This window comes from Calonectris borealis, chromosome 5 (assembly GCF_964195595.1).
Source record: "Calonectris borealis chromosome 5, bCalBor7.hap1.2, whole genome shotgun sequence".
In the NCBI taxonomy this organism is placed as follows: Eukaryota; Metazoa; Chordata; class Aves; order Procellariiformes; family Procellariidae; genus Calonectris; species Calonectris borealis.
In genome coordinates this window covers 26,500,392-26,562,948 of record NC_134316.1, presented here as the reverse complement: position 1 = coordinate 26,562,948, position 62,557 = coordinate 26,500,392, and the positions used below count along the sequence as shown (strand labels likewise).

Sequence of the window (62,557 nt, the reverse complement as noted above, 5' to 3'; positions counted from 1 at the left end):
GCTTTCATCTCACCCGGGCCGGAGGAGTGGCTCCATTAGGTGGCAGCAGCAGCAGCAGGAGCAGCAGCAGCAGGAGCAGCAGCAGCAGCAGGAGGAGGCTGCTCTCCCCGTGGGACCTCTGCGGGTGCGCAGGAGGCCAGTGGGACCATGGAGGAGCCTGGCAGGGCCAGCCCAGCACCCAGCGCTGGGAGCCGGGCAGCATGCTGGGGTGGAGGGGAAGGGGGCGTCTCCTGTCCTCACTGCCTGCACTTCCCGGCACTCTGGGGTACTGCGGTCTGACACTGGCCAAGCTCCTGTGAAATCCCAGGGGCTGCTCCCTGGGCTGACCTCCCGCACGTAAGGGTAAGCCGCCAGCAGCGATCCTGTCCCGTGTGAGCTGACCACAGTGCCCGGCCTCCATGCGATAGCTATTTCCCAGCTGCGGGACCGGAGGCATGACACAGGGCTTCTCGCCCGCAGGGGCTGCAGCTCCTCTGCGCCTGGCCCTCTTGGGCAGTGGCTTCATCAGCGATGCTCTGGTGCTTGGTCCCAGGCTGGCGAGGCAGGGCAGCAAGCCTTGGGCTTGCCAGTTTGGGAATTTTTGGCAGGAGGTGGTGTGACCAGGACTCCCTCCTCCTTTGTCTTGCACAGGCAGGGTCTGCCAAAATCTGGGTTAGGCGCTGGAGCCCACTGCCTGGAGGGAGTTATGGGGAATGCCTCTTGCTTTTGTTTCTCCTGCAAGCAAGCAAATTTAACAGCGCAATGTGGATTTGGACGCTAAAGTAATTAGGACGTGTCACGATGCCGACTGGCACCGCCCCGCTCCTCTGCTCTCCAGGCCCTGCTTCCCCTGTGCCCAGCTCTGCTGCTGACTCACGTTAAAGCCGCCTTCTCCCTAATGACCGGGGGGTCAGGCCAGGGCCCAGCCCGCTCCGTGGCTCTCCTCACTCCCACGCAGTTCCCGCTGGGCCTCCCGCGGCGGCACCGGCGGGACGCACCCACTTCCTAAAGAGTCACCTCCTGGGAACACTGCCGAGCCTCCGCCGGTGGAGGCATCCGACGTCCCCCCCGGGCGTGTGCCTGCCTGAAAGCCCATGCCTGCCACCCGGCTGCTCCCGAGGAGGCACTGCTGGGTGCGGGATAACCTGCAGGGCAAGGGGGCTGTGGTCCACATAGAGCCACCACCCACCCACCCAAGGAGCTGCTGGCTGGGGTGGTAGAGCTGCCTCCTCGGCGACCTCCCAGCAGGACCCGAATCCATCTTCCTCATGCATCCCCTGTCGGCGCCGGGAGCCGCATCCCCGCCGGCACGCCGCCATGACCCCTCTGCCGGCACGCTCCCCGGGGCAGGTCCTGGCCCCTGGGAAACCGGCGGGCGCAGAAGGCATGAGGGGTGGAGGGATGGAGGGATGGGTGTGCGTGCAGGAGCATGCAGGAGCGTGCATGTGCGCACGTCAGGGGGAAGGAAGCAAGGCTGTGAGTGCTGGAGGCGTTGTGAGTGCCAGGCACAGGCTGACGGGCAAGGGCTGCCGCTCCTGTAGGAAGTTAAACTGTTTCACAACAGTCACGATCGCAGCGAACAGCTCACTCCAGAGTGATCCTGCTTGCTGGAGAGGGAGAGGACAATCAGCACCGAGAGAATGAGTGCAGCCCAGCCTGGGATACAGGGGAGCATCCCGAAAGATTACGCTGACAGATTTGGTGTGTGCGGTGGGAGAGGATTTGCAGGGAGAGCGCAGCAGTTCTGTAAGCACCTGTAGTGCTGGCCAGGCAGCGCACACTTGGGGTGAAGCGAGAGGAGAGGCGTGGTGCTATTACACAGTCCCCTGAAATGCTGCTGGAGATGCACCTCCCTGTGATTGCTGCCCGGGGGGCAGAGGCCACTAAAACCATCAGAACTGGCACCAGAGCAACCGAGAAATGCACAGAGAAACTAAAATGCTTCAGGGGGTGAAAATGTGAAATGACTCCGGATAAACTGGATCAGGAGAACAGCCACCCACCCACCCCTCAGTTCTGCAGGGACATGCGAATGCGTTCAAGTATTACGCAAAAGCGCAGGTGAACCCCCCCCGCAAGCCCTCCTGCTAGAGCTCAGATCAAGCACTTATTAAAGCCTGTCCAAGTGAGGCAATTCAGTACAGACTTGTCCCAGGCTTGGACTTACAAAGGCTCTGCAGATAACTGGAGTCCTATTAGCTTGGGGTCATCTGTGTGCCCATGATTACACTTTTTTGGTGCCAGGGCTGTTCGAAGTGGTCTACGCAATCCCAACTCCTCAGCACTCGCTCGCATCCTCTCTGTTGTGCCAGCGCAACACCATAGGCAGCTGCTTGGCAAACCAGATCCAGGAGTTGATCTGGCAGAAAAGCCATCATCTTCTGTTTTCCAGGGGTTAGTCGTCTGCCAGCGCAGCTCACCGCAAGGTTCCAGAGCAGCGCCGTGCACTCCAGCTCGGCTCGGGAGGTGCCAGCTGTTCCTCCCAGATCTGGATCAGCTGATTTGGAGGGAGTTGGGCAGCTGCCGGCACCGCACCCTGTGTCATGCCCGCAGAGCCGAGTACCTGGCCGCCCAGGTTGCAGCTCCGCAGCAGTCCGAGTCAAGCTGCCGTAGGCTGGCTTTTCCCACTCCTCCTGCACGGGACCCAGCCTTCTCCCTGCACTGGTTCCTGACTCCTGACTTCGCTCCCAGCCATTTCACCTTGCTAAACTGGCGGAGGACTGATTGACAAAAGGCAGCAAAGGGTTTTCTGCTGGGGTAGCACAAGAGAGCGGCTCCTCACTCCACGGCCAAGAGCTGGACCCGGCAAGGAGTGGGGAGGGGGCCCTGGCAGCCCGTGGCATGCCTGAGCAGCAAGGGGCCCAAGCTGACCTCCAACCTGCTGAAATAAAGTGCTCTGTTTCCAGCCACGTCAGCTCTCTGAACTGGTTTGCCACATGGCTGCATGCCCCTACGGCCAGCACAAGGGAAAGAAATACATGGCTCAGGCAGGAGGGGACCAGGAGTGACACAGAGCTGCGTGGCTGTTCCTTGCCCCCAAATCTCCAGCCGTTTGTTCTCGCCCCAGGTCACCACTCAGCAGGGCAGGGCGGGTTTGTGAAGGAGCAGCCGGGGTAGGGCTGGGCGGAGGTGACTGAACTCCGTCCTCTGCCCCGCTGCTCCTTCCCCGCAGGTGAGGTCCTGCAGCAAACGGGGGGTGGCACCCTCACCCCAGCGAGGTCACTGACCGGCAGGATGCGGCACCGGGGCTGCCCAGTTGACTGAGATGTGGCAGGAGCTAACGAGGAGGAGGACACCGGGCTAATTGGCCTCTGTGGCTCCCTGCAGCCCAGGAGCTGCAAGTGCCTGTGCCGGCAGCCCCGATGCCTGCACCCTGGGATGGGACGGGGTGAGAGAGCAGACAGCCTGCCCTGGGAAAAGGGGAGCAGTGGGAGTAACTAGCGGCGTTTTTTCCTTTCTCACTTCAGAGTGAAACGTGGAGGAGATACCACCCCCCTTACCACAGGCACGAGCTGCCTGGACAAGATGCAGCTCAGATGGAAATGGAGCATCCCCTGCGTGCCTGGCGTCTGTAGCAGGCGCCGCCTGGGGCAAGGGCTGTGGGAGGGTACCGTCCCGCTGGGACATCCCTCCCGCTGGCCTCAGTCGCCCTGGCAGGTGACTTTGGACACACTCTGCATTGCAGCCGGCCAGACCTCGGGCATGATCCCTGCCTTTGGCCACTTATCCACGCTTTGCCACGCAGCTGGCGGTCCCCGAGTGCAGGTGACCGGGCACCTGCGGCACGCAGGGAGCTGCCATGACCATGCAGAAGGCCGTTTCTCACGCCCAGTGATTACCTTCCCAAACACCGGCACTTCAGGCTTGCCCTTGAGAAGCAAACACTAATTTCAGCCGCACCCTTTCCTGCCCCAGGGCTGCGGGGCGAGGGTATCCTCAACGTACGCCGTGTTCACCGATGAGGGGTGTGGGACAGGAACCAGCCCTCATAAAATCACCCGGATTGAACCTGCTGCCCTCAGCCTGCCAAACCCAACAGAGCTGATGTAAAGCAAACAGCAATGACAACAGCCTGGCTGCTGGCGAGGGTTGGGCAAGCAGCTGGTTTCCAGTTTGCTGGCCTCAGCAGATGGCGGCGGCGGGAAGAGGCACAGGGAGTTCCCACCCTGCAGGCACCCGCCGGGGCGGCCCCGAGGTTCCCTCCTCTCCCCTCTGCCGGCGGCGCTTGTGCAACACCTGGTGCGAAGACAGTGTTTGGGGTTTCAGGGGAGCTCCCCGGCCGGTGTGACCCACCCACCCGGCCCCGGCGCGGGGGGAGAAATGCCGGTGGGTGGGTCGCCCCGCCAGCCAGCTCTCCTCGCCGGGCGTTTCACCTAGAAGGGCTCTGGCTGCGGCGCGTTGTAGGGGAGGAAGCTGATGTCAGAGGGAAAGACACCCGAAGCACACCCAAAGGCTGGCAGCCGGGGAGGAGGCAGGGTGCCAGGAGCAGGGCTGTCCGGAGCAGGGAGGAGAGTTTGGTCCGTCTGGCCTCCGCCGGGCCCTGCCGCCGGTCGCGGGAGCAACACCACGCGCTGGAACTGGGCAAAATCTGCCGGGCGGTTTTGGCAGAGCAGGCTTTGCAGAGGACGCCGCCGGGAGAGGACGGACCCGGCCACTCTTCAAGAGGCGGACCAGAAAACACTGCAACAGCTGTGGTTCACTTTTCGGTTTCTTTCGTTTCGAGGCCACGTTTCTCAGGTTTGCCTGGATGTCCACTTCACGCACGCCCCACTCGGCACCCCAGGTGATGAGCACCCTAGAGCTGCAGCACATGTGCTGCGGGTGCTCAGCCCGCGCCTGCAGCGGGGCAAGAGCTCATACCCGCTCCTCTCAGAGCAGTGCCTGCAGCACGGCCTTCTGCGGCCGGCCGGCCGTCCCTCCCTCCGTCCGTCCACCCCAGCCCGTCCCAGCCCCGGGCTCTTCCTCCAGGGGGGCTGTTACCTCCGCCGGTCAGGCTCCCCAGCGCAGCGGGCTGCACAGCTGATCCGGGTTAAAAATAGATGCTCCTTCTCAGCGGGATTATTTTTAACCCTGGGCCCGTTTCCCTCCTCAGGTTACCAACCCCCCCCTGCCTTCTGGCGCGCCGGGCAGTGGTCCCCAGCTGCCACCAGCGGTCTGAGGGGCGGCCGCTTCAGCTGGGACTGCCGGCTGAAGGGGTCTCTACTACCCCCACGCCCCTAACTGCTGCCTCCTGCCCGTGGGGCTCCCAGCGGCCCGGACACCCAGGCCGAGGGGCTCCCCGGATCGAGGGGCTCCCCGGGCCGCGCGGGCAGCAGGGGCAGGCCGGGCAGGGGTGCCCCGCCGGCAGGGCCGGGCCGGGCCGTGCCGGGCGCCGGCAGCCGCGTGGGCAGGACGCCGGGGCCGGGGCCGGGGCCGGGGCCGCGGCCGCCGCAGGCTCCCAAACAAACAACAGCCATTCCCGCTGCCGTGGCGACCGAGCCCCACCCTCCGCCGCTGCCATGGCGACGGGGCTCCACCCCTCCCGCCGCGGCTGACGCCGCCGCCTGCGTCGCCCGCGAGCTCCGGCGGGGAGAGGAGGGAGGGGGAGGGCGATGACGTTGCCAGCCCGTTTCTACGGAAACCACGCACCAACGTCAACAGGTTTGTGTGTTTTCAACGTTCCACCGTCTCCCGGGCAACGTCAGGCGGTCGGCCCGGCCCCAGCAACAGCGCCGGGATTGGCCGGGAGGGGCGGGGGGCGGGGCGCGCGCGGCGCCGGCCCCTCCCCCTCCCCGCGGCAGGGTCGGGGCAGCGGGCGTGGGCCCCCCGGCCCCCCGGGGCGGCCCCTGCGTGGGGTGGCGGTGCGTGAGGTGCCTGCGCCTGGGGTACGGGGTGCGGCGGCCCAGCGGAGCGCCCAGTAGAGGGGGCTACGACCCTCGGGGGGTGCCAGGCCCTACAGCCTCCTGCTGCCCCCCACCGCGGGCCTGCGGGGACGAGCAGGGCCCGGCGGGAGCCTGGTGCAGGCTGCCGGGGCGAGGGGAGTCAGCGGCCTGGCCAGGGTATTGGCCTCAGCGAGCACAGTGGCCAGTGCGGGTGGGCCGGCGGGTCCCGGGCAGCCCTGCCGCTGGGCAGGAGGGCGGCGGTAGGCCCCGAGAGGGCGGCCCATGCTGTGGGAGGCCGACCATCGCCCCTCGTGAGCCTGGGGCTTCGTCTCCGTCCTCTGCTTCCTCACCAGGGCCGGGCCACTCTCTCCAGGCTGCCTCCGGCCCCCGGGAGAGGCAGGGTTTGCCTGGGGGAGGCAGGAGGGAATCCCTGTTTACAGGAACTGGGGGTGGGTGGCGGCGGGCGGCTCTGCAGGCCGCTGAGAGGGGCTTTGTGCTGGAGCACAGGCGCCTTTTCTCCATGCCGGTGCCTGCCCACACCCGCCCTGGTGCTCTCGGTGCCCGGGGAGGCCAGCACGGTTGAGGGGTGTCTCACATAGGAGAGAGGTGCCAGTTTTGCAGCCTGCTGAGCTCCGTTGAGATCCCAAAGCAAGCAGGGAGAAAAAAAGTTAACGTGTCCCCGCTGGCTTGGAGGTTGTGCCCCTGGCAGCCAGGCTCCTGGGAGGGGGGTACAGAGAAGGACGGGCCCCCCTGTGCAATCACCAAACTCAGTGGATTGCTCAGTGCCTCTTCTGTGGGGGCAGGTACTTGAGTTTCCAGGCGTGTACTCTCTGGCCTGTTTATTTTCTACGTGTTTTCCATCTGACCTCGACAGGGAAGGGAATGGCCAATCTCTTCAGGTGCTGGTATGAGCCTGGATAATGGCAAGTGCTTTCCTCGACCTGGAACGAGCTGCGGGCTGGTGGCAGTGAGCAACAGAGACTCTCCTCCAGACCCTGTTCACCGTGCAGAGATGGAGCAGAGCACCCCAGAAGATCTGCAAATCTCCTACTGCTCCCAGGTCTCTCCGCGCAAGCATATGCTTAGCTCTTGTTGCAGTTGCGCAGATACTTAGGGATGAGTTAACACAAAAGATGTTTCCCCCTCCCAGCAGTTCCCCCCAGCCAAACCAAATTGCTTGGCAGATCTGGATCCTTGGGGAGGATCAAAGCCTCAGGGCTGGGCTGGCAGTGCTCCATGCTGTTTACATGTATGTATATTCATGGCACTGTTAACCCCAGACCATTTAATAATATTGAATTTTGTATTTATTACATTTCTTAAATACCATCTAAGGAACCTCAGTTTCCTGGGGTATTCCCAATGTCTGTTGCTAGGGCAGAGAAGGCCAACTCTCTGCGTAGCCATGCCTCATCATTTATTCTCTTGCTGCGTTACTGGGGTCTCTATTCCTGCAGTGGCAGTGTCTTTCCACAGAGCCGACGGCTTCCTTCAGCTCTGCCTTGTGTGCAGCCTGACTATCCAGCCCGAGGTACAGCTCAGCCAGAGCAGGGAGCGAACACCTTGCTTTCAAATCTCACCATTTTGTGTCAGCAGCAGCAACTGAATGTGGCTCCCCCCAGGCCAGGGCGGGCTGAGGCACTGCGAGTCCCTGCAACAGCCCCATCACTATGAGAGCCAAGGACACAAAAAAAAGAGACCTTGCTTGTATTAATGGCTGTCCTGCCGGGCAGCCCGCCGGACGTGCTGGTCTCTGACACCGAATGGCACAGGAGGAAGGTGATCTGGGGACTACCTCCAGTGAAGCAGGGCTGTTTCTCCAGGCAGTGGCAAAGCCTCAGGCTGTCCGCCTCCCTCCCAGGCTATCTTCAGCTTTGTGATCCTTTGTTTGTCCTGGGTCCCCTTGAGCCTCTCCCCCGAGCATTCCCCAGTCACAACAATTAGAGGGTTTCTTTCTGTCCTGAGCTAAACAATCTTCAACATCCTGTCCCTTCCCTTCACTTCGGAGCCTTTGTTCTCCACCCGCACAAAATCTCCTTAGCTAAGCACAACGGCCTTTTCCTCCTTCATCTCAGCACTTCCTCCTTTGCTACCCTTGGCCCATTTTCTTCAAGAGCCACTGCACCGACGGAGGCGCAGAACCACTTTACCCAGACCCTTTACCCAAACCCCAGCCCTCGGCATAAGCATCGCTGTGGCTGCCCGGCCCCACAGGGGAAGAAGCAGCTTGTGCGACGGGACTGTCCAGCCGCCACCTCCAGGAAACTCTTGAACGCAACAAGAAGCCCGGGCTTCTCGATTGTGTGGGGTTTTATTGCAGGCTCCTTGCGGGATGCCAGCGAGGAAAGCGCAGCTGTGCTTGCCTTGTTTGGATCTTGTTTGATTAGCAGAAAAGACCTGCATCAGCCTGTCTGTCACTGGGTTTGAACGTGCTGCCTCTCACCGAGCGCGAGCTTATTGCCTTTCATTTCTGGGATTTCACTTCTAAATATCGAGCGGTTCCACAAATGTGTGGGTTGTTTTGTTTCAGGTGTTCTCCTCTCCTCTCCTCTCCTCCCAGCTGGTCAGTGCCTTGGGATTATAACCGTGAGCATGCACAACGCCCTGGGACGGGCCTATGACACTGGAGCCGGTGGGGAGATAAGAAGCCAGCTTGGCTGCGGTGCTCCGGCTCCGTCACACCGCCGCGGCGCACGAAGGGACGGCGCCGGCAGCAGCAGGAGCTGCGGCTGGAGAACTTTGTGCTTGAATTGCTCTGGGTTATGAACCTTCGCTCGTGGGGCAACAGCTGCCAGCCCGGCCCTGGGGCAATGGGGTGCGGAGGAAGCACCGCGATGGGCGAACCCATCTTTCGGACCTGCCAGCTGTGAGCGGTGCACGTGTGGAGCAAGGTCCAGCCATGCCTGGCGAGTTAGCATCCACCACGGTGCAGGTGAAAGCAGCAGGCAGAGTGGTGAGAACGGGTGGGAGGGCTCGACGGCGTCATCCGCAGTAATTGGCGGCCCGTGGCATGTGGCTGCACGACCACGAGATGCCTGGATGTCTCTGCTCGCAGTGTTTATTCTTTAGGATGTCCCTGTCACACACCCAGCTGCTGTGATTATTAATTACTATTTATACTTTGCTTTGGTTATGCGCTGCATTTTAAAGACCAGCAGAGGTGGGAACCCTGCCCTCCTGGAGGCTCCCAGGCTAGGTGGGAGGGCGATAGCTGCAGTATGTCTTGCGGGGAGCTCAGGCTCTGCGGATAACGTGCTAAGGGCCCTTCCTCCACCCCCTGCTCCCCAGCTACATCAAGGGGGGGGGCAGGCCCCCACCACTGGTTTTGTCAGCCCCCCTTTCCTGCTTTTCCATCCCTTTTGCTCCTGAGCCCTGCAGTCCCTGGCTGGCTCCGGAAGCCTCCCTGGGGCCAGGCGGGGTCCCTTGTGCCACACTGGGAGTGCATGTGGCAGGAGACACTGGGAACAGCGGGTGTGCAGGTGTGTGCTGGGGGAATTGCACTAACGCCCCTGGAGCCTGCCCGTAAAGTCTGTACCGCAACGGGTGTTCAGGCTATTGCGCGGATCCTCTGATGGTACGGGCAGGGCGCTTGGCCAGGCAGTGATGGCTTCTTAGTGCAGAGGGGTATTTTACAGCGAGGAGCTATTTTTTGGTGACCACAACAGTGTCCCCTGCATGCCATCCCTGCTGCTGGACTCTGGCCCCCAGGTCTCCTTCCCACCCACCCCAGCAGCCGCTGGTTAGCTGGAAGCAGACGTCCGTCACAGTGTGTGCCTGGAGAGGGAACATGGAACCATGCTGCGGTCAGTGCTGCTGACAGAGGGTGGGTCGGGGCTGTCACGCGGCTGCCAAAGGGCCACGCTGCTGGCATAAACTTTCCCCTGGTGAGTGGCCAAATTTAGGCACAGCCATCTCCTGCCCCCGAAGCTGTTTGGCTTTTGGCTGTGCGGGTTGCACCGGCCCACATCTCAGGCGCTTCTCTGCTGTGATTTTCCAAGCCCAGGCTCAATCACAAGCTCAGCTGAAGGACGGGTGTGAAAGCAGGGCCAAGTTCCCACGCTGCACTCTGGGGCCGGGGAGCTCACTGCTCCCTTGTAAACCCGGGAGCTGCAAGCTTTCCCACCTCCCTGCTTGGTGGGAGGAAAAGCAGGTGCTAGGCGGGTGGACAGGTCCTGTTGGTAGCCAGGACGAGATACTCATTGGACGGGTGCTCTCCTGCCCTGCCAGCACCATTGTGATGCCCAAGCAGTGCAGTGGCCATGGCCTCTTCTGTCTGGCCAGGCATCTGGGAAGAGCCTCTCCCTCTGACAGGCCGGTGGTGGTCAGCAGCCACCTCCTCCTTGCCAGCACAGGACCCAGCCATGCCGTGGGCTTGTCTGGAGCAGGGGGAAAGGGTCATGCTGGGATGGGGGACCCCTACCCCTGGACTGGGGAGAATCCCAGTCCCTACAGTGGTGCATCCCTACAGCTGAGGCCCAGCCAGCACTGCTGGAGCCCGGTAAAACCCTGCTGGTCCTGATTGTACAGGTTTAATAACCTTGTAGTGCTCGATGGACTCGTGGTCTGTTCCTCAGATCGCACTGTTTTGGAAGGGCTGAATGCCTCTGCCCATTCCCAGTTGGCGAGGGGGGCGAGGAGCCTTCGTCAGGCTCTGGCGGCACGCTGGCGAGGGCAACCCTGTCACCCGGGCAGGAGGGTTCGCGCTCTGACTCTCTTTTGTCCCTGCGGTACCGCTTGCTTCCTTTTTTGGTTTCTCACACACGCTGCGGTAAAACGTGTGTGCCCCGCGTTTGGAGCAAACAACAAACCCACGTCATGTGTTTTCGCTTTCTCTGTTTCCTTGCCTCCACGTGTTAGAAATCTGCAGCTTCCGTGCACTTTCCATTTGGTACAAACAGAGCACGCGTGGTCACCAGTGGAGATGGCAACAGACGGTTTGCATAGGCGCCACAAAAATATTTGGGGCTTTGGTGAAGCGGGTCCCCCTCCCTGATTTCCAGACGCTTCTTTTGGGGGGGGGCAGTTTGGCTAGAGGAACCCTGGGGCAGTTTGTAGACAGCAGCAGGGCTAAGCAGGGATTTTCTGAAATGTGCCTGGCAAATGTCTGGGACTTGAAACTCTGTTGGAGGTTCTCACCCATGCTGGGCACCAGTGCATCAACCCAGGCCCTGCTGGGGACATGGCTGCAGAGGTTTGGCCTGCCACTTGGCCACTGGCAGGGACGGCAGGGTCGTGGCTTTGCTAATTTGCTGGCACGTCCCTTCTCCGGGCAATGCTGAGGGGGGACCTCCTTGCCTGCAGCCTGGGGCTGCTGAAGAGACCATGCTCGCCTCACTGCTTCGGCAGCCAGCATGGCGGGTAATGCTGGCCAGGGAGAGGAGCCCCTGGCAGCATAGGGACCTGGACTGGCCAACACCTGCCCTGAGAGGGGCTAGTCCACGGGCTGCTGCTGAGCTGGCAAGAGGCAGTGCTGGCCCCTGCGGGCCCTTTCCCAGGGAGCGGTGCGGGCCGTGAGCTGCGGCAGTCCTTGGCTATCCCCTCCGCTCTGACGGGCAGCTCAGAAATAGCAGCTGGCCCTGTTCTCCCGCCCCCGTGGCCCAGATCTCTAAGAACGGAGGTTGCTCGCGCAGCAACAGCAGCAGCAGCAGCATCAGGCGCTGCATTTAGCCCATGAGCTCAAACAGCGGGAGAGGCTGCCAGCAGGATCCCAGCCTGGCTGGGTGACGCTCCTGCTTGGAGACTGCGCTGCAGGCTCTGTTTGTTGCTGTAAACACGCTCGCTGCTGCAGCTTCCCTGTTACTATCTATAGCCGCGATCTCTTGGCTCCCGTGCAAGGCGAGTCTGCGGTCTGGCTCCCAGCTTAGCCTGACCTGAGCCAGGGCTGCCTGACATCCCCGTCGTGGGTGGGTGTCTCCGGGCTTCGCTGCAACAAAACAAAACCCAAACTGGAGGAAAGGACGAGCCTCACCCCTCGCTCCTCGCCGGTGGTTTCCCGGTGGCACCCTGCCCGTGCCCTTGGCAGGTGTCCCAGCACCCCCCAGTGCTGGTCCCAAGCTCTCCCAACATTCCTGGGGGGCTGTGGCCCCCCAGGCTTCCCTGGCGGGGCTTCCCAGCGCCCTGTGCCATTACCCTCGCTCTCAACTATTACTCTGCACACACAACAGACAAGTAAATAGTGCCACATGAGCGTAACGTGTTCCTCGCTGCAGGGAAGGGGGTCGGTCAGGCTTTCTGCACGCGGGGCCCGCCGTGTCCCCGTGCCCAGCTACGGGCAGACCCCGCTCTGTGCCGGGGATGGGGTTTTACTTGCAGTGCAAAGCGCACGCCTGCCTGGCCGGCCCGCTGCGGGGCCCGGCCCCCGGCCCTGCTCTGCCGCCTCCCTTGCAGCACCTTGCTCCGTGGCGGGGCTGCGCGGAGGCCCCGCCGAGCCGCGGTGCCGCCGGCCCCCCCGGGGAGGGGGTCACCTGCGGCGGGACGGCGCCCGCGGGGGCAAGGTTGGTGCGCCGGGGCCCTCGGCGGGGTATCGCCACGCGTGGGGGGCGGGGAGGGGCCGCCGCCTCCCGTCCCGTCCCGTCCCGTCCCGTCCCGCGCGCCGCCCGCCGCACTTGGCTGCAGCCTGGAGCGCTTCCCGTCAGTCACGCCCCCTCGCACAGGATGTATCCCATATAAGGATATCTGCGTCAGTGGGTTCCCGAGCCCGGCCGTACCACTCTGCGCGGGGGGGGAAACCCCACCGCCGGCCCCCCCCGCGCCGCCCGCGGGGCTCCCCCCGCCCCGGCGGCCGCCTCCCGCCCCTCGTCGCGTCTCTCTTCCGCGGGAGGCGGCGGCAGGCAGCGCGCGGGGCGGCCCCGGGGGCGGCGCGGGGCGGGCGCGGGGCGGGCGGCCCCCCCGCGGGCGCGGGTGGCGCGTCCCCAGTGACGTCGCGAGAGGGTATAAAAGGGAGGCGCCGCGCGGTACTCCAGCAGCAGAGGCAGCCCCGGCAAGCGGAGCCGAGAGACGCGCGGCGCGGACCGGACAGAGGGACGCACGCAGCCGGCCCCCTCCTCGCCTCCTCCCCAAGGGCGCTCCGCTACCACCGCACGGCACCGCCGGCTTGCGCGCACCGAGCCGACATGATGTACCAGGGCTTCGCCGGAGAGTACGAGGCGCCCTCCTCCCGCTGCAGCAGCGCTTCCCCGGCCGGGGACAGCCTTACCTACTACCCCTCCCCGGCGGACTCCTTCTCCAGCATGGGCTCGCCCGTCAACCCGCAGGTGAGGCGCCGGGCACGCCGGCTGCGCCCTCGCCGCGGGGCGAGAGCACCCGGGAGGGGACGGGACGGGACCGCGGGACGGCAGCCGGCGGCGCGGGGCCCGGCAGTGCCCGCGGAGGAGGGCAGGCCGCGGCGGGCTGCCCCCGGGCCGGGGGCTGGGCGGGGGGAGCGGCCCCGGTGCCGCGGCAGAGCGGGCGGGGGGAGCCGTGGCCCGGGCCGGGCTCTGCGGCGGGTGTGTAAAGCGGCTTCATTGATAAAACGCGAGTTCATTGAGGAGACTCCGGAGCAGCGTCTGCGTCAGCGCGGACGTCAGAGATATTTATAACAGGCCGCTCTCGTGTGGAGCCGGCGCTGGCAGCGCGGCGCCGCGACCGGCGCGGCCCCGGGGGCGGCGGGGAGCGGTCCGGGCGCCCCACTGACGGCAGCCTCCCCTTCCTCTGTCCCGCAGGACTTCTGCACCGACCTGGCCGTCTCCAGCGCCAGCTTCGTGCCCACGGTGACGGCCATCTCCACCAGCCCCGACCTGCAGTGGCTGGTGCAGCCCACCCTCATCTCCTCCGTGGCCCCCTCCCAGAGCCGCGGGCACCCTTACGGCGTGTCGGCGCCCGCCCCCGCCGCCTACTCCCGCCCCGCAGTGCTGAAGGCGCCGGGCGGCCGCGGGCAGAGCATCGGCCGCAGGGGCAAAGTCGAGCAGGTGAGCGGGGACCGGGGTTATTGCGGGGTATGTGGGGGGGAATGGGGGGGCGCCGCCGGCGGGCTGCCCTGGCCGGGGGGCACCGGGCTGGCGGTGGGACTAAGCAGCCTCTCTCTGCCCGCAGCTGTCCCCGGAGGAGGAGGAGAAGAGAAGGATCCGCCGGGAAAGGAACAAGATGGCAGCGGCCAAGTGCCGCAACCGGCGGCGGGAGCTCACCGACACGCTGCAGGCGGTAAGTGCTGCCCGGGAGGCGGGGGGGGGGGGGTAGCCGGGGGCGGGGATGGCGAGAGGAGCGGGACTCCAGCCGGGGGTGATGCCGGCCCTGGCTGACAGCCCTGCTCTCTCTGCAGGAGACTGACCAGCTGGAGGAGGAGAAGTCTGCGCTGCAGGCAGAGATCGCTAACCTGCTGAAGGAAAAGGAGAAGCTGGAGTTCATCCTGGCGGCCCACCGGCCCGCCTGCAAGATGCCCGAGGAGCTGCGCTTCTCTGAGGAGCTGGCGGCTGCCACAGCGCTGGACCTGGGCACCCCCAGCCCCCCCGTCGCCGAGGAGGCTGTCTTCGCCCTGCCGCTGATGGCGGAGGCGCCGCCGGCCGTGCCGCCCAAGGAGACCGGCGGCGGCGGGCTGGAGCTCAAGGCTGAGCCCTTCGACGAGCTGCTTTTCTCCACGGGGCCGCGGGAGGCCTCCCGCTCCGTGCCCGACATGGACCTGCCCGGGGCCTCCTCCTTCTACGCGTCGGACTGGGAGTCGCTGGGCGCCGGGACCAGCGGTGAGCTGGAGCCCCTCTGCACCCCCGTGGTGACCTGCACCCCGTGCCCCAGCACCTACACCTCCACCTTTGTCTTCACCTACCCCGAGGCGGACGCCTTCCCCAGCTGCGCTGCCGCGCACCGGAAGGGCAGCAGCAGCAACGAGCCCTCGTCCGACTCCCTCAGCTCCCCCACCCTCCTGGCCTTGTGAGGGGCTCCAGCATTGACTGACCTGCCGGGCCCCCTCCCCTGCCCGTGCACCCCCACGGACTCGCCGCTGCGCCCCATGGGGCTCCCCGGGCCCAGGGAGGGCCCCGCCACCCCCCCGTCTGGCCTGGCGCCCCGGGGCCTGGCAGAGCGCCCCGCACCGAGGCCTCGTACCTCTTCCAGAGATGTAGCAAATCGCATGGAGTTTGTCTCGTCCCCAATGGCCCATCCATGAGAGCTGGTAGTCTGTAGCATGTCCCACTGGCTGGGTAGGTGACTCCCTCCCCTCCTTAGTATCACTAGCATTAACTAATTAATCTCTTGGTTTTAAATGATTGGAATTTAACCTGGTGCTGGGTATCTCCAACTCGTATCTAGTGCAGCTGATTAACAATAACTACTGTGTTCCTGGCAATATCGTGTTCTGATGACTTAGCAATGACCCATCTTACGTGGGGGGAAAGAGACTCTATTTTATTTTCTAGTAGGTAGATAAATAGCTATATCCATGTACTGTAGTTCTACATTGATGTTCATTGTAACTTTACTGATCATGCATTGTTGAGGTGGTCTGAATGTTCTGACATAAGTTTTCCATGAAAACGTTTTTATTGTGTTTTTAATTTATTTATTAAGATGGATTCTCAGATATTTATATTTTTATTTTATTTTTTTCTACCTTGAGGTCTTTTTTGACATGTGGAAAGTGAATTTGGATGAAACTTAAGCATTGTTTGCTTATTATTGTTCAGAGACATTGTCAATAAAAGCATTTAAGTTGACTGCTGGAGCTGTCCTTGTGTTACTTTTTGCATCGCTTCCCCATGACCCTAAAGGGGTTCCCTAGCCTCTAATTTAGGCTTGGCTTTATAAACTGCAGACAGGTGCTAGCTGCCTGAGGCGTAGGACGCATCAGGGCGGGAATACCATTAAGGCCAGACCTGTCCTTGCCTTGGTGTTAGTCAGGGTTGGCAGCGGCTACGCCCTTCCCACCCATCCTGGTGGGCAGCGGGGCCACTCCTTATGGCCCTCCCCATCCGATCTGTCTGGGTCCTGTCCCCTCCTGCTCCTCTGTGCCTCTGCGTGTCACCTGCTGTGGCCTTTCAGGGACAAGCTGGAGGCCTCACTGGAAAGGAGGTAAAAAGGGCAGGTGAGTTCATGCCTCTGAATCAGGGAGGCCACCTCCAGGCCATCATTTGCGTGTGCCTAGCAGCCCAACTTCCTCCTCCCTGGGGAGGAGTGGACACACACCCTGGCTCTGAGTGCCCTGGACTTGGTCTGGCACCTCAAGGAGCAGCTACAGAGTATTGCCTTCTGGCCGTGAGGGGAGGAGAAATGCTCACGCGTTTTCTTCTCGCTTTGGGCTGAGTGGTGAGAGAGGAACATTGACCCCTTCCCTTGCCCCTCATTTTCAATTAAAGCTACCCCAGTCCTTGAATGAATGTGAATTATGGCAAACAGCCCACGTGCTCTGAGAACATGCTCCCTCCCTGGGGTCTGTGCAACATGGCCTCTCCTTCCAGAGTTATTTTAGAGGGGCTGCTACCCTCTGCCATTCCTGCAGCTTGTGCAGTGAAACATGTACCCCTCTGGCAGGACAGCAGCTGGGGCAGTTGCAGAGCACTACTCCGCTCCCTCCCTAATGCTCACACACACCGAGTCCCAGGAGAGCCCTGTCACTCCAGCTCTTCAGAACTCCGTTCTCAAGGTGGAGGCAAAGACGCCACCCACGCTGGCACACGCGACCAGCCAAAGGCCACCTTGACACTGTGCTCTCAGGCAATCCCGGCAGGCTGGAGATTTCTCTGGCGTTCGTGGCTGGGCTTGTGTAACTCCACATTTCCTGGTCACTGCAGCAGGCTCTGCTTTCTTCACCCCTTCCCTAATCAGAACACGCACAGGATGTATCTCATCTCAATAGTCTGTATTGTAGCCTCATGGCTTGCTCAACAACGCCTGCCCTGTGCAAAATCAAATATTACGCATGAGGCTTCCACTCTTTCAACATTAAGCTGGAGGCAGCGCTGACAAGTGACGAAGAATGACCCCAGTTGCTACTGAGATGCCACCCACTGAGAAGCAGCTACTTTCACATGGCCACTCGAATTTACAAGGGCAACACCCAGGCGCAGCAAATGCACAGCAGCGCTGATCCCTGAAGTAAGTCATGTAGGCACACCTGCAAGAGAGTGAGACTTACGTGACAAGTAACGCCGTGAAGTCAGTGAATCTGGAATCGCAACTGATTCTGAAAGACCATCTGGTGCAGAGCTGGAGAATTCAGAGGTCTTAGAGAGCTCACGCGTGCTGTTGAAATCTCCAGACGTTCAGCAGAAGGCAGAAAGGAGCAGGGGTCTATAGAGTCCCAAAATACCACACAGTCCCCTCAAAGTAGGTGGAGTGATCCTGGCCCCATTATCTCTCATGATCACTGGACAGGTTGAAGCAAAACCTAGTGCTCCAAGGGACAGCAGTCCTGCAGCCTAACTGAGACTTTTCCTTCTAACAGCAGCGACAGCAAGTGCCAAGTATAAGTGTCAGCTTCTGCATTTGTTACACGATGATGTCAAACTCAGGGGTGGCACTACATGAGACGTTACATTTAACCCCAGGCTCCAGCCCTACTCTTTGCCTTCAGCCTGGGTCGATCCAGGATTCAGGACGTGCTAGATAAAATTTATGGTGTGTCATGGATATGATTTATCTGCTTCCTAGCATTTGAGAACTCTGGAGTGAAATCTCACTTAAATCAGTGGGAATCTTGCCACTAACTTCAACAGAGCCATGAGAAGGAGTAACGCAGCAATCTCTGCTTGGAACGGATTACATGCATGTGCCTCAATTATAAGCTGTATCTGATACATCACACAGATATCGGTACAAAGCTTTGTGAAACAAAACAATGGAACGAGATAAGACAAGCAGGTAACACTCGCATTATTTCTGACGCCTTCTCTGCTCCTGATCCCGTTGAGGGCAGTAGCGTAATTAATTCTTAGAAATGGAACTGCCACACAACACAAGGAATAGTGGAATTGTTATTACAAATTACAAAAAGTAGAGCTGTAAAGCAACATGAAGAGCCTTAAACACGTTTATAGCAGAATAATGAAGGGCTGCACAGCAAAGCAACCCCGTATACAGGAGGGTGCTGCGGCTCCAGGACTGCTTCGATGCTGGCAGAAGCTGCAGTCCCGACGCGCTCCTACGCAGCCCCCGCTCACCCCTCGTCTCCAGCGCTCCTGACCCCAGGCCGCGGCGGGGCGGCCCCTCTCCTCCGCAGGCCTGAGGCCCGGGCGCAGGGGCCCGAGCTGGCACCGCTGCCGGTACCTGAAATCACCGCGGAGGTTCCCAGCGTAGGGCCAGCCCCGGCGCCACCCCGCGGGGCTCCCTCACGGAGCCGGGTGAACGGCGGGCGGCGGAACGGCCCGGAGCGGGGCTGAGGCGGGCCTTCCCCGGGACCCTCCGCGCTGGCCAGGGGCCGTGGGAGCGCTCCCGGGGGCCGGGGCGCAGCTCCTGGGCCCGCCCCGCCGCAGGCACAACCGCCCTCCCCGCAGGCGGCCGGCAGGTCGCCCGGGCCCCACCGCCCTCCCCGACCCGGTCGGCGCAGGCCACAGGGCGCTGCGGGGAACACCTCCTCCTCTTCCTCCTCTTCCTCCTCCTCCTCCTCCTCTTCTTCTTCTTCTTCTTCCTCTTCCTTCCTCCTCCTCCGCCGCCGCCGCCGCCGCCCCGGGCCGCGCCGAGCCCCGCCGCGCCTGCGCGCCCGCCGCCCCTCCCCGCCCCGTGTTTACTGTTTGGTTGCCAGGGCGCCGGGCGGCGGGCGCGTCAGGGACGTGACGTCCCGCTCCCCGCGGAGACGCTACGAGCCAACGCCATGACGCAAGTACTTCCGGCCATGCCCATATATGGCAAAGCGACGGCACCTCTCTTCCCGTGGCGGGCGCTGGACGTCTGTTCGCGCGTGTGGCTCTGCGGCGGGAAGGTTCCAGAAAGGATGGGGGGCGTGCGCGAGGGCCGGACCGTTGGCCCAACGGCCGGCGCGCGGGGCGGTGGCCATGTTCCTCAGCCTCGCCCGGCCCTGCCCCGGTGGCGTCCCCACAGCCGGGGCCCCCACTCAGTGTCTTGCCCCAGGCTGGAGAAGGCGCGAAGCCCGTGGCTGAGTGCGGGCCCCTGGCAGGTGGGCGCCTGCGGTGGGGTGCCTCTGTCACCCCTCCTCCCGCGCTCTCGTCCCCTTTGGGGGGACTGAGGTGTCAGGAGGAGGAATGAGAGCTTCCCTGGCTCCCCGTAGTGCTGGGCGCTGGATCCCAGGTGGGTTCACGTGTAACAGCTGGTAGCTCTCGCTGTCCTTAAGTAGGCTTTGCTTCCCTAGTGTCACCTCTCCACCTGCAAACCTCCATGATCAGCTCTGAGCTGGAAGAACTGGCCTGTGACAGTGGAAATTCAAAGATGATAGAATTTGACTTAGCATAAAAAAAACACATAATAACACTTATCTCCATATGGAATTAGGTGACAGAAAATAATTATCATTTTTTTACTGCACTTGCAGTACAAGAGCTACCCTATGAAACCTGACTTTGGTGTAATAGGGGACCAGGCACCTGTATCCTTGAACAGTTGGTTCTGCCGGTTCTCTTGTCATTTGTTTTGTTGTTACTTTGCCAATAAATCTGACTCTTCTGCTTTCAGTCAAAATAGAACAGGAAGCCTGCCAAAAAAGTTGTCAGAGCCAGTGGACAGTCTAAAATAAATGGATTGTTCAGAGGAGATAAGGTTCTAGAAAAAAAAGTAAATTAGTATTTTGTTCTGTGCTCACTGTAGAGGAACTTACAAAGATTCCTGTGCTTATACTCGATTTTGTGAAAGATTTATCGGAGGATATGTCTCAAGCTGAAGTGTCTGTAGAGAAGGTTATGAAACAAATTGCTAAAATAAAAAGCGCTGAACAGTTGGACTGCATGATACTTATTCAAGAGTTCTAAGAGAAGTCAAGGTTTAAGTAGCTGAGCTGCTTACTAATGGTTATGTGTAACATCTCATTTAGAAGCACTTTGATAACAGAGAATGGGAAGATAGTTAATATGCCAATTAAAAACAAAAGTGGCTAGAAAAGTTCTGGGGAGCTGCTGAGCAATGAGCCTGTTATCTGTACCAGGCAAGTTAATGGAAACTGTTTAAAAAGGCAAACTAGTGGGCGCAGGGAGAAAATGGTGTACCAGGAGAGCTGGCAGAGCTTTTCTAAAGGGAAATCCTGGCCTCACGTGTTTGGAGTCCTGTGAGGAGTTGGCAAAGCATGTGGATAGGAGATTCAACTGATGTTGTCTACTTGGGTTTCTAAAAAGTATTCAATAAAATCTATCAGCAAAAGCTTCTGAAGAAACTGTGGAGTAAGAGGAGAAGTTTTCACCTGGGTAGATGACACTGCGTTAAAGACAGATTGCTGTAGGACAGAGCAAAAATGTTTTCTCGGTGGAAGGAGTCAATATGTGAAGCTCCACAAGGATCACAGTTGGAGCCTGTGGTCTGAGAGGAACTTGAGTAAAACTTTAACAATACAAAGTGAGTGAGTGATGCAATTTGATGTACATAAATTTAAAGTGTTTCAAATAGGAGATAAGCAATCCTAACTTTATATATCCAGGAACAGCCTAGAAGCTGATTTATCATTTAGAGACAAGATCTTGGCATAATAATAGTTCTGTGAAAATCTCAGCCCAAGGCTTCGTAAATGAGCAAATCAAGTGTTAGGAGGTAAGAAAGAAGAGCTAGAGAACAAAGCAGAGAGCATCATTACAGCATGGGGTAAATCCACGGTGTGCCAGTGCTTTGAATGCTGTGTAGTTCTGATCTTATCTTCAGAAGGACGTAGAGCACCGTAAGAGGTGCAGAGAAGTAAACAGGTGTTCTGAGGTGTGGAACAGCTTCTGGGTGAGAAACAGATAAATTAACTAGGACTTTTCAGCCTTACAGAGATATGAGTGAGGGCAGGTTTCTTTCAACATAAGAATGATGTGCATCAAATGAAATGTCGGGAAAATGTGCGATAAAACCAAACTTGATGAAGTTGCTCATTCCATATTGTAGTTACTTGTGGAAAACCTTGTTGCATGATTTTGTGGATACTACAAGGCTTTTTTTGAGATGAAGTCCAGAAAACAAGCAGAAGAAAAAGCTAATGAGGACTATTAAATGTGAAAATAATGTTTTTGGCTGTGGAAGTCCTGATTTTTGTAAATTTCTGGGGCCTTGGGGAATACTGCGGGGAGGCAGCACTACACCCTGGCTTTGTCCTTACAACCTTCTCCAGGTGGTTGCTCTCAGAAGGCTGTGGCTGATAGCAGAGAGGGGGAAAAAGGTGTGCTTGATCTCATCCACTATGACTATTCCTATGTGGGTTTGTAAGTATTTAGCTGAACTTTTGCTCTCATTCTTTGCTTCCTTATTGTAATGATATTTGAAATATGTTTAAATTACCACAAGATGTGATCTCATATGTCCGTGCTCCTCATCCGTTCAGATCTTTTGCTGATAAGGTTGTTCTTTCACGCTGCTTCCGGCAGGCTTTCCAGACATAGTAGGTAGGCTGGTGACCCGGTGAGGTGCTGAAGTGAAACCAACAACACCCATTCTTCTCATTTGGAAACAGCGGATGTCCACAAGGGACCTGGATATTATATCAACAGGATATCATGGGAAAACAAAAGAAGGTCGTAACTAGCATGTGGACAAAGTATCTTTATTATTTCCAATTATGGAGCTCTTGTTCTGTTTCCCCCCCTGCATCTTTGGTCTGCAGAACAACAGATTTTCAACTCCTCTTCATCGATTATATTTGAGCTTTGTTTTTATACAAATGTTTTGTAACTTGATCCTGTTGGCTAAAGACAACCAGCTACAACATTAAAGGAGTCATTTTAATTCTGTTTGCATCGCATCTTCCATTTGGTAAGGATTTAGCTCCTTTTAAATAGCCCATCTTGAATCTTCTTATGCTAGGGAATAAGGGAAGTGAAACCAACTCATAATACAGTATCTATCTGTTTATGTTTGCAAAACTAAGTATTTGTTTTGAATAGGTAACAGTATTGCAAAGGTCATAAAATACAGCAGCAGTGTCAGTCTTAAAGCATATAATCTGAAATGTACAGGATTCAGATATTACCAAGTTGTTGGGGTTTTTAAGTAAAATGTTACTTTGACACTGCTCTGAAGTATAGTGGGTGCTTCAGCATGAGAGTGATGCAATTGCTGCTATGAAACATTTGAACTCTAATTGTAGGAGAAATGACAGTTGTCGATAGCACGCGGTAGAAAGAAGGACGAGCTCTGTTACAGCATTTAAGCATGTGGTATGGCAATTGAATTAAAATAGTAACGTAACCTAATGATGATGTGTCACTAACCTCGAGGACACTAAGGAAGATAAGCCAAAGTAACTTGCTGTCATTACATAAGAGTTGAGTGCAAAGCCAAGAATGGCGTTTCGGCACAGATCAGGATTTCACTCTGAGACGTTCACTCTAAATTCAGCTTTAACTATTCATGGGAATCTCAGATCCTCCCATTCTCCCCCTTTTTTCTTCTGCTGTTTGCCAGCAAGTTCCAGGTGCCACAAGCCTGGGTTCCTTGGCTATGCCTGTGCTGCTACATCAAAGTGGGTAGGTAGCAAGCTTGGGCATTGGACTGCAGATTTTCCACCCCGCCCTATTACACGGTAATAACTCTGGTCCCTGAAACAGTCTTGGCCTCTGTCAACTAGCAACCTCTAAGGTGGTGCTTGGGCATGGTTCAGAGGGTAGCGTGTGCCTGATGAGCAGTGGGCAAGACTGCATGAAACCGGGCTCCCTCCACTCTGTGGGGTCATCCACCAATATCCTAGCAGGTTTCATCCTATCAAACACACCTCTCTGCTTTGGCATATGACAAGTTCTTTAGCTTCATGCTGTTAATCACCCCTCTGGGCTACAGCACAGCCCTCGTTTCTTCAATTCTGGGTGTTTGAAATAACACCCCTCAAATAATACTTATGCCTTAGGGCTACAGGGACACCACATGTAGTTCGGAGGTGACCACAGGCCAAGTGCTGTGTAGCGTGGACGTGTTGAGTGTACCACCAGGCCCTTCCACCACAGAACAGTTCCTGGCCCTGCTTCATTTGGTATTGTAGATGCTGCTTGTGTCACCACTCTATAAACGAGCTCTGGCAGCTTACAGGATTTACCTCACTAGTAAGGGTTCTGTAAGGTGTTCAGTGCTCCAAAACGAATCCTGATGACTGCAGTGTTTGGTAAACTACCCGCAAATCATCCTAAATATTGGGTGGGATTTAAGGGAAACATGAACTAATGTTTTTCACTGGAAGGTAGATACGTAGCTGTAATTGGAGACAAATACAGTGGAATAACACAGAAGGAAATGTGTTACTCTACCTGGTTGTTTATCTTCAAGATCTTTGTTTCAGTCTGCAAGCTGAGGGGCATGGCAAACTGATGGGGTGGCTTCCACAGCTTTTAGAACTGCAGAATGATACTTACACAAGCTACCTCCCCCAGAAGGGATGTTCCCAATTAGGAACATTTATTTGAGAAGAATTTTACGTCTACATTCCTAGGGACCCTGCTGAGGGCAAATGCTTCACTGGGTATGGCTTCTGGCTCTTAGTCCCAGAACATTTAGTCAAGACCTGAACTTGTAATCGCCTAATGAAACTCCTTTTGTTGTAGCTTTAGTCCTTGTTGCGAAAGGGTATTACAGGAGTGCAAGACTCCCGCTCGGTACACCAGAGCAGGATTAACATGGCTTCTTGATAAACCTGTCGTATAATGGAAACATAAGTCATCTTTGCCAAGAGGGCTTCAGCACTCCAGATTTACATGTTTCAATTTTTTCATAATTTTTGGAACATATAATTTGAAAAACTTTACTGTGCAAGTATTTTCATGCCAAAAATAAATGCAGCTTATTTGCTGATTCCTTATAGAGAGCAGATATTAAGATGACAATTCTGGAGTTGGTGATATCTGTGTGTTTGTGATCAAAGTGCCAACCAATTCATTTGCTGAATGTGTGGAATTGAGTATAATGCCATGCAGTCAAACCCCAGCAAAATCTCCTTTTTTCAAAACCACTTTATGACCAAAGTCTGCATTATTTTTCCTCTCCGTGTCACGTTGTCACTTGCTGTTGTAAGATCAGACATTGGCTGCTGCTAAGGGCCATGTTGCGTGCATGTGAGAATGATTATCATAGCTAATTTAAGGCACGTGTAGTTGCACAGGGAATGATCTCACAGCTTCCAATCTTGTCATAAATACAGCTTAATTACTGGATATTGCATGACAGATTGTGCCCCGCAGGTGATCAGACACAGAATGTGCTAAAGACCAACTCTGACTCTTAATCAAAGGTTTGTATTTCCTTTTAAGATACATCATGCACTGAAATAATCATATGTGTTTATGAAGACAAAGTTTTTCTTGTGTAATGATTTCCACCTGAGGGTCTCGGGGCTCCTTATGGGCACTAATGATTGAAGTGTTCTGTTCTATTCTGCAGCTTACCATGAGCCGTTCAGAGCAGCATCTGAGTACTTTCCCATTAACCTCAAATGTGACTAATACGCAAATGTGTGGTTTGTTCCCCTCTCCTCTCCCCAGCGGATTCTGTGTTGCAGTGTGTTTGCATTACAGGTGAAAGCAGCATAGCTTGCAGTCTGGAGGGGCAGGTACTGAAGGGTCCTTAGTCCCTAGGGAGCTCATTCTCCAAATTTGGACAGATCCTTGGAAAATGGGGTCTCTTGCACAGGCAAGTATTTCATTATTGCAGAGTCTTCTTGCGCCAGAGTCAGAGTTGTTGCCTAGGGTCTATCTTGGTGTTTCAGGAGACCTTTTTTTTGATGTGCTGGTGCCAGGCCACTGAGTGCCTTGAAGGTGACAACCTCGGCTTTTCACTGACTCAATTAGACCATATGAAGCAGGTGAAGTGTGTGATCTCATCTTAATAGCCACGTAAATCAAGGTCAGAAACTACAGTTTCAGGATAGCTTAAATCAATCTACATGTGTGGTCCTGCTATCTTCTCTGCTCCCATCCATGTGATTCTGTTTCCTTCCTGGCTTCTACACAGTTATTTGTCTGTCCTCTCAATGAAATGGTTCAGGAAGTTACACTGGCACAACAAACATATTTATGTGGGAGGGTTGAGTTCCAGCTGGTCTGAGTCCCTGACCACAGTTACTGCAGGATCAGTCAAACGCTAATACCAGAGCAATGGAAGAGGCAGATCTTGTAGCTGACAGAGCTGTATAAACTCCTGTGGAACAGCATATTGAGGGCATAAGTGATTTGCCTAAATTCTGTTTGGAGTGCTGACTCTTCAGAGTGTGTGCTGAAACCCTAATGTTTTACCATGAAGGTGGTCAAACACTGGAGCAAGTTGCCCAGAGAGGTTGTGGAACCTCCAGCCTTGGAGGTCATCAGAACTTGACTGGCCGAGGCCCTGAGCAGCCTGCTCTAACTGGCCCTGCTTTGAACAGGGTTGGGCTAGGTGGCCTCCAGAGACCCCTTCCAACCTATGCAATGCATTGAGTCTATGATCGGCAGGATCAGTTGGGTCAGGCACAGTAGAGGAGCAATGAACTGGTGGTGTGTGTGAAAGCAGCCGAGTGGTAACACACAGGGTTTGTGGCAGATGTATGAAACGTCTCTATGTGTATGTATGAGCATCTCTAAGATCTGGATGACATGCTCTGACAGACGTAACTAGCAGTTTAAAATACCATCTTTGCTGTCTGTGGTAGGTTGCTAGCTCTCTGAGGTGACAAAAAGGAGCTTGTGTGTACCCTCCCACATCCCCAGTATGGTTAGCTAACCAAGCAACTGAGGAAAGGAGCTTGTGCAGAGCTCCCCAATGCCCAGTGACAAAAGCTCCCATTCCTTTCTGCCTCCCCTGGAACAGGTCTGTTAACCCAGGCCAGGAGAGCAGGGTGGAGAGACTGGCATGGGAATGCCTGAAACCACCCCAGCCGGTTGCATCAATGCACGAGTCAGACCCCTGAGGCAGCGCTTTTAGGCTCAGCCGGCTCTAAACCCAGGTCTTTGGGGTCCCAAGACTTCCATTCACTGGGGTTTCTTTCCCTGATGTTTGATTTTCCATACTTGTCATCTGTGGATAATGTGCTGTAGCTTAAAACAATATGCTATAGTTTTTACTGGAACTGACAGAAATGTGCAAATGACGCTGTGGCCTTGGTGTTCAATTTCACGATGGATGTGAGCACGATCCTGAGCTGTAGCAAAGCTGTCCAGTAAAATGGCACAGGGCTGCCTGTGTCTCCTGGGTTTTGGCAGTCCCCTCCAGGTCCTGTGTCAGTGGACGAGTTCTGGTGCTACTTAGGATTTCATCATCCCAGTGCCTGGAGTCATGTGGTTATGTAAGAATTTAAATTTCGGTTTTTGTTAAGCATGTGTTTGGATCTCAAGATCAAGGGGGAGAGTTGGGCAATATGAACCCTGTAGCCCCAGACGCTTACAGCAGCAATATCGAGCCGATCTCGGGAGTCACTGGGGATCTGGCTCGTGGGCTGGCACCCGTGGGTGCAGCCGGCTGGGCAGCCCCCTCCACTGACTCCCCGGCTGAAGAAAACGCCCCCCAGCCTCTCCCTGCCTCGCCCAGGTCCCCGCGCAAGTCCCTTCCTGAGGGCCGCGCTCCCCAGCGGCTGCTCAGCGCCTCCTGTCGCCGCGCCGGCTGGCAGCTCCCCACCCCGGGCTCTGTCGGCCGTGCCCCTTCCCGGGCATCCCGCAGTGCCCTCTGTCGGCCGGTGGCTGGCCGGGTCCCTGTCCCGCTTCCCTGGGCTGGGCACTCGCGACTGCAGCCCTGGGCAGTCCCGGCATGTTTTTGCAGCCTTGCAGGAATGCTGCTGGTCCGGTGGGTGAGTCTTCATTCCTCGCCTTCACTGCTCCCTGCTGGTCTCCAGGAAGCTGAGCACTGGGGGAGAAAAGCAGTGACTGGTTCTAGTTGAGGAGTATCGAATCAGGATGCTCTGACCCCGGGGGTCATTACTCCGGCCACCGGCTCAAAGCAGGTCAAACAAGAGTGTGCTGCTCACCGCGTTGTCCAGTTGGGTTTTGAACTGGGTCGCTGGGATTGGAGGTTCCATAGCCTTTCTGGGCAACTTGGTCCAGTGTTTGACCACCCTCATAGTAAAAAATCAGGATCCTGGGGACATGCTTTGAAGAGTTCCCCCACTGCATTCCCAAACTTTTTATAAATTCCAAACACTTTTTCAGCAAAGTGGCTCCTCAGCCAGGCAGCACCCTGTACTGTTGCATGGAGTTGTTCTCTCCCTGGCGGAGGACTTTGCATTTAATTTTTTTTTTTAACTTCAGGTTCCTATCAGCCATTTATCCAGCCTATTCGGATCCCTCTAAGTAGTAGCCCTACTCTCTAAGTATATCAGCCAGTACCCCTGATTTGATATTGTGTGTGAATTTGCTGGCCATATGCTTTGTCACATCTTTCAGGGTGTTAATAAAGGCATCACAGAGTATTGGCCCCGGTACTGACTCTTGAGAGATGCTGCCTAACTCTACTGATTGTGACTTGGACTTTGTAACTGCTGATCAGCTTTGTGCTTGGTAGTGGGGCAAGTTTTCAACCAACCTCATTATTGACATACCCAGTGACTATCTCACTAATTTGGTTATAAGAATGCTAGGGGAGATGGCATCGAGAGCCTCACTAAAGTCAATCTAAATTGCTGGCTCAATCAGAACCAAAGGGCTGATGCTCCATCCCCAGTGCAGCAGCCTGCTTTGCCAGCTGCCCCAGGCAGACCCTCCAGTCCTCTCCACAAAACCTCTACCCCAGTCACTCGCCTGATCCCATCTCCCATCTGCACTGACACTGCTCTCAGGCTGCCCTCCTCACTCTCGCCCATCTGCTTTCCAACAATTGCGGAGCCTCACAAGGGTGCTTCCTGGGGCAGGACCAGGTAGGCAGGTAGACTTTTCATGGAACGGACAGGTTGTTGATACATGGCCAGACATGCTCTCAGAGTCCTTTGCCTTGCTGTGTATCTGCTGTGCAGTCTGATAATTGAAATACCTTTTGATGAAATCTTGTTCTTAATCCTCTCAAATATGTACATGTGCTGATACTGAGTCTAGTTTATCTAATGAAGCTTTGGGTAGAGTGGTCTGTTCCTGTAAACACCACGCAGACCAGGGGCCCGGCAACCTCTTATCAGATTTTGCCCCAGGAAATAGTAAAAAGTCTGAGAGAGATTGTGGGTTTGGGATCTGGCACTTGTGGAAAGTGCTGAAGACTAAAGCACAGCACACAAGGAGCTTGGACTCCCACAGGCTATGCTAGTCAGGGGAAGAGCTTTGCTTTTGTTTATTTTGCGAAGTCTGTTTTTCACTCTTTGAACTGTGTTCTGCAGGAAGGACGTAGGGAGATCTTGGGCTGAGCCTGTCTTGGGCCAGTGAGAGAGCCCAATACTGAACAGTCGACAGAGGCCAGATCCTTGAAGGAGTGTCTTGCTGTAACTACTGTGCTGGCAGAGGATGTTCCGGTGGCACTGAGGCTGAAGGGCATTTTGGATCTAGAGGAGGCTGTAGAGCTTGTTGGATTCAAATTGTTGTGCTGTGTGTATAAGTTGGGGGTGATTTCTAAAGTAAGTAAAAAGGTAGGAAAACACATCTCTGGTGGAAGGTACCTCAAATCTTTCTGCACTACTATTAAATTACTTATGTCCTTGCTGCAAAATGAATAGCAAGAAAAAAGCCTTATACACATATGGCTTGTGACATTTATTTCTGATCTTTTGAACCCAGAACAGAAATCTCTGTGTGGTGAGAAGGGAAGTTAGAAGTAAAACTTGGATCAGAGTTTGGGTAAAGTGTACAGTAGAGCTTCCTGCTCTGTGAGCAGCAGCACTGCAGCTGGTTCTCAAAAGTTAGCTTGTCTTCACTCCTTGTGCAGTGGAGGAGGCAAGGCAAGTTAGAAGACTTCTGAACCCAGCACTGACCTGTTGCTGCTGCTGCTATCTCTGATGTCTGGGACTTTTACATGGTTGAGGAGTGGGCAGGGGACAGATGTTGAGGGCAACGTGGAAATGGCTGTGGAGAGCTGAGGAGGTGAGGCACCCTGAAGCAGCAGCGTTACAGACATGCCAGGTGCAGCATTAGAAGGGTAGCTTCCTGAGCCTGTAAAGGTCTGTCCAAACCCAATTGACCACAGTGTGATAGGTGCTACAGTGCTTTGTTGGGTCTGCAATTTCTCAGGCATTTCCAGAAACAGTCATGCTTCTAGTTGTTTTTCTTTCCTTGCTCTCATCAGTGAAGCATCTATAGGTTTAAGCTAATCTGATCTCTTGACTTCCCTTGTACCTGACAGTCTGCTGTGTCCAGCTGCTCACCATGCCAGATCAGAGAAGCAACCCTGGGTAGTTTGAGATACATTCCCTCATTCCACTTGCTTGGGTTAATTGGCCATTCGTGTCCTGTCTCCAGAGTGGTCCATGAAGGTCTCTCTTCACAAACAAAATAACTAATTTAATGCTTTGCTTTTCTCGCTGTGGACTATCTTTCTTCACCTCTGTCTGCTGACATTCAGCATGTTGAAAGCAGAGCAGCGGGAGCCCTGGTCATTGCAGTCAGCCGTGCAATAGAAATGGCCGCTGTTGTGCTTGTAATGATGGTTAATTACCTGGGGTTGAAAGGAAACAGTTTGTTAGCAGTTATGCAGCTACAGAGCCCTGCCTGTCTTACATGCCCTGCTCTGTTCTCAAGACCTTCAGAATAAAAATGGAGACATAGTGACATGTACAGGCAGTAACAAACGCTGTCTCTCGCTTTGTTGATGCTGGGAGTGGGGGCATTTTGCTGTGCTGAGTTTCCCTGTCAGTGAAGGGTGTTAGTCCCAGGGAAATTGTTGTCTTCTCCTGAAGACTGTCAAGCACATTCCTGCCCTTCCCTTTGGGAGCCCTGTTATTGGAGTTGTAGAGCTGTAGATGGTGTCTGCAGAATGATCTCAATGACGCAGAAGGAGCAGGCTTTGCTGAGCAGGTCTAATAGCTGCAGTACCCGAGGAGCCTCCTCCTTTTGCTGAGCTGGACAATAAGGTCCTTCTGCTCCTGCTAATGGACTCTGTCCAAATCCCTCAGTACATGAGCTAGCTCCTATCAAAGCTGGAGAGGCTGGATGAGTCCAGCCAGGGGTTTGGCTAATGCTTCTCAAGGAGCAAGTTTTTCCTTTGCTTCCCTCTACACTGCAATCCTTCTGCTGACAGGCAAGATGTTAAAATAAAGGCTGCATGCCCCCTATTGATTCTACCCAAGGCTTCTTTTTTTTTTCCCTGTGGAATCCTTACACGCAAAGTCTTGCACTGTGCCTTTCAACTCAGGCTCTGGATCAAGTCTTGCAAAGATTGGGTGCAGCTGCAAGACTGCTGGAGGGGTTTTTATCCTCACATCAGATGGAGCCGGGGCAAAAAAAATAAAAAGGGTAAATCACAGAGCCAGCAACTTTCTTGGCGTCTCTGGGATTGTGGCTCCTCCTGCCCCTCCGGCCTTCAGAAATGTACTCGGCAGAGCTGCCCGCATAGAAAAACAAATGCATCCCAAACCAAAACAAACAGAGTTGGGTGTTGGTAGTGAATGGGCCAACACTGTGTGCTGGCGTCATCTCTGCCCACTGCCAGCACGTTGTCATAGGAACAGCTGGATTATTTTACAATCCAGCTGTGGAGCCAATTCTCCAAAGGAGTAGCCTGGAGGGAGGAGAGAGGGGCGGGCAGAAGGGAGCACTGCTGCGTTTTCTGGTAACTGGAGGGAGGAGGGGTATTAATGGAGAGAGGGAGGGAAGGATTACCGGTGAGTGCCATCTATCATAGCCTGAAACCGTAACCAGTCATTTCCAGATAACTGACTCTCTGCTGTTAGCTGCCTCTGGGAATTACAAGCTGCCCTGTGGGAAAAGGGGGGTGAGGAAAAAGGCAAATCTTTTTGTGTTGAGGCTTATAATGTATGTATCACAGCATGTTGTCCTGCAGTGACTGGCTTGCCAGCTGCAGGGAATGCTGTGCACCTGTATGGGGCCCCACCACCCCAGAAAGTTGGAGCTGATCAAGTAATGGGTGTTAGCTCACCAGGAAAGAGATTTATCACCGTTTCCCTTGCCCTCTCTGAAATACTTGTTGCCCTGTTTCTTTTCTGGAAGCTCCTTGGATCCTGTTTTGCGGCTGCAGAGCACTGAGGGCATCGTAGGTACCTAAGCAGAGGTTTAATCTTTGTGCTGATGAAGACTGTTGTACCAAACAAACACGCATTGGTCCGATGGCAGGATGTTTGCTCTTTAAGTGAGCTCTGGGCCTTGTGGTTTAGCGAGTCACGCTGGTTTTGTGCTTGATGAGTACCCTGCAATGAAGATTTGGTGACAAAAGCTAAGAGCCTGCAGCAGCTGTGAGAATAAAAGCAGTGCCTTTGTTCTGATACAGCTGGGGCTGCGGAGAGTTGCTCTTCCTAGAAGGGGAAACCAGGCAGAAGGAAAAGGCCTGCCTGCAGGAGCGCTCCTGGCCCCGGTGGGAAGAGAGGTGAGGTGGAGAGATTGACTGGAGGTGTTGGTGTCAGCTGCTCTCTAGTGTGCCGTGTCCAGGACGTGGTTACATTCGCGGTGTCTGAAATGAGACACCCCCCCATCCTGTTTTAGCCCATTTTAGTGTTAGAAGTAGCATCACAGAGTCCCGGGACGCGGTGGTAAGGGCGGCGGGAGCTGCTGCCGCCGAGTTGCCCGGCGGCGCCTGCGTGCCGCGGCCGGTAGAGGGTGCAGCCGGGCGGGCCAGTGCCGGCAGCGGGCGGGCGGCGGGGGCGCCGGGCAGCGTCCCGGCTCCCCTCCCACCCGGGCTCCCCCGCCGCAGCTTGCTGCTGGCGCAGACCTAGTCCAACTCGGCCGTGGCGAAGAGCTCAGGGAGACTCGGGATGACGGCGTGGCCTGGGCTTGCATTAGCGCTCCTGGAGCTAGAGCTCCTCTGTGGTACCAGGGCACAGGCCTGCGGCTCCCGGGATGGACAAAGCCAGCTGCCCCCCCTCCACAGCACTCATCTTACCTGGGGGAACACACAGGGGCTGGCAGCTGCTGCCTGTCAGCTCTGTCAGTGTGCTCTGCAGCCTGGCTTGGCTCTACAGAAATTCTCCTTATATCAGTCACAGGGAAGGATGTCCAAGCAAGAGCTGAGTGTGGGTTGACTTGCGAGGATAGATGAATTAACCTGCTGTAGAAACCAGGGCCTTGCTTCCCCCTTGCCAAGTCATCTGGCTGCTCTGATAGGCTTGGCTGGCTCTAGAGACCTCTTCCCTCAGTTAAGGTTGCAGACAACACCAAGTTGGGTGGGAATGTTGATCTGCTCGAGGGTAGGAAGGCTCTACAGACGAACCTGGACAGACTGGATCGATGGGCTGAGGCCATTTGTATGAAGTTCAACAAGGCCAAGTGCCGGGTCCTGCAGTTGGGTCACAACAACCCCAGGCAACGCTACAGGCTTGGGGAAGAGTGGCTGGAAAGCTGCCCTGTGGAAAAGGACCTGGTGGTATTGTTCGACAGCCGGGTGGACATGAGCCAGCAGTGTGCCCAGGTGGCCAAGAAGGCCAACAGCATCCTGGCTTGTATCGGAAATAGTGTGGCCAGCAGGACTAGGGAAGTGCCCCTGTACTCAGCACTGGTGAGGCCGCACCTGGAATACTGTGTTCAGTTTTGGGCCTCTCACTACAAGAAGGACATTGAGGTGCTGGAGCGTGTCCAGAGAAGGGCAAGGAAGCTGGTGAAGGGCCTGGAGCACAAGCCTTATGAGGGGCAGCTGAGGGAACTGGGATTGTTTAGTCTGGAGAAGAGGAGGCTGAGGGGAGACCGTATTGCTCTCTACAGCTACCTGAAAGGAAGTTGTAGCGAGGTGGGGGTTGGTCTCTTCTCCCAAGTCACAAGCGATAGGATGAGAAGAAACGGCCTCAAGTTGCGCCAGGGGAGGTTTAGATTGGATATTAGGAAAAATTTCTTCACGGAAAGAGTTATCAAGCCTTGGAACAGGCTGCCCAGGGAAGTGGTTGAGTCACCATCCCTGGAGGTATTTAAAAGACGTGTAGATGTGGTGCTTCGAGGCATGGTTTAGAGGTGAACTTGGCAGTGTTAGGTTTATGGTTGGACTCGATGATCTTAAAGGTCTTTTCCAACCTAAATGATCCTATGATTCTGTGATTCCCAGGGCAGCACTCTCACATGCAGTCTTTGCCAGAGCTGGAAGGGCAAGTCCAATTTTGAAGTGATGAGTGCATGACAGATAAGAACCACAGAATGCCAGGGAGCTTGGGAGACTCTGGCATCGTGATTTTGCCCTTTGTCGGAGTTCAGAAAAGATGCTGAGCCGTTTTCCATCCTTCACTTGGCATTTTTGTTTATCTCATGTATGGATCGATGCTGTAATGTGCAGACTAGGGTCTAGGGCAGATTTGAAAGGGGGGTATCTGTCCTGCACCTTACTGGTTCTTAACATTTTAATAAAATACAAGTCAGAGTTGCAAAGAAATATTTTAGGCACTGCAGTACCTTCTTCCATCCCTCCTGCTTTCTCCGTTCTTCTGGCTCCTCCCAGTGGTCTCTGTTGACCCTGCCAGTGAAGACTTGCGGCCCCCTTTAGGGGGACAGTGGGCAGGGCTTTGAGTATTCACATCCAGCCTAGCTTTCAGCATGTGGGCTTCTTTACCAGCACATCTCCAAACTTGTGAGAGAAGCTCCAGTGAGAACTGGCAGCTTTAAATTATTTGCAGGATTTGGATTTACTAGTAAAGACACCTGTTTGAAAAAATGACTTTTGGGCTTTTTTAGTAGTGCAGTTCTGGACCTGGCCCCTTTCTGGAGGAGTTATTTAAAGATGAAAATAGCACTGGAGAAGAGGTCAGAGTTTGGCCCATAAAATATACAAAGAAAATTCTTTGCCTGGCATCTGAACAGTTATTTCCACATTTTCAGATACAGAGATTCCTCTTTTCTCATTGTATTTTTGGTCTTTACTGCTTTGGAGACATGTTTGAGGAGGCAAGCTGCAGGCAGTGACTAATGAAGTGTCTCAGATGTCTTTCCATGATGAGACAGCCACCAGTGTGGAAAATACTGCATTTTTTCTGGGGGGAATTTTGTCTCTTGCTCTCTGCTATAGGGAACCCACTTTTTTGTTTTTCTTTATTTTAGCCTTCAGCGGAGGAGGAAGATTTAGGGGGTTTCAGGCAAGTCAGCAGGACCCTTTTTTCTAGAGCTTCAGCAGATTCTCACCACTGTGACATTCAGGTTAGACTTTGTTTCCAACTTATCCCCAGTCTCTGCTGTTACAAATTTACCTGGACTCGTCTCCCCATGCAGCCCATCACCCTGATGCTGCGCCATCGGTTGTAAGACCTGCCAACCCTACTGCTGTTGTGAGTAATTTGTTGAGACAAGTGATTTGGCCAGAGCTGTGGCACCAGGCAATGTGGTGAAGCAGTAGCAGTGGTAGCCCCCAGCATGCGGATGTGCAGGCAGGTGGCTGTTGCCAGTGCATAGATCAGCTCTTGTGATGTGTGTAATGACAGCAGCAATTGTGGGTCCCTAGATTTTGCATGTATGCAATGTGGGATCTCTGGTTGTTTGTGATACAGCTGTATGGGGCTTTTACTCTTCAAAAGGTTGGCGTTGATGGGTAACAGGACTGTCCATCAGTAGAAATTACTGAAGATAAGACATGGAAGCTGGGGCAGAATGTGGAAAGAAAGCAGAGAGAAGAGAAAATAAAACTGGTACAGGGTAATTGCAGGAGGGCCGGGGAAGTGTGACATGACATTGGCTTTTATGGGCAGTACACCCCTTGGTGTGGGTCCAAGGAGGAGCAGGCAGCTGCGAACGTTATTGTCCTGTGGAATTACTTGGGCTAAGCCTGATCCACGTTGGCACTTTGAGGGTGCCACGTGGTAGCTGGAGCCCAGCTCTACTCCAGGAGTTCCCCAGCAGTGATAGGTCCCTGGCAAGGTGAACCTGAGACCCTGGAAAGTGACCCAGGGTTCAGCACCCAGGCTGCTGTGCCAGTGCTCCTGCTAGTGGTGGTGGTGATGCCAGTGCAGGGAACACACACAGCAGAGTTAGAGTGCACTGCTGCCCAGCTTCTTCTGCCTTTCAGGTTCTGTCTTTTCTTACGTGGTACTGTGCGAGGCACATGGCCAGTGATGGATCTGGGCCTTCTGTGCTTGGTGCTGCATCCCCAGGAAATAAGTAGTCCAGCACCAGCGCTTAGCTGCACTTTCAGACAGAACTGCCCATGCAAAAAGGAGCTTCAGGCACTCCAGTGCATTGTTTGTCCAGATTTTCCCCAAACTCCTGTGTTTGAGAGTGTCCTGTAAGGAGTCCAAATGTTTTTTTTTGAAAAGGATCATTAACAGACAATCCTTCAGAGACCCTGAATGTGTTTGTTATCTTGAACTGGAAACAGTAGATAGGAGTGGTGTTGCGGGTCTTGGCATTTGGTGCCTTTCCAAGCATCAAGTATACCACTGGCCTTCCAGTAGTAAGGTATTAAAAAATAGTTTTGAACATGTCAAGAGTTGATTCGTCTTCCTCTGATTGCAGGAGCTTTTCTGCTTGCAAGCTTTTCACTCTTCCAAGCTAGGCATCAGTTGTAATTTTTTTTTGGAAGGAAACATGATCAGATCAGCTTTGGCCCTCCAGTGTATAGGCTTTAGCTAGTAGCAAACTTACTAGAATCACCTGATGACCAAAAATAAAGATCAAGTGAAGACTTTCTCCAAAAAACCAAATGTGCCTTTGCTCATCATGCTTACAACCTTGGTACTGCAGCCATGAAATCCTGCAAAGGAGAAGGGCTTAAAAGTATGGACAAATGTGAAACTAATTAGCTTGGTGTCATTGTCCAAGCTCAATGAAGTGATGAAAGAAAATAAACATTCGCAGTGAAACACAGCATGGATCTAAACAAATTCTTTCAGCTTTAGTAATAATCTGTAGTGCTTCCTTACTAAACGAATGACTGGAGAATTTTTTATTTTAAAGCTGGGGTTGTACTCTGACACCATCACCGCCAAGCCTGCACGGTTTGGCATGGACCTGCTTTTCCAAAGGGCTTTTGCCACAGAGGCTGGGCCAGACTCTTTCTTTCTCTCCTATCAAAGTGTTTCTTTGTGCAGGCAATCATGGTAGCTGCATGTGTCAACTAAGCATGCAGCTGCACGCACAGTTTTTCCTGTTGCTTTGGACTCCTGCCTTTTAGAGATCAGGCCGTGAGTGATTATGGTTTTTAAATTTGCTTTGCAACTAGTATGATCCCTGAGAGTGCCTTCATTTCCAGAAGTAGCTGGTCAATGGATTTGTCTTTAGATAAAGAATTTTCTATACTCTGCCCTGAGTGGAGCTTGTCGGCTGCAGGGAGGATTATAGCTGCAGTTATGTCTGCTGTGAAATTCCCAAGATTCCCATCACCACCCTCATTTAAACATCCCTCAGCCCTGCTATAAACAAGTGAGAGACACTCACCCTGCACCCTGGCTGGGAGCCAAGGATATCGGGCGCTCTGGCTGGAGACAGAAGGGGAGCACAGAAAATAGCGTCAAGTCATGAATCATCTCAGTGAGGATCGACAGCCACCGTCAACAAAACCAGACAAACCTGGGGGCGCTGCTTAATACGCACTTTATTTCTCGTTGAAGTTACAATGTGCAGGCGAGCTGGAAAGGCAGCAAAGCACCCTGGCAAGCAGCTGCCTGTGCTCCGTGCACACAGGACACCTCTTCGCCATGTCCTGTTGCAGCAAGATACCTGTAGGGCTGTGGATGTAGTCTATGAGCCTCTCAGCTGTTTCTGGCCCGTTTCCTAAGGTGACAAAGCCTATGTGATCATGCTGTTTACCATGGGGCCCTCCTGGCAACTTTTGAATGTGCTGGACAGTTTCAACCGAATTTGAGAGAAGAGTAGAAATTTCCAAGATCGTTACATTTCTACAGGTTTTGTGATGCTCTACAGGTGGACAGAAGCACCAGGCCCAATTCAGTGTCGTGCCACGTGAGAGGCATGGAGAGTGTAGCTGGTATGGACCCTGGTCTGGCAGCTGTGACCCGTGTACACAGGGTGTGTGCGTTGGTACACACATGTATCAGGACTAGCCAGAGCAGGGGATGGGAAGAGTTGTGAAGAGAAAGCCAGGATTAATGCACTGCGGGAGAGGCGCACCAAAGGCAAAGGACACCAATGTGGAAATTGGCTCACCAGCTATTTTCTTCTCTTCCAAGATCCTTATCCAGACTGGCTTGTGCCTTTTAACTCTGGAAAGAAATCTAAACAGTTTGTGCTCTTGAGTGAAGATTTAGATATACCTCTGTAGTTTCATGCACTGAGTGTGGGACTCACTTGGTTGGCTGCATCCTGAGCTCCTCTTTAACCAGGTCTGAAGCTTGAAAACAGTGCCTCCATCCTGAGGGACTTTGGGGGGATTTAGGTGCAGCCCATCAGCTCTTGGCAAGTTTCCAACGTGACATGGCTTCTTTTCTTGGGAAGTCCTTGGTGCCTGGTCTATATATGCTGTCCTCTTGCCTCAAGTGTATGGGACAACAAAGACTAGGGGGGTGGCAGGTGACGTGGCAGGTGAAGTTTTCCTTGGGTACTACCTATGCAGAAAGTTCATGGGCCCACAGCCTTACGGGCTTTTTTTGGCATAAACAACCTCATACCCAAGCAGGAACCATAGTTTTTGCCTTATGGAGTATCTCACCACATTACACTGGAAGGGCTGTAGCTCTGTTTTGCAAGGTGATCTCCTGCTGTACAACTGATGCCAGTGGATCCTCGCGATTAACTGCGCACCCTGGGGTTTCCTCCTTTATCTGTGCCACACTGCAGCGCTTCTCATCTGGGCTGATTTGCTGGGTTGTCCGTGTGCTCTGTGACTCTGGGGTCACCTTGACCAGCCACTCTCCTCTCCGTTTGAATCAGGAGCGCACGGCCTCTTGCTTGTGGCTCGAGAGCGCAGCCAGCCCCCTCTGGTCGCCATGCCCCCTGCTTCTGCAAAGGTATACAAGGAAAGCTGAAACTTTCTTGCCAGAGGCGGGGGAGCAAATTCAGTCTCCAGCAGACCTGGAACAACGAGCAGCTCGGAGAAGGTGTGCTTCCAGGACACGTGCCAGCACTGAACCAGCACCAAGAAACTGCGGCAGGTTTACAGAAATGCCACAGGCAAAACGAGAGCTCTGGTAATTCACAGGCTCCCCGGGTTTGACAGGCAATCATCCAGCCTCACCTCTTGTATAAGACTGGCCCCTTCATTTCATGTAGTTACCCCTGTCCCACACCCAATAATATGTGCTTGCCAGCAGTGCTTTTGGGAAGTTAACCAGCCTCAGTGCAGAATCGAATGGAGACAGGGAATCTACCATGTCCACGGGTTGATCAGCCACACTCTACAAAATAGTGTTTTATTTCTAATCAGAAATTGCCTGGTTATGGCATCCGGCTGTGGTTCCCTTTCGTCCTTTCTTCAGGAGGTTAAAGACTTTTTGAGTGCCCCATGTTTACTCCCTGGGATTACAGTAGGATAAAGGCACTTTCTTCTGTTCGAGAGGCTAAACAGGCTGAGCTTACTATGGGGCAAATAGTGCAGCTCTCAGCCGTTGAAGTCTCTCTTCCCCCTCCAGTGGTCAACATCCCTTTCAAAGCGGGGAAGTAATGCTTTTGCCAGTGCTGGCGTCAAGTACCTTCCTTTACCCCTACCCACCACGTCCTTCTCTGAGTGTCTACTGTAAGGACTCAGGCTGGATTTTAACCCCGTGTTCCCAAAGGGAAATGCTTGGAGCCACTTTATATGGCACATGCTGCATGTTGAATCAGAGAGGCACAAAATCAGCAGTAATAGAAAATCTTTTCTGAGTTGTAAATGCTTTAAAGGGCCAAAAATAATTAATCACTTTGGGGAAATGGGCTCTCTTGTCTACACAGAGGATGGGAGAGAGAGGAAAGAAAGTGCTTTAGAAGGGAGAAAGGAAAGAAAGGTCCTTGCAGTGTCCCTGTCAGTACCAAAATAAATCTCTGAAGAGAGAGAAGGGAAACAATAGCAGCAGAAAGCTGCCAGAGCGATGGCAGAGCAGAGCCTTAGGAGCAGATCTCTTTCTGACTAAAGGCTGCCAGCTCTGGACCTTTGTGATTAGTTTGCTTTGGTGAACCCAGTAACCGCTGGCATGTACTTGTCTTTCTCATCTGTGGACTGCTTGCTAAACAGGCTGAGTGGTGGTACTGAGGGCAATATCCTAGCAGGAATGTAGCTGAACTATTGGATCAAATACTGGATTTGAACCAAACCAGTCCTGTTTTGGAGCAACTAAACTGTCCGGTGGGCTGGAAAAAGCTCTGGGGAACCTTGACCAAGGTTGCTAGAGAGCAAAGTAGCAGAGAGTTTCCATCCAAAAAGGATCCAGGCAACCTCTCCTTTCAGTAAACAGAAAAAAGCCTTGCAGTTCTGTGATCCTTAAGCATAAGGGGGAGTGGATGAGGCTGCCGGGAGCAGGCTGACAGCCCTGGGAGGTTTTATACTGACAGAGCACATCTGTAGAGGAGAGCTGCCAGGCTGTCGTGCAAACCCACTGGGGGACCATCTCACACTTCAAGCACATGCTGTCTGCATCTCCAGGGGCTTCTCACACCTTCCTGGACATGACTGCAGGCGGGGAAGCAGGGCAAATCATCAGCATTATGAACAGCAAATCTGACATCTGGGCTGGCCAGTGGAACAGTCCAGGCATTTGCTTTGTTTATTTTTCTTCTGCCTTTGGCACTTTTGCTCTTTACAGAAGAAGGCCTGAGTGCGTTGCTAACACACCGCTCGGGGTAAGAACTAAATGAAACTCCTGCTATTTTGAGGAACCCAGCTCAGGCATTTTTTAAATAACTGCTGCTTTTTTGTGATTCTTGGACAAATTGAAACTAAACCCCCTTCCCTGACACACTGTTTTTGTCTGTTGTGCTGGTAGGCTGCTCTGTGGTTGCAAATCTCCAATATATTGACGTACCCTGATTCTGCTCTCACTTGGCCTAACTTGACACTCTGGAGTAGTTTTATTAATGTCAGTGGAGACATTTCCTCTTTACACTGGCGCAGAGCTAGTTTGGATGTGAGCCCCCACCATACATAGAGGAGAGCTGCAACTCTCCCCTGCTGCAGTTAGCAAGATCTATGCAACAGAGGTGAACTTGCTGGAATGCAGAACATGAGTACGTAACTGCTGGGGACTAGGGACAGCAGCTCTCCTTCCTCCGGCTTGCAAGTGGCTTCGCCAAGAGCAGGTTTTCAACTGGGGGCTCTTGATTTCCTCAGTACGTACTCTACAGCACAAGGAAACAGACCTTTGCATTGACCATGGCCTGTTCTTCAGAGGGACCCGCTCTCCTCCTTTTTCTCTCCACTTCCAAACCCACCCATCAACATCTTGGTGTCTGGTATCATGAGCTGCTTACTCTCATGACGATGGGGCTCAGAGCATTAGGCTCTTTGGAGCAATTCGGGTCTATTTTTAGCTGAGCTGCTTTCAAGAGCAGTTGAGTAGGTGTTGGTACAGTGTCTGGGGATGAGTTCTTGGGGGCTTGTGACTGCTGAGATGCTGAGCAGAGTTCTGGTGAGTCCGGCAGTGGGAGGTTCACTGATCCCTCTGGGGGTGTTGCAGGGAGGGGGCTGGAGTGGGTGTAGCTGGTGATATGTATAGGCAGCCAAAACCTGGTGTTGTAATGTCTGAGACGGTCTGAGTTTGGAAAAGGCCCCGATGATATCACCCTGCAGAACTGTTAACAGCAGAGTGCAGGAAAGGAAATGTTCACAAGTCCTTTCCAAATCTGTAAAGGAGAGGAATTAATGTTCCCTCTTCCCATCCCCACCACTCTGCTTGGAAATGACTTTCATTCACCACCAGGCATCAGAACGGATGGTTCTTTCTCTTTTTTCTTCTCCTTGCTGCTGGCATCTCTCTACCACATGTAGCAGAGAGTGCTGAGGGCGGAGAGTGTGAGAGCAGGGGCTCTTCTGCACGGGCTCCCTGCAAGGACACTGAACTCTGCATACCATCCTGCAGTTTTGCTTAATCCACTTCCAGAAGAGATAAACAAGCAATGGTGCTTTCAGTGCTGCGATGGAGCATGCAAAAAAGAGGTTAAATTCTGCAGGAGCTCTCCCATGCTACTTCTCCTTCGTGGCTGCTTGCTCTCTGCAGCTCTCCGTACACCCTGGCTGCCCTGCATGACTGCCAGCCCCCATCTGAGCACCTTCCAAGTCCTGCACTGGAGGCCTGCTTGACTGCAGGACCTTCCCTGTTCATTGTGGCTGTGGCCAGCACAGCACAGTCCCTCTGCTTAAGAAAGCATCTCTTTTCTGGAGGTGGGGAGCAAGATCATGCAGAGATTGCTTAGTTGCTCTCAGCTCTGCTTTTTTAATGTGATCCACCCACTGTCACAGGATCCTTGGGAGGGTGGGAAGGAGAAGCCCGAAACTGGAGCCAGTTAATGTGAATTAAGTGAGCAATACCCTGCACGGCACGAGGAGTGTGAAGAATGATGTCAACCAGTGACTGCTTGAACTAGGCAATTATCTTTGTGATTTTTCTCTAACCAAAATGTGGAGAACGTATGTGAAATATTTCCCCCTAGGCAGGGGGGCAAGACCAGCAGGCTGACAGGGCTGGTGTGTCGTATTGAGAACAAGTGAAAGCACGGCCTGTTAAGCTGCTTTGAAAGGGGGAGCTTTCTTTATTAGCTGGTTGCTCATTACCAATGCACAGAGTCTTGCTTTCCCCCTTCCCCAGTGCTCAGGAGCATGGGCTGGTCTTCCTTCTGCCATCTGTGATGGATGAGATCAGCATGGAGCTCCCGCCCTCCTGCTCGCAAAAGAGCCAACATCGTGGGCAATTCGAGGAAGGGGCAAGGCAGATTACAACCCTTCCCTATGGCTTTCATAAAACCCCATGTCCTGAAGTCACCTATTCCAGCATGGACACTTGTCTGCAGGTTGGCTGAAAAAAGACTATGCTAATTTGTTTATGCTTGTGAGCATCAGCTTGGTAGCAAGCAAGGTCCTACCCTCATGGAAACAGAAAGATAAGAGATGGAATTGACTTTCCAGTAACTTTCGCTGATTTTTGGAGTGCAGCCCAAGGGACAGCATGGGGAGCAAGTCAGGCAGGGGGTCTGTGTTGCGTTATGGCTGCAGGAAAGGTCAGTGTGATTTTCCTCTCTGAGGAGGGGAGTAAGAGTCTTTCTCTGAACGGTTCACCAGATATTGTGATCTGAACTGAGGATATTGGAACTGTTGACAGACTGGGGAGATAGATTGAGCATTGCTAACCAATTTAGCCAAAAGATGACTAAGATGGGGGAAGCATTTTGACTCCAAACATCTGTGAAGAGATGGGGATTATATTAACAAAGGAGAAAATTTAGACCGAGCATCAGGAAAGTACTTTCTAGAAGTGAACTGTGTCTCCCCAGGGAGGGGGTGGGAGTCCCATATCTGGCAAGATGGGAACAGCAATAAGTAATAACAAGTCTGATTACTTACCATGTAATGATAACAAATAATGTAAAATGAGTCTTGATAAAGTTCTCTGATAACAACCAAATGCACAAGCCAGGGGATGAGCAGGGTGGCACTTGGGAGGATTCTGATACTGGCAGGGCGCACCTGGGAGTTCTGCTGGCTTCCTTGAGCCATAATACTTCAGAGCAGAGGTTAAGTTAAATTCCTGGGCCCCTTCTCTGAGGTTTTTTGTTTGAAGGAGAAGGAGTCTGGTACAGCAATGATCAGTTTGTGCTTTATTTGCTGGCAGTGGGATCCCAGAGGCCCCCACACAGCTTTATTTCACTCCCATGTTGTTTGGAGTGGAAGGATCTCCTAGCAAAGAATGCAGAAAGGCAAATGTATGTTTTGGTTGGGGGCTGTTCTGTGATATGAGCCAAGGGCTGGAGTGGGGTTTTAAATGGACAGTCACATCCAGGAGTATGTGAGAAGCATCATCCTATCTCCGTAGGTACCCTGGCCAAAGGGACCCCTGCCTACAGAGCAGGCAGAGCTGTAGATGAGAGGAGCAACTGCGTCTATGGGCCCAAGTGAGCCCTAGACACCCAAATTACAGGGCCGAGCCTCCGGGCTCCTCTGCAGCTAGTTTCTTGGAAAAAGACTAGTAACAATCTCCTGTTTATATACCACTCAAAAAGGTGGGTTTAAGGCAGGGCTCTTTAGTGTTTTGGCGCTTTTGGTTTTGGTGAATGATAGGTCCTTGATTTGCTTTGGTAACCCTGGAGCAAAATGGCAGCATTCTGTCTTCTTCGCAAACTTGAAGCCTTGGTTTTGTTTAGCATGGGCTGTAGTGCCAGTCCTGGAGGGTTAAAATGTGAAAGGGGAACACCCTTTGCTTGTGCCCTTGCCCACTTGGTCTGCCGATGATTATCTCCTAAATGGTAGTCATAAGATAAGAGGGAAAATATGACTGAGAAGGTGCTGGGAGAACTGCGCCAGTCCTGTGCATCACCTGCCCCACCAGTGGAAGAGGAAATGGGTGACTCAGGGCCTGGGAGCGCAGCAGGGGCAGGAGGGAGGTGGCAGCTGCCTCACAGGGTCCTGGCTGAGAGTGGCTGAATGCTATGGGTCTCAGCCTCTGTCCCCCAACAAGCTTTGTGAGGGATGAAGGAGAGGAGTTTCCAGCAGCCCTCCCTTACAGCAGCCCCTGTAAGTGTCAGACCAGAGCCACTTGACTGTGTGAATGTGAGACACAGGCAAGTGTGGGGAAGAAAGACAAGAAAAGGGGCTGGTGGTTGAAGTCACTTTTTATCCTGGAGCAGGTTTGTTGGAGTACATCCACAGCTGCACAAGGAGTCCTCTCACAGTCTACAGGAAAGCAAGCACAAAGGGAAAATGAACTATAAGAATCAGGCACTTCAACAGCCAGATCAGTAAGACCATTGTCCACAGTTATCCCAAAATAGGCTGCATCATTTCAGAGACAATTCCTCTCCCCCAGTCCTGCTGCCTTCACCCAGTGACCAGACCCCCAGCATGCTTCTGCCAGGCACTTGTTAAACTCCTGTGCAGAGCTTGGAGGAGTTGAGTACAGAGGGGAAAGGGTGAAGAGTGGGTGCTGGCTTGGATGGGGTGGCCAGCCTGGGCAGGAGGAGCACAGCATGCTTGCTTGGAGATCCAGCTGGAAGCTCATGGAGGCTCCCTGCTCCCCCCGTCTTGTATGGGATGGCTGCAAACCATGTGTTGCTTATAGGGGCTTCCAAGGATGCTTCCAACTTGCCCTGATGTGCAAACCATACCTCCTCTTCCACCTTGGCCCTTCCTCAGCTAAAGGCTCTGTTCCTCTTCGTTGTGCTACGAAGGGTTCAGCTCTCTGTGTCCTTGAGGCTGAAAGGACAGAAGTAATACCCAGTGCCCTTGGGTCTGTTTTCCATCATAAGAATGCGCATGGCTCACCCAGAGCCAAGTCAGTACATGGAAATGGATCAAGAGTGGCCCAACGTGGGACAGAGCCAGCCTGCAATGGCAACGTACCTCAGCTTTTTTCCCAGATGCTACAGATGGGTGAAGGGAGCCCCAACCAGCAGCACGCACACCATATGCAGTATGAAAGGAACCTCAGAGTCACGTGAGACCCATTAGCAATGTCACCTGTCACTTTTGTCTGGCTTGTGGATGGCCTGGCTGAGAGCTGACCAGCTGCCCTATTCCCACCAGCCCCACCTCTCTTTTGTGACAGGGGTACTTAAACCAAGCAAGCCCTGAGCTCACCTGTACTGAAACGGCTCCCATGTCTGGCTGCTGAGTTGGTGTGACACTGCTCAGAAATGTCCCACAGCAGGAGGCCAAACTGATCTTGCCACAGGAAGAGGAACCTGTACAGGAGGGCCCTGTACACCCTGACCCTTCCTACAGCACCAGCCAGCCTGGCTTTGCAGACCACTAATGGGGGCAAGCACTGGGGGAATGGTCATCCCTCCGCCCTCCCCCAGCTCCCGTTGCTAGAGCCTGGCCTGGTTTGGAGGCCAGGTACTAAAATGTCTAAGGAATGAATGGAGAGTCCCATGAGGCCAATGCTGGGAATGATCTGGAGTGCAAATTTCCCCCTGTCCCTCCCTAAAGCAGACCTGCCCTGGGCGCCATGAGGGCCATGGAGAAGTTAACTCTGCAGCTGGGGAGACATCTGTGATTTGGCGAGGATAGGTTCTTTCCACAGAGGCTGCTAATTCTGCATGACCTAATCTGGGTTTGCTGCTTCTCTGTGCTGTGAGTCACAGTGTGCACAGTCCTTTGGTCACTGTGGCAGGTTGCAGGTCTTCACAGTGGCCTTTTGCTCTTCCTAGAGAGGATGACTCTCTTTGACTTGGCTACCATGTGCTGTTTGACACTTTCCATTTATGCGTAATAAGATCACCGTGATCTGCAGCAACAGTAGGTTGTCATCCTAAGATCTTCTCAGCAACAAGCAATATGTTAGCTGGCCGGGAGCCGCACTGGTCCAGAATGATGCCTGTATGAAAAATTTCCCCAAAGGAGCCATTGACAGCTCTTAGGAATTGAAGACCTCGGAGAGATACAGCCATTAGTGTGGGGCAGCCTGTCTTGTGAAGATAAAGCTTTACAGAGATGGGTGAAGGGGAAAAAAAAACTTGGTATAAAAATAAAGCAGAAGCTGATCATTCATTGCAAGGCGAGTACTGCCTTCCTCATCAGCCGGCCCAGCACCCATGGAAAAGCTGTTGCCATGAGTAAACCCAGCCCCTTGACTGGAGGACTCTCCACCCTAGCCTGCACCTACTGGGGCAGCTGAGCCCTGAGACTCTGCAGATTCCCAAGCTGCAAGCACTGGGCCATGGGTACCAGATTAGCTCTTTTTATTTCCTTTCATTTAGCAGGATCCTGCAGAGCTGGGCAGCTGCCAGTCAGTCTGTCAAGACGTGAACTATTTTGGGAATTTTTATGATGGAACAATATTTTTTCGGTAAACAAACGGAAAGCTGTTAAACAGGGACCTTCACCTCGCAGCTCCCGGTTCAGCTCCCTCACTGCTGCGATGCCACAGTGACTGTACTGTCCACTCTGCAGAGCTCCCCTCATGGCTCCAGGAGGGGCAAAACAAATAGCAGCTTTTTTTTCCCCTTTTCATGAACTCCTCAACAAAAAAAAAAAGCCCCCCCCCCAAAAAAGAGAAGAAAAAGAGTCATTTTGGTTTAAGCAGCAGAAGCGTTTTCTTGGTGGACTTAACCCCTCACACACCTGAGGGCAAGCTGTATATTGGCTCTGTATGCCATGTTATCCGACTGTGCCGCATCTAGCCACATCCCAGGCTGGATTTCCTCAGGAATACTGGAACACGAATCCAACCAGCAGTGACACAGGGTTGACTGTACACAAAAGGAAGACTTCCTTTTTCGCAGTGTCTGTTAATAGGAAGTCCTGATGGAGTCATAGAGTGCACAGAGGAAGATGTTTGTACAGAAGAATTGAGCAGGGAAAGGAAGGGCAGAAATGTTTCTCACTCTAAATGGAGGTACTGCATTTCTAAGGGGAAAAACCCACAAGGGGCCAGTGAGTCCTTGTTGCTGCCATGGACTAAAATTGGTTCCACAATTCCTATGTATTGGTGGCAGTGGAGAATCCAGTCTCACATGGGATGTATCTGCCCCAGCCTTTGGGGGAAGTGATTGATGACAATCAATTGGAATGAGCCAAGACATTTGTTCGCTCCACACATGCTTCACCCACGTCACGAAGGCGGTTTGTGGTTTTCCTCGGTTCCTGGAAAGTCCAGTCCAGCTTGTACAACAGTGCTGGCTCACGCAGGTCCTACTGGCAGCCTGTTAACTCCAGAGCATGCAGATCGCTGAAGCGTCTCGAGGGATGGCGTTCTGCGTCTCTCCTCTGCCCCTTGTTCCACTGTCAAACTCATCAAGGAGTTGTAGTTTGCCCCACTGAAAACTTGCACAATGGGATCTTTTGCTTGCCCCATCCTGATTCTGCCTTGGGATCTCTCTTGTAACTCATTAACTGTTCTCACTCTGAGACCCTGCTGCTAATGACATTTTCAGAGGAGCCTTCAGTAAAGTTGCCTGTGAGCAACTGCACCTTCTCCCTGGACAGCTGTCTTCCCTTCTCTGTGGGCAGTCGCAAGCCCTGCACTTTCCTCTCTCGTCCTCCAGTTTCTCAGGTTTCTTCTGTTTGCATTTGCAGCCTCAGCAGGTCAGCCCTGGCACCTCTGTCCCCTACCCTTCTCCATTTCACTCTGACACTTCCTGGAATTCCTCCCATGTCCATTCATACACGTGACCCTCTTCTCACCCACAGGTGTTCAGCACCCTTCCAGGGCAGCTCCCCCACCCCGCTGTTACTTCTCTTCCTGCCCTCTGCACAGAGTGGCTTTCCTCGGCTCTGTGGTCTGCTCTCTAGCGAGTAGGAGCAGAACTCACCTGGCCCCATTGTGGGAGTGCCTGTGCTGTACGTTAGGGATGAGAGTCCCTGGAGTGCTGGGAGGACACAGCGTATCTCAGGAAATGCAGCAGTGGTGCTGTGGGAGAGGTGCATACCAGTCCTCAAGCTCCCTGACATTTAAGGCATCCCCATTCTGCAGCTGGATGTACAGAGACCAATTTACTCAGGTCTTTTGGATCCCAAATCTGCATTTTAAAGACACCTAAGCTGTCAAAATCCCTGCAGCTCATATCTCCTGTGATTACAGCTTCTGCTGTCTGTTATTGGAGTCCCACTCCTATTCCCTCTTCTTGGTTTGGCTTCCCTCTCTTCACCCACTAATTTCCCATCTCTTCATTGCACCCCACATTTTAGCCCCATGAATTGAACTTATGCATGCTTAGCTGGTCCATCTGCCCCACAGAGAACATACTCCATCCCCAGTAAATAGCCCAGCTCTCCTTCTTTTTATCTGTTTCTCTGAACTGGTTGTGCTCTTCTGCAGGGTGTTCTCTCTTTAGCACTCGGTGGCTTACCCAAATCAGTGTCGCTTATGCCTATCACTCCTGTTCCTCCTGCTCAGCCTCATTCCTCCCCTAAAGAAGGCTTCCCTTTCTGCTGCAGTTTTATTCCTCCAGCTTTTATCCACCTCGGTCTCCCCCAGGTCCAGCTGCACTTTGTCTTCTACACCAGCCCAGGAGCTATGCTCCAGAAGGGTCACCGCACTGGAGGGGGACAATCCTACAGTAAGTCATGCCAATATAACGTGTTCTGCTTATGCTTACCTTATGCCTCCCTGGGCCTTAGCCTATAGTTGTCCAGCACTGTCTTCTTCATGTCAGGCCATCAGAGCCAGCTTTATGATCACCTGCTTGGGTTTGAGCACTTGTCACATGGAGGTGCAGCAGAATACATGGGTTTTGTCCCAGCAACTTCTCTGCTGTGACTTGGTCACAACCTCTTGTAGCTCTAGGCACTGGGCACCCTTTGCATCTATGGTTTTTACAGTTGTTCTTTCAGTCACGTTGTAGATAAACACACCCATAAGGCTGGAAGGCAACTTAGCCCCTCTGTGGCTGTGACAACACTCAGCTGGACTACGGGGTCACTGGTGGGCGCCCTCCCACAAGGGTGCCTTGTACTTGGGAGGAGCAGGGAAGAGGTCTCGAATGATGACACCGGCAAAACCAGTGCCCTGAGCAAGAGTTCAGATCCTGCCTCATCTTCGCTCGGTCCGCCTGTGCCTCCACGAAGGATGTTCTTTCTCTCAGCTTCCAACCTGGAAGGCATCTCCTGGTCCTCTGTTGTTTATGATACTGCAATTTGTTGCCTTGGAAATAAGTGCTGTTTTATCCCAAACAGAGCCTACAGTTTCACAGCGCAATCAAGCGTGAGGAGCAGATGGTTTCCCCCATCTCTTCTGTTGTATTTCCCATTATCCTCATCCACAGTTAGATGACAGGAATCTATGATTCAGTGCAAGTATCTGTGGCCCGGCTGTATCTACCCATGTAAGCCGGGGAGCCATGTTTCTGCTGGGATATGACATGCCTTTGTGTCTAGCATCACCATTTTGGCTTCTTGCAAACAGAACTTGACCAAAAGCCTAAAACAAACAACTTCTTGCTGACTTCAGCGGTATCTGTGAGTGGTGGGCAGAGGAAGGTTAAACACCTGCAGTTTCTGTTTCCCAGGGCTTTGTAATATCTCTCCTTAAGCTTTCAGCCCTCTGCAAGCTCATTTCACTGTTTTATATGCCGAACTTTGACCAATATATGCCTTGTACTCTGCAGACACTGGTATTCTCCTTTCCTGCAGCTCTCCTGGGCTGAAGCTCAGCTGCAGTTTGGCAGCAGCTGTGCTAGGTAGGATTTGGGGAACAGGGTAGGGGCTAGGTCTTCATGCAAATGTCTTTTCCTGGAAGCAGTTTTCAGAAGAGCTGTTGGTACAGGGGCACAGTGGGGTCATGGCTCTAATATGCACTTGGGGAATCAGAGGTGTGGGGACTCTATAGGGCTGAGAAGCCTTTGGGATGTGAAATGGCTGGGAGAATCAGCACTTCCAAGCCCGAGATTAATTGCAAACAGTTCTGCTTTCATTCCTTGGCGTTATTCTTTGTGATTCAATCTGATTTGTTTGAATTCTGTTCTGAGGCTTATGTCCTACCCAGCACTTTGTTACTTGGGTGCTGTCTTTCATTGCCAGAGCAAATGGGAATGAGTAAATTTAGGCTGGAGAATAACAGAATATTTCTTCCTTTCATAGCAGTAGGCTCCTTGACCAGCTTTCTAGTGGGAGCAGGGAGAGAAAAACCCCGATTGGTTTCAAGATTGAGCCTCGTTAGTTTATGAAGGGGATTATATAAGTGATGCTGTTAGAGCTTGTAGCTGGATTTAGTGATCCAGTGTCTCTTCCAGTTCTACCTTTCTGGGAGCTAGCTATGTTTAAAATCCATTTGAAGAAAGGAAAATTATCCTCAAGGTTCAAATGTTCTGAATTAAAAATGGAAAATGGAGCAGAGGCAACTGAAAACTTTGGTTCTTGGTTATCCTTGCCTAGCAGCAGGCAGGCTGCAGAGCCAGGGCAAGTGAGGAGGTTTGCTTGTGGAAAGAAACAAAATTCCTGTAGTTTGGCGTGGAGATGTGGGATGGGGAGGGCAAGGCAGAGCCCTGGGGAGGGCGATCATGAGTGATGGGACAAGGAAGGAGGGCCAAGTGCAGTAGGGGGTGCAGGCACATGAGATATGGGAGGAGGAGAAAGGAAGAGAGTTGCCTTTCCTGTACATGCCGTATCTGGCTCTTTTGCTTATCACTGAATTTATCCTTTCTGCAATGAGTAACTGACTAAGGCTCCTTGTGCTGCACCATTAATCTGTGGCTTTCCATTAACAGGCAGGTGCTTGTACCCGGGGGACCACCATGCTGACTGCCAGAGATTCCTGGCACCAGGTACTACGGAGTTAAGCAGCCAGGCTGGAGTGTGCAAACAAACAGCGAGACCTGTACTAACAGCCCTGCTTTGTGTTAGTGGGAAGCACAGGCTCCAACTTCTTCCGATTTCTCACCTGTCCAGACTGGTACAGAGAGAAAATGCCTCTTGGAGTTGCAGAGAAAACCACACCTATTTACAGTGGATTCCCCAGGGCCCTCCTGTGGGGTATTAACCCTTCAGCCCCAGGCCCACAGTCTCCCTTTGTCATGGAGAATTCCCCACCATCCCTGGGGAAATCAGCCCTTCTCTGCTGCAGGGATTTCTCCTGCAGTGCAGGGCACTGGCCCATCCACTCCCTAGAGTAAGTCACCGCTTTCTCTTTCCTCTCCATCTGTACAGTTATCTCCGTCCTTTGCATAACTGTGCACTGGGGCTCTTTCTGTGGGAGCCGGGCTTCCTGACCCAGCTCCTTCCCCCAGAAAGCAGAACTTGCTCGGCTGTGTTTGGGTTGGACCTGTGATCGTGTCTCTGTGTTTGTCTCAGACCCCACTAAGTTTCCCTGAGATACCAGCTCATCCCTCCCCCTTGAAATATCCTTGCTGTCTTCAGACTCCTTCCTGGTCTCACTGTTTGCTTTCCTTCTTTTCCCTGGTTTCTGAGTTTTCTCGGAAGGAATCCCGTGCTCTGGCCTCCTCAGGCTGGAGTGTTGTGTTGTTGTTTTTCCTTTCGTCGCTATGGGCAGGGATTTCGAATACTGAGCCAAGGAGAGGGAGGGAAGAAGAGAGGCAGTGAAAGAAGGAGGGAGTACAAGGGGAGGGATGAAGAAAGTCAGGAAAGTGAGAAAGCAAAGCGTGCAGGAGAGCGGGGTAAGGAAGAGACGGTGGAGGAATGAAATGGGGAAGGAGGACAGAGGGCATTGTGGAGAGAAAGAGTTTTGGATAAAGAACCAAATTTTCATTGGTTCTTTTATTAATAACACTATTGCACCAGACAGCAATATCCAGAGGAAGGCAAGGAACCCCCCCCATCTGCCTAGGACACAAGGCATAAGAGGTTATTCAAGGCAAAGAGATCCTTCAGAAAATGAACATCCAAGCCTAGAGCAGCCAGTAGGAGCACAGGCTGCAGCAGGGAAAATGTTAGATGGGAATTGGTGGGTAAGGAGAGAATGTGAAGCACAAAGACATAGAAAAAATTATGGGACCTTCTGTCAGTCTGTTGGAAGTAGGAAGCCTGGGAGAGGGCTGACAGGTTTTCTGGGAACAGGGAAGAAAGTAGAGCAGCTAAGGAAGCTTAGGGCACTGCAGAGAAGCTAAGTAATTCCTATACCAAAAAGAAAAAAAGATAAACCCCCCTAATAGTGCAGCTCAGCTGCTACAGATAAGGCACCCTCAGGCAGTGAGAACTTCTAAAAGCAAAGGCTGGTGTCTTAGAAAACAACAGTCCCCAGGACTAGGCACAGCACCTGAGGAGCAGAGTGCTAGAGACCACCAGCTCTGTGCAGAAATAGGGGAGGGCAGAGAGAGACAAGGAATTGCGGACATGGGTCTTATTTCGATCCCAGGTAAATTGCTGGGATCCTCATTAAGGATCTGCAGGTCCCCTCCGCACACCTACCTGATATGCTACATTGCAGGGAGAAATCTGCAGCTCGCTTTCCTCTGCAAAGGAAGATCATGCTCCTGGAGCTGCTAGAAGTTATGGAGTGTTTCCTGCTGTACGAAATAACAGCAGGACGTGGATTTTCAAAAAGCCGGGAGCAGTGTCTTTCACAGGAACTTCTCGACGAAGCTAAGCAGCCACGAGGTGATTTGTGCTGGCACTGCTGAAATACTGCAAAGAAGTAGAAACCAAAGGCCCTGAAGGTGCAGAGCAGTTCATCTCTGGGAGCCATGCAGGGGTGGCTTTATAGTAGGATGGAATATTGTAATGCCACTGAGTGAGTCTGGGATAGACCTTCAGCTGGAATACTCCGAGTGCTTCTCATCACCCTTGCTGGGGAAAATAGGGGAGATACAGGCAGATAAAGAAAGTCACTAAAAAGATGAAGCCCCTTCCGCATGAGCAGGGATTGCAAGGAACACAACATGTCAGTTTATAGAGAAGATAAATGGGGACTGGATATGAAGTAGATAGGACTATAACTTTTTTAGGGAAGACTATATATTTCAAAGTCTAAGCCAACGCCTAACTGACAAAGATAAGAAGGAAATTGCTCTCTGGAGAGGTTATTCCACAACTGTCCAACATAAAGATTATTTAACTTAAGGATCCGGCACTATCAGAGACAAACCCTTGCACAGCATTTGCCAGCCCCAGTATCTAATCAGTCCTGTTTCTATAAACAAGCAGCCCGTCAGCTTGTGTCCATTAGGGTGCTGTCTGACTGCTGTGGCGGTGACTGCTCTGGCCTCAGCACTGCCACCAGCCCAGACCCAGCTGCTTTCCCCCAGTGACTCAGGGGCAATTTACCATCCTCTCACTCCTACTGCTTGTGTGATGTGTCTCTTTGCTCCCCAGCCCAATTCTGCAAAATGGCTGGGAGTAACTTTTTTTAAAGAAAAATCAGACTAGAAATGAGATATGGTTGCATGAAGGGAACAGCTAAATCAGAACTGAGTTGTGGCCAGTGGGGATGGTGTGACGTGCAGCCAGAGGTGGCCGAAGGGCAGCTACGTCTTGACTTGCATCACCGCCACCCTCCCTTGCAGGCTGAAGCTCTTTCTTGCTGCAGACTGTACTCTGACTTACAGGAGTTTGAACATGTAAGTCCTAGGTTGCATCCTTCAGTGGATGGTTTTCGGTATTGACCATCAGGATTGCAGATAATCCTAATACTGAAGGCAAAGATCAGGAAAAAGGGAAGCAGATTCATGAGGATTTGGGTGATTTAGGTGGATGGGTGACGGATGAAAAGCACTGTTTCATGTAGCAAATGTTAGATGGCAAGTGTGGGAGCAAGGAGCCGGTCTGAGGAATCCCAGTTAAGAAGAGCCACAGCACAGTGGGTGGGAGGGGAATCGTTAACCCTGTCAGCCTGCACAGAGAGGCAATGCGGGAGGGAATTTTACATGTAGGAAGTCAATGTGGCTTTATGTCTGCCCGGCATGTCCCATGTGCACATTATTGTGCTAGTCAGCCCTGAAGAGGTTACAGAAAGGAGATGAACTGGAGTGGCTAACATTCTGATTAAACCTAGCATATTAATTAATATCAAGAACATAAAACTGTGCTTGGATATGCAACAGAGATATTTAGGTCTAGTATATCATTGGCTTTCTTGGCCAAGAATGTCCCAGGGAGGTTACGGTAAGCTCGTCTCCACTGATGGCGGCATCAGGAGGGTGTGGAGAGCAAGCAAAGGACTATCGTTGCTGGGGTCTTAAACATGCTTTCAGTGCGCTTGGAGGACATGGCATATTAAATGTTGGGGACCCTCAGGAGCCTTGAGTCAGTGCTCTGGCTGTCATCGCTGTGCCTCAGTTGGGGCTGTAATGTCAAGAGTGATGCTGAGAAACCTGGCAAGATGGAGCAGTACTGACTGCCTCCCCCGCTCACCGTCAGAGGACACGGGCCTGCCCCAGGCAGCATCAACTTCTGCTGTGAGAGAGCCACCAGACAATCCAGAAGAGAGGGGTGAGAAGGACAAGGATGGCTGCAGTGCCGTCATGTGGCATCCTGGCCTAGGCCTGAATCCAGCCGATGAGCCGCACAATTCATCCACATGGGGAAGGCAGAGAAATGCGTGCTGGCAGGCGAAAAGCAAAGATTTTTCCCAAGGACGGAGAGCAACTCCTTTGCAATCAAACTCCTGTGCTGGTGCAGCTCTGTTTTGCTCTAGAGTTCGCTCTGTTCCTGATAACTTTCTGGCCCTGTGTTGTCTTGCCAGGGCTGTGTTTCCATATCCATGAGCCTTCACCTTCCACACACTTTATTTTGGACAAAAATATGCAAATCATCCCTTTCATCTGAGGAGAAAGTCATCTTCCAAGCGGCGAGGTACCAACAGCTTTTTCTATTCTGTGCAGTGGAACTTTTGCCTTTTTCTCAGCCGCTCCTGTCTCCATTGCAGATGCTGCCATTCCCACTTGGTTAATTTGTCTTTGTCAGCACATATTTCCACAGCAGTGGCAAGACTGACTGGCCCTGGTAGAGCCAGCCGTGTTTACTCGACCATTCCGCATCCTTCGGCAAGCAGCCTGTTGTTGGTGACTTTTCTGTTCACTTTTACCCACTGCAGCCACAAATTCTCAATGAATTCTTACGCCTCTTCTAGCCCGAATGAAACTATCTGAAAAGTAAACATGTTTGGTGTTTACATGAGGCAAAACCCAGCTTGGGAAAAGAACAGTTCGAGCACAGGCAGCTGCAAAAATGAGGAAAATGCTCCTGTGAGACAAGAGTTCCCAACTCAAGAAAGAATGATGCAAGTTTGTCCCTTTAAACATGTGCATAAGCACTGTCCCCAACAAGGATGCTTCCCTGGAACTAGCTCTTCAACAGTTAAGTTAAACAAATGCCAGTTAGGACTAACTTCGATTATCATAATAATGGAGGCTCAGGTGCCCCCAGGACCTGCAGAGGGGAAGCAGAGAAGGAAAGACATTGTAGGCTGAGAGGCGGGATTCAGCTATACCCTCTCCTCCCTGCTTCCAGACCTTCTTCAGCACCGTCTTGGGTATGCAGCTTTGAAATCAGTGCACTGCAGAATGCTGCGAGTGCTGGTCATATACAGACTGGTAGGTGTGGGGTCCCTGCTCCCGTCCCATGGGGGCTGGCTGGGGGGAAGAGCACCCATGAAGAGGTCAGCACTTGAGGCTGGGGCTGTAGATGTCTATGTTGCAATGAGATGTCCCAGCTCTGCCCACTAGAGAAAGGGAAATGAAAAAGGGAAAAACAGTGGAAGACAGAGCAGGGAGAGCTCTCTTTCTTCCAGCCCCCAGTGGAGAAGGGGAAATGGCACTTTCCCACCTTCCCCAGGGCAGGGCAGGGCTGCAGGAGGAATCACGCGCTGGACTGAACCTTGCTCAGCCAGGTCATCAGCCTCCTCTGAAATCCCCCTCATTTTCCCTCTCCCCTCAGGATGCAGCAGTTGCGAGGGAGCTGCCATGTCCTGAAGGCAACTTGTGTGAATTGCTAGAGAGAGATATTGTTTGTCAACCACATTGCAATCCCTCCAGCTTCAGGCACTAGAAGTGTCTGTCCTATCTGATATAGAAAGGTGAAGGAAAGCATATGGGGAAAATGCATCTCAGCTCACACTTCTCCTTTCTGCCCAAGATGAAGTGCCAAGATTAAAGAAATATTGGGGTTGTAGGCAAAGGCATATAAGAAGTATTCTGCCTCTCTGAAGACAAAAGAACAGCATGAGGAGAGTAGGAATGAGGATACATAAGCAGTGTACTGCTGAGATAGGCTGTTACCTACTTCTGTAGGACAACTTGGGCAAAGTACATCCTATTTTGAACACAGCATTTCTGGTCCCCTGTTCCTGCTCAGTCCTAGCTCCCCAACTGAATTCTCTTTCTCTTGCTAAGACACAGATGAAGAGGACAAGGCTGGAAGTGCCTGGCGGTGAGACCTTGTGGATGATGAATAGCATGAATCGTCAGTGGTGAAAAGAAATGAAATTGGTGAATGCTGAAAAGAAACAGTGACTGACAAGCCAGGAGAAGGAAAACAAGGTAGGGTGGATGGTGCCTCTCTGCGTGGGTGGGGAGGATAGGGCAAAGAGATGGCAGTATCGCTAAGCTCCATGACAGACTCCTCTTGTCTGTAATGACCTGCCCACAGGGCCGAGGGACACGCAAGAGATCTCAGGGGAATTTGCTGGTTGTGAGTCCTCACTGTGGTTTATCCTGTTTGGGAGACACGTCTCATCTCTTTCCCCATTTACTTTGGGCATAGGCTCAGGCAGAGAGAGCTGGGTAGTGCTCCTGGCGGTTTTGCTAACCACTTTAGTATTTTTTTCTTTCCAAAGAAAAAGGAATGTTTCTGTCTTGAAATGCTTTAGGAGCAACAGCCCTGGAGCATCCAGTACCTGTGGCAGGTCCAGTGTGGCCCTGCAGCTGTGCAGAGCTTTGCTTCCTGCAACAGTTTGGCAAATGCAGGTGGGAAGAGGCCAATGTTAGAGAGAAAGAGGAAGGAGACAATTCAAATCCATGCAAATAAGTTAGCAGGAAGGCCCCAGTCCGCCACCTGCTCCCCATCTCCACCTGACATCACGGTGCTAGAGCACAGGGGGCCATGAGTGTGCCTGTGCCTCAGGCAATGTCCCTCCTGGGATGTCCCAGTGATGATAAGGGAAGAAGACCAAAGCAGCTGGGCAGGGGAGCCTTGAACCCCTCTGCTTCCTCCTGGCTCCTCTCCATCGTAGTCAAAGGGCTGGCGGAGCTGGGGCTGACAGCCCTTGACCCATGTACGGGGGAGACAGCATCGTGTGGGCCGTGAGCAGGCTGGGCTGGGGTGGGATGAGATGAGAAGGAGCTCACTTGCCACGGGGCAGCGGGGTTGCCCTGCAGCCCTCCCTGCCCCTGTGTCTTTGCTGCCCTGGGTGAGGTGGGGTTGGCGCTGGGGAACCCCGGCCACTCTCTCTGGTCCTTTGCCTCCTTGTTCTCAGGCGCAGGACTGAGGAGCGGGGGCTCCGCACAGAGCCTGCCTCCGCGGGCTGGCCCGGGCAGGGCTGCGGCGGCACCAGGCCGGGTCGCCGTGGCTGCCCGGGACGGGGTCCTGGCGTGCACGGGGGGGCGCGGAGCGGAGAGCGGGGGGGAGCGTAAACAGGAGCGCGGGGGGGCCCGCAATCGGTCGGGGAGTGCGAGGTGCCGGGGCGCCGGGGTGCGGAGGGGCCGGGGGGTGCCGGGGCTGCTGGCGGCGAGGGCACAGGGGTGCCAAGGGGTGGTGCGTGGGGAGTCCCGGGATGCAGGATGCGAGGATGCCGAGATGTCCGGGATGCCGGGCTGTGGGGGTGCGGGGTGCCGGGGTGCGGGATGCGGGGTGCCGGTGCCCCGGCTGGTCCCACCCCTGCGCGGCGCTCCCCGCCCCGCGGCCCCGCTCCCCCGCCCTCCCTGACGTGTGGCGCTGGCAGCCCGGCCGGTTCCGCATTCCCGACCCCTCCCCGCAGCCCAGGGGCCGCTATATAACCGGGGCTGATGCAACCCACCCCGCCGCCCGCCACAGCCTGCGGGAGGCGCGCACCGGGGCGGCGGCGGGGGGCGGCGGGCCAAGGCGCCCCGGCGGCGGCCGGCACCGACATCGGCACCCGGCGGGGCCCGGGGGTCGGGGCAGCGCCGCGCAGCCGGGCGGCGGAGGCGGCGGGGCTGAGCCTGCAGCCCGCGCCCGGCCCCTGCGGCCGGGCCCCGCGGGCACCCCGGCAGCCCGGTCCCCTGCACGGTGGGTGCGGGCGCGGGCGGGGGGAGCGCCGGGCGGGCCGGGATTGCGGCGGGGGGCGGGCGGGGGCGCGGGGCTCCGCGGGGGCGGCGGCGCTGCGGAGCGCGGGGAGCGGCGGCGGGGCGCTGAGGCGGGGGGCGCCCGGAGGAGCATCCCGGCAGCCCGCGGCGGCGGGCAGGGCGCTGCCCTCCGGGCGGGGAGGGGGCCCGGCTGCCAGCGGTCGGGCGCACCGCGGCGGTGTGGGGACACCCTGCGGGGGGGCGGGCAGAGCCGCACAGGCGACTCAGAGCGGGGCTGCTACCCCCGCACCCAGCTATGTGCGGGGGCTAGGGCTGCCTTTTGGTGTGCCTGGCACGGGGCTGCTGCCCCCGCACGGATCCGCGGCGGAGGCGGTGGGGAGCGGCCTCTCCCTGCTTTCGGGTGCCCTCCTTGCCTCCACTTCACCTGTCGGCCGGGCGCGCAGGTGAGGGGTCCGGACTGCCCCCGGCCGCCGTGTTTGTGCCACGGGGAGGGCTGGCGTTGCAATGAGCCGTGCCTGCAGCCTGCGGGGCCCTGGGAAGGAAAGGGGCCCTGGAGGTTCCCCCACCGCTCGGTCCCAAGTCCGCTTTAGCAGTCAGGCATGGAGTTGAATGGAAGTTGCATTCTTTTGCACGGACTGCTCCAGGAGGCACTTTTCTTTTTCCATGGGAGGGAAATAGGTTTGTGAGCAAATTGGGGGAAAGGGAGAAATACCAAGAGAGCAAGAGCCACATTATGTTTCCATTTTCCTTTAATGAAGGCCCTGTGGAGGTGTATTTGAAAACACAGGGTCTCCTATGCCTTCAAGGAGGGTGAGAACACTCTGCTGGCTGGTTCCAGGGCCATATGCAGCGTATGGTGGCCAATGAAACGGGGCCTGGCTCGTTCTCTTGCTTGTCTTGGCAGCCTGCTCCATGGCTTGTATTACCAGCCCTGGAACACAACCACTGCCAAACTGTGTGTGTGTGCGTGTATGTGTGTTTGGACTCCAAGAGCTCAGCAGAAACAAATGCTTCTGCAGCTCAGACCAGGATTTTTTAGCTAGTTTTGAGAAAACTTGCATGAAAAACTCTATCTGGAGGCCTTTGCCAGAGTCTGCACTGGGAATTTGCTGGTGAGTGCTTGTGTGGGGACATCTGGGAATGCCAGTCGTTCGAGTTCATATTCTTAGTGTGACTCCTAGTGATTTAAAAAAGCAAAAACCTGCCCATCTGGGGGATGAGTGGGTGGGTGCAGGGGCCGCTGTCCAAACCGTCCCTGTGTCAAGCAGCGATCGGTTGTCCCAGGTTCCTGGGGTCTGGGGGATTAACAAGATCTGCTGAGAGTTAACGTGCGGGTTGCTGCCTCTGTCTCCTCGCTGAGACACCTATGGATGCTTCTCCCTCCTCTTCATGGCTGAGCGTTGAGCATTTCCCTCCTTACAGGATGCAAAGATCTCTGTGCTATGGTCCTTGCCGAGGAAGAGTGGATACTCCCTCACACCTCTTGCCTCCTCCTGCCCTCTCCATCTGAGCAGGGTGTCCAACTAGGCTGCTCAAGCTCAGGCAGTGCTGAGCATCTGCTCTGCGGTCTCCTTCCCTGTGCTAGTGTTTGCTACTTCAGCTGCATTGCCTGGGCCAGGTACCTGGCAGCATGTAGTGTCTTGAGTGTGAAGCTGTTGAGAGGTTCTTTTCACCGCACTAGGCTGTTCCCGGTGGACCTGGCATGAACCCCTTGCCAGCCTGCATGTGTCCTGCAGTGCCAGTGCAGCAAGGAGGGGGCATGGCAAACCTGATGCCATCTGTCTTTGGCTGCTCGCACGGCTTTCTCAGTTGCTTGGACTGTCCAGAGTATCGATCCAAACATTGCAGGCTATTTTAACATGCAGCCAGGGAGCTGAAGGTCCATATGGGCCTCTCAGTTGAGAGCAGTTGAGTTGTTGCAAACTAGCCAGAGCTGGTCTTTATATGGATTAGAGGTCTTTGTGGATGACCCTGGCATTCAGGGCATAATTTTGAGGAGTTTGCAGGGGCCTCTCATCTCTGAGGCCATCATTTGCCCCTAAGGGCAGAGCTCTGCCGAAGGAGGGTTGTCATCTTGAAAAAGATTCCAGCCCTGACCACATGTGGTCATGGAAGGTCCTGGGGGATTTCAACAAGTTAGTCGTTAACCTCAGTGTCTGAGCTGCAGCCTGGCTCAGATCAGGATATTCCTTCCTCCCCAACTCCCTTTGAACTGCTTTAGGCAGAAATAGGATAGCTTTTACCTTCCTGCTCTGGACTGCCGTCCAGTGGGTGATGCAGCATTATTAAATGTCTGCCCCAAATAATTAATTGCAATCTCTAATAATAATACTGTGATAATGAATTGCAATTTTTTGCAGTTATTGCAATTAATTATTGCAATAGAGGAGCCTTGCTATGCTAGGTGCTGTACAAAACCCTGCTGTCACAGGTTGCTTACAAGTCAATCACTGCATTGCAGTGGTGGGGGCAGTGTAATGCTAAACTAGAGCTTTTTATTACCCTGTGAAGGTATGGAGGAAAATGCTCAGGGAACAAGGACTGTGAGCTGACTGCTTTGCTAATGGCAAAGAGGGATTTATTTCTAAAGCTGAGGACTGGAGGACCGTTATCCCCCACCCTCCTCATAATGGGGATAAGGAGTCAAAGCATCGGACAGGCAGGTGTGGGGGCCTGATGGGGGGGGACTCAGCTGGGTGGGGGCTGCAAAACTGCACTTCTGCCAAGGTGAGGCTGTCCGCTCTGGGCTGCCCCGTGAGTGCAGTGTAGGGAGCTGTGTGCCTCCCTGAGGGAGAAGAGGAGGGAGGCAGCTAGGCTCTCTGCATTCCTGTTTTCAGAAAACTTTTCACAACCTTCTGTCTGTGAATGACTCGGACGTTCCTCCTGTCATCTGTGTGAAACTAGTCACCTAGGGTTGAGCCAGACCATACCCACTCAAGAAATGGGTTTAGACTTCCATCTCCTGAGGAACTGTCCTTCACAGCTCCTTCCTCTCTTTAGCATCGTGGCCCTGCAGTCCACTCACTGGAGCTTGGGAGTTTGTGATGGGATGTTATATGTAAGGGTGTTCACAAACCCTGCAGCTCTTCTTCCACCATGTGGAGTTGCCCGTGGAGGAAGGGAACAGCAAGGGCAGCAGCTGGAGCTCTCTGGGGCAAGGGCACAGATGCTTCTTTGGCCCTGCAAACCGAGGACCTGGTTGTAGGAGCTGTCTTTCCCTCTTGGGATGGAAGTAGAGTGTGGAGGTAGTGAGGTACTGTGGTGTCCAGCATACAGAGGTGGCATGCTGCAGCTCAGCGAACCTGGTAAACCATGCTTTGATCGTGCCTTACACTGGCCTTTAGAGAAAGGGGAATCTCCCCGAATGCTGTGTAACACTAAGTAATGTCAGGTCCTTGGTGAAGAAGGGGCATGCACAGTTTTACCCCAGTGGGTGTCACTGCAGCTCTTCAGTACGCTACAGGTGGTGGGTTCCTTGGCATCAACAGGTTCAGCAGATGAATTAATTTCATTCAGCAGAATTCAGCATAATGGCTGTTGTTAAAGTCCATGTTTGCCAGCACTACTGCATGGGTATCTGAAAAGACTGGTTACAACCAAAGCGCTTGGCTGCTGCTGTGTTCTGATGGTTGGCAAATAACTTCGATACTGATCAGTGTGGCCTTTGGCACTGGCACTGCAAGTTACTGCTTTTAACAATACAGACCAGAAGAAGCTAGACAGGAGATGGGGAGACCTGCTGTAAGGTACTACTTGAAACTAGATGCATCAGATGCATCTAGAGCAGATAACAGTTGCCTGGAAATTGGAGAGTAGCACACTTTGGTCAACAGAAGAAAACTGTAATTGCATGGCTAGGTACTTGTGGCACTGGGAATATGAGGTAGTAGCTTTCTGCCTTCAGCTTTGTTGTGCTTAACTTGGCACTCACTGGGGGCTGAACCTTGAAGTGGAAGAAGGTCTGTAGGCTCCAGTGACCCTCAGCACCCTGTGGTCTCCCCAGCCAGAAGAATTCAGATATAGAAAAAAAGCAAGTGTATGTGTGCTTCAGAGAACGAGTGATGGCCAACTGCCTTGTCTTTGTTTAGGAAGTTACATTCTGGGGGCATGAGAAATTGGGCATGTCAGGAAAGGACTTTCGTATAAATCATCCTTCTGCCAACAGAAGGAACTAGAAAGATGCAATGTGGAACATACAGACTGAGCAAACGTGATAGTCAGGAGCTAGAAAAAGTGAAAAAAAAAAAACAACAATAAACCCATAGTAAAATCTAAGAAACCAGAAGTTGCTTCTCATGGATGGTAGCACTACTTCTGATCTCCAAAGCAGAACTATTGCCTGTTGGCCAGGAGCAGATGAAAAGCTGATTGCTGTGACTTAGGTGCTCCCAGACAGTACATACAAAGAGCAATAATATGTTAAGTGCTAACACACTGATGAAGAGATCAAAGATTGCTTGTATGGTGGCTTGCAGACTTTGGCAGTGCTCTGATGCATGGCAGCTGACAAGTAATGGCAGGCACTCAGGTTGAGCCTGGAGTCAGAGAACAACAGGCAAGCACAGCCTTGGTTCTGCAGGCAGCATGGAGAAGGGTTGGTAGGACAGACTTTGCCTTAGTGCAGCGCTTAACATGGGCAAAAGGGAAACATGCTGGTATTATAGTGTCAGAATCTGCTGTCTGGCAATATTAGGTGCTAGACTGGCTCTGAGCATCGGAAGGGTACTTGGATCAACCATTGCAGATGTCAGAGCATGTGAAATAGCTTATGTTGGAAGAAATTGTGATTTATAGACAGCAGAATTGAAAATAAGGTTACAAACAGCCCTCACTCTCACCAAGGAAGCTGACAGTGGAGATAAGACAGTAATGGCAATTTAAAGTGAAGTGTGACTGTCAGAGCCTGCTCTGGGATGTTGTGGTCCTCTCTGCACGATGATGCTGTTGATACAGCGGCAGCAA

The 62,557-nt window shown here is 53.6% G+C and overlaps 1 protein-coding gene and 1 long non-coding RNA gene across 2 annotated transcripts; both read left to right on the top strand.

Annotated features, from left to right (window-relative positions):
- The first annotated feature begins 5,487 nt into the window (after positions 1 to 5,487).
- Positions 5,488 to 12,479, top strand: LOC142082857 (uncharacterized). The gene is made up of 3 exons (XR_012673867.1): positions 5,488 to 5,619; positions 6,715 to 6,900; positions 8,371 to 12,479. It is a non-coding gene; the product is annotated as an uncharacterized LOC142082857 (long non-coding RNA).
- A 306-nt stretch (positions 12,480 to 12,785) lies between these two features.
- FOS (Fos proto-oncogene, AP-1 transcription factor subunit) lies at positions 12,786 to 15,523 on the top strand. The gene is made up of 4 exons (XM_075151504.1): positions 12,786 to 13,093; positions 13,541 to 13,786; positions 13,911 to 14,018; positions 14,137 to 15,523. Exons 1-4 carry the CDS (start codon positions 12,953 to 12,955, stop codon positions 14,743 to 14,745), a joined length of 1,104 nt encoding a protein of 367 aa, XP_075007605.1. The 5' UTR covers positions 12,786 to 12,952; the 3' UTR covers positions 14,746 to 15,523.
- Positions 15,524 to 62,557: the final 47,034 nt, after the last annotated feature.

Coding starts and splice junctions, on each gene's coding strand:
- FOS (XM_075151504.1), top strand. CDS start 12,953: ATGATGTACCAGGGCTTCGCCGGAGAGTACGAGGCGCCCTCCTCCCGC. Junction 13,094..13,540: donor GCTCGCCCGTCAACCCGCAG/GTGAGGCGCCGG, acceptor TCTGTCCCGCAG/GACTTCTGCACCGACCTGGC. Junction 14,019..14,136: donor TCACCGACACGCTGCAGGCG/GTAAGTGCTGCC, acceptor CTCTCTCTGCAG/GAGACTGACCAGCTGGAGGA.